General features: G+C 34.9%; 6 protein-coding genes across 7 annotated transcripts in view; 4 read left to right on the forward strand and 2 right to left on the reverse strand.

Annotated features, from left to right (window-relative positions):
* The first annotated feature begins 6821 nt into the window (after positions 1–6821).
* Ccdc85 (coiled-coil domain-containing protein 85) lies at positions 6822–11518 on the forward strand. Its single transcript, XM_018544492.1, has 5 exons — positions 6822–6850; positions 6937–8304; positions 10061–10433; positions 10811–11079; positions 11304–11518. Exons 2-5 carry the CDS (start codon positions 7420–7422, stop codon positions 11346–11348), a joined length of 1572 nt encoding a protein of 523 aa, XP_018399994.1. The 5' UTR covers positions 6822–6850; positions 6937–7419; the 3' UTR covers positions 11349–11518.
* A 1406-nt stretch (positions 11519–12924) lies between these two features.
* LOC108777595 (potassium channel subfamily K member 13-like) lies at positions 12925–18251 on the forward strand. Its single transcript, XM_018544526.1, is given in 5 exon segments — positions 12925–13053; positions 13806–13998; positions 15255–15329; positions 15631–16037; positions 17775–18251. Coding segments are annotated over 5 exon segments (1281 nt in total).
* A 367-nt stretch (positions 18252–18618) lies between these two features.
* Positions 18619–25108, reverse strand: LOC108777559 (PR domain zinc finger protein 10). 2 transcript variants are annotated; one of them, XM_018544488.1, is made up of 11 exons: positions 24820–25108; positions 24247–24637; positions 23814–24152; positions 23272–23604; positions 22996–23199; positions 22398–22910; positions 21948–22212; positions 20909–21050; positions 20660–20848; positions 20391–20582; positions 18619–20316 (listed from the first exon to the last, which is right to left on the reverse strand). In XM_018544488.1, exons 1-11 carry the CDS (start codon positions 24982–24984, stop codon positions 20044–20046), a joined length of 3006 nt encoding a protein of 1001 aa, XP_018399990.1. In that variant the 5' UTR covers positions 24985–25108; the 3' UTR covers positions 18619–20043. The 2 variants fall into 2 exon arrangements, with proteins under 2 accessions (XP_018399990.1, XP_018399988.1); XM_018544486.1 differs by having other exon boundaries at positions 22398–22907; positions 24820–25035.
* A 1276-nt stretch (positions 25109–26384) lies between these two features.
* LOC108777586 (coiled-coil domain-containing protein 191) lies at positions 26385–30949 on the forward strand. The gene is given in 5 exon segments (XM_018544514.1): positions 26385–26590; positions 26895–27075; positions 28079–28890; positions 29708–29906; positions 30181–30949. Coding segments are annotated over 5 exon segments (2031 nt in total). The 3' UTR covers positions 30814–30949.
* A 520-nt stretch (positions 30950–31469) lies between these two features.
* Positions 31470–33508, reverse strand: GABPI (zinc finger DHHC-type palmitoyltransferase GABPI). The gene is made up of 3 exons (XM_018544503.1): positions 32513–33508; positions 32242–32418; positions 31470–31869 (listed from the first exon to the last, which is right to left on the reverse strand). The coding sequence occupies exons 1-3, from the start codon at positions 33052–33054 to the stop codon at positions 31683–31685; spliced, it is 906 nt and encodes a 301-aa protein (XP_018400005.1). The 5' UTR covers positions 33055–33508; the 3' UTR covers positions 31470–31682.
* A 9800-nt stretch (positions 33509–43308) lies between these two features.
* mv (lysosomal-trafficking regulator mauve) overlaps positions 43309–57941 on the forward strand; it is a 21456-nt gene continuing 6823 nt past the window's right edge. Inside the window, exons 1-20 of the mRNA XM_018544549.1 lie at positions 43309–43609; positions 46203–46288; positions 47363–50151; positions 50230–50289; positions 51425–51579; positions 51697–51941; positions 52023–52192; positions 52267–52782; positions 52973–53077; positions 53145–53454; positions 53535–53689; positions 53802–54023; positions 54117–54313; positions 54398–54847; positions 54942–55262; positions 55335–55454; positions 55539–55739; positions 55836–56096; positions 56165–56552; positions 56614–57047. Of these exons, the coding sequence (XP_018400051.1) occupies positions 43310–43609; positions 46203–46288; positions 47363–50151; positions 50230–50289; positions 51425–51579; positions 51697–51941; positions 52023–52192; positions 52267–52782; positions 52973–53077; positions 53145–53454; positions 53535–53689; positions 53802–54023; positions 54117–54313; positions 54398–54847; positions 54942–55262; positions 55335–55454; positions 55539–55739; positions 55836–56096; positions 56165–56552; positions 56614–57047 (7485 nt within the window). The 5' untranslated portion in view covers position 43309. The remainder of the gene's footprint in view (positions 43610–46202; positions 46289–47362; positions 50152–50229; positions 50290–51424; positions 51580–51696; positions 51942–52022; positions 52193–52266; positions 52783–52972; positions 53078–53144; positions 53455–53534; positions 53690–53801; positions 54024–54116; positions 54314–54397; positions 54848–54941; positions 55263–55334; positions 55455–55538; positions 55740–55835; positions 56097–56164; positions 56553–56613; positions 57048–57941) is intronic.

Here is a 57941-nt window from a genome sequence, read left to right on the forward strand (position 1 = left end):
CTAACCCATGCGCACAATTACCCGACGCGTGACAAACTTTTTCACTTTTCCGTTTTTTCCTTTTTGCGAAATACAACCTTATTGAATGAAAATCTGTTCAATATAAGAATACGTAATAATAGGAGAATGTTTATAGTTTCTATTTCCCTATTTATATCGCTTTGAACTTAGAAAACTATCCCAGAAAAACAAATATCCCTTAGGTGCGCACAATTAATTCGCCCACTTTCCCCTACTCCTTGCTTTCAGCGCTCTGGCTGGCTGAATATTTTTCAACGTTTCATAGTTCATCTATGTTGCTTGATCTACAATGTTCTTCGCTCAAACATACCTAGATATCTTCGTGATTTGATCCATTTTAACGTTGACTCTCATTCAGATTCTCTGCCTAGTACTCGTCAGCAATACCAACTTTCGTGTCCTGCTCATCACAAGTCTAAATTTCAGAGTGCCTTCTCCTATACTGCAGTAAAATTCTATAATGATATACCACAGCTGCTCTACGCTCTATACCGCGACTTCTTATATTTTGTTCTGAGATCACTCAATATATTCGATCAAAATTTAATGTCAGATGAATTGTTATGTACATTTCTTTTTGCTGTTTTTCTATGCGTTTAATGTAATTGTAATATTAATTGTATTTCTTTTTATTAATTGTTACAAAGTTTCTTACCTCTTACTTGTTTTTAATTTGCGTATTTGTGTAATTATCATACAAATTATTTTTAAATTCAATATGTATAACTCACTTATGTTTTGCATACAGGTACGGCTTCAAATCAGCTGCTCAGCTGTCGTCCAGCCTATTGTAGTGTAACTGATGCGTTTATCTCAAATAATATTGTAATATATCGAATGTATTTTGTTAACAGTACACTCAATAAAGTTAATAATAATAATAATAATAATAATAATACTGAGTGAAACGCTTTATCTCATTTGATTAGCCATCTGGACCGTAATTATCCTTAAACTCTTTTAATTTCTCCTACAGATAAAAATAATACATCGATGAAAACGAAGGATAAAAAGTTTACGTCGGTTTTGATTGCGCATAACTATATCATTAATAATATCTTAATTGTTAAGAATAAGACGGCAGTCTCACGCGCGCTTATTAATGTATTGTTAACAGTTCATGGTCACTATCGTTACAAAAATTAATTATGCTGGTCAATTTTGATTTCTCTCAATTACAACGTCGAAAGCCTTACGCGATAATACCCTTGTCGCATTTGCATACGTAATATTTACACAGGCGAGAACTTTTCTACGATAGTACAATAGACGTCGCGTCAGCCGGGCTTCTTTAGATTCGTTTTTTTCCGGCATTCTGTCGCACTGACGGAACCGGATTTAAAGGGCCGCTTTTGAAATTTTATCTATTCCCTTCGCCGTACGTTCGCCAGACACCCGACGCGAAACACGAACAACGCTGGAATGCAGGTGCACATATTCCAAAGTGTATCCTGTATACATGTATATGCCGGAGCAGGTAGAATATTTTCGAAGATTACCTCTCTGTGTGCCGAGGAACGAGCGTAAAGAAGTAACACCTGCCATGCGGTACAGTCTGGAAGATCGACGAACATCGATGATTTATAAGGTAAAAAAAGAAGGATTGAAAAAAAGAAGAGAGTTAAAGAGAGTTAAGTTTCGTCATAAATACATACATAAATAAAGGAATTTTTAGTTTGATTCCCGAAATCATGCGATTCTTATTTCGAAATGTAATCGAGAGAATGCGTCCTCAATTTTGCTCCTGCATTGCTATATCCCAGTCAACACAAACTAAAAGTATAAATAATAACGTAACACCAATGTTACAATTCTATATATTTAACAATATAAATATAATATAACACATGGTGTTACATAACTATATTGCGGAGAACGAAATCATTAATGTATAATATATATAACTTCATAAAATCATCATAAAATTATTATGACATATATATATATATATATCTAAAAGATACCTAAAAAAAACATCCAAGGAGGCAAGGAGCACACTAATTGTAAATCAAGAGAAGATCAAAATGATGATATTTTGTTACAAAATTTCATTGTTTGTTGATTTACGTTAACCTCTTAACCTGATTTTATTGGAACCATATAAACAACATTTTCTTTAATTGAATCCATACTCTCTTTAATTAAGTAATTTATATTAAACAATTAATTTTTTCAAAATTTTAACTGCTCTTTCAACATATATACATCATTATATCTACATCAGATCTCTGATATTGTCGATAGAATTATAAATAATTTTCAATGGATAATATCTTTAAATTTGATGTATAGTACATTTTTTTATAAAATACACGCAGGGTTTAAAGGGATTAAAAAAATAAAGTCATTTTGATTTTTTATTGTGTTCTTTGGGGCGTGAGATTTTCTAGACAATGTGTGTTGTCTACGAAGCTACCTATTTCTGTAGAATTATTGCAGATAACTGCAAGGGAAGCGCGTGTTATTTCGCCGTCGACACGCGTTGATGCGTTGATGGAAATTATGCAAAAATTATACCGTTGCTTTTCATTCGATGATCGTGAAGGTATTAACACTTCTTTAGATTACAGTATTCAGTTAACGCTACATACATTGAGACATAATAGCGTTTTCCGCTGAAAAATCGCAGACGGTTGGAAAGTCTCACGGGAAACTCCACAAAGAATCAAGATTGTTAGGAATTTCTCTGTGAGTGTCGAAATGTGTGCGCTAAAAATATCAGAAAAATCCAGATTTTTATATGTTGACAATCTCGGAAAATAAACAGTAAGTGCATTTTCATGTCGCAATCATAAAATCTAATTAGATCTCTGAAATCATAAATTATGAATGATAGTTTATGAATAATAGTTTCACTATTATATATATAGTATAAGAAATATTTTATATTTTTTTAAACTATAACATATTTTCTTCGAGATGTGCATTTTAAAAGTATAAATATAAGCAAATTTATTTAAAAATAGATTTGTCTTTTTTCATATATACAGAGTAAGACATTTAAAACAGGTCACCTGAATAACTCGTTTGTTTTTAGAAGGAAAAGTGTCAAACAAAAATTGCTTGGTTTCGAGGGAATGTGATGTCAATAATTGTTTTGTAGATGGAGGCATAAACAAAAATAAAGGATAAGCAAAGATCAAATCTGTTTTTTTTATTCAATGGAACGACATGTTTCTTTATTTACATTCTGATAGAGCATTTTAAAACGAATACAGAAACTTATAATTGAAGGTCATTTAAGGTTACGCAAAGTCAATAATGAAATATAATTGAATGGAAGATAAATTGTTTCAAGGCACTCTTCAAATAATTTCGTGTCTTCTCTGCTTGTTAGTATACCGCTAATCGTTCAAGTGTATAACGATATGAAAATAAATACTGATTAGTTAATCGAAATGCGTAATACGAAAGCGGAAAAAAAGTCGATATCATTTTCATCTATGGTGATCTATATATATTTCGCAAGACACGCACTTCGATTGATAGATAAATTTGAATTGATCAGTAAATATGGATAATGCTATGTGCGATTCAATATTTATTTACATATCGTGATACACTTGAACGATTAGCGGTATACCAACAAGCAGAGAAGACATGAAATTATTCGAACAGTGCCTTGAAACAATTTATTTTCCATTATTGACCTTGCGTAACCTTGAATGACCTTCAATTATTCGTCTTAAAATGCTTCAGAATGTAAATAAAGAAACATATCATCTTTCATTTAAAAAAAATAGACTGACCTTTGCCTATATCCTTTACGCCTCCACCTACAAAACAATTATTGACATTACATTATGTGCCCCTCGAAACCAAGCAATTTTTGTTTGATACTTTTCCTTCTATTGTTAAAAATAAGCGAGTTATTCAGGTAACCTGTTTTAAATGCACATCTTGTATATTGCTTGCACTTTTTGCATTCAAAAAATTTTCGCTTTTTTTCAATGTCCGAATATATTAATTTGGTTTTAAATGCAAATATTTTTGAAAATTTCAAATAACATAAACAGATCCTAATATAACATTTAGTAAAGCTGTGCTCAGAAATTTCAGGATACATACTCTAAGTAAGTATCTGAAATTTCATTTGATCCTTAAGTAACATTCGGTGAACAACAAGAATAAAATGATATCTGGATGCAGATGCACTCAGGTGTAGTTTTTGAAATAAGTCTAAATGTGTAAATTAAATATTAAAATATATAAAATGTAAATTAAATTAAAAATTAAATTAAAAAATAAAAAACAAGAACGAACTCGTCATCTTAATTTGCATTTCCGAATTAAAAATACAAATCACATCAGTTAGAATCTGCATCTGTCACTATTTCTTCAATTTCGTTATTAGGCGCATATAGGGCCCAAGTAGTAAGCCGCGGGGGGCTGTACGTGCCAGTCTCGAGGTCCTCCCAGGTCCTCCCAGGTCCTCCCACGTCTTCATATAGCTCACGCTTCAACCCTCTCTCTTCGTAAGCCAATCGGGAGATCGCGCCATCACGACGCAGTTCCCGCGCTGGAGCCTCACGGTGGCCCGGCGTCATCCACAATCACTTCAAGAATCAAGTCCCACGATGTTGGCCGCCATGTTTTGTTAGTACGTGACTCCGAACTGCTCCGAAGACGGCTCGTACAAGTCGGGGCCCATGTGAGTATCAATGAAACATCGACCTGATGAATCACGCAATGATGTTTATAGACTCGTAAAACGAGTGAGATTTAATAACGAGTTCCAAAAGTCGCGATCATTGGATACTTCAGCAAAATCATTGCGTTGCGATCGACATAACTAAAAGCCATTGAAAATCGATCGTTATAAAAGAGCTATTAAGGGAGAATAATTTGAATTATACAGAGGTAAAACAAAATTATATGACCACCGAATTGTAAAATAACGATAAGAATTAAGAGATTCATTTATTAATTATTTATTTATTGATACTCATAATACGCGTTGGAAACAGAAGAATGAACGTTAGTAGTCAACAATTTATTGACATAGTATTTGCAGAATATTATAATCTATAATATCGGCTCAATATATTCTAACGTTTAATTAATGTATCGCCAATAAATTGTTAAGTAAGAGCAGAAAGAGGACTCCGCAATTTTAAACCAAAATACCTTTAAACGTAATAAATTAACGGTATCATATAAAAGGAACTCTCAGCTACAATAATAACAACGATTGCATGAGGGAAAACGTTGCACAAGAAGATTAATAAAGACGCGTCAACGTGTGGGCCCGGACAAGTGAAGACGGCACTGGGCATCCTATGAAATGCGGCCTACCGGCGAGAAAAACGGGGATCTGGCGCGCGGTGACCGTAGACGAGCGAATGGGCCAGGGCATTGCCAGCGCAGAGTGCAGCCACGGCGGTCGTACCGCGGCAACCGCTAAGTCGTACTCGCGAGTACACGGAGGCCTCCTGACGTGCCTTCGACGAGCTCAAAACGCGCGGATCAGGTGACAGCGCGGAATGCGCGTCTCCTATGAGGCCGCCGGCCAAGGTGTGCAGGGGAACAAAGGGGGACAGGGAGCGAAAGCCAGGTGGAACGACGTGTCTCGCAGACACGTAGCAGGAATCCCTTCATCGACTCCATATCTATTGCGCCGTCTACGACAGGACGATCCTTACATACTATATACGCAGATCGGAACTGCTCCGATTTCTGAGTTGCGAACGATTTGTGTTTCTGGAAACTAAGGTGACAAAACGCAGTACTTGGACAAGACGACGTGTTTGTTCTTTCGGTGAAGCAAGAGAGGTAAGACACTTGTGTGTGACACACACCCTGCGAATCCAAGTGTATAATAAGAAATAACTTTAATATATATAGTTAGTTTTCTGTGTAAAAATGACACTATACTTATACAATATTACACAATTTCTTTTAAGACCATGTAAACAATGACGAATAGAAAATAAAGGTCTAAAACTGCAGTCAAGCTGGTGCTTTAGTGTTCAAATAATTTGGATTTGTATACTCACATCCTGCAAACTGCGCGTCTAATTTAATTTTCAGACTTGAAATTATTCAGTCTAGCAGGACTATAATGTATATAATAATATCAATCATTAAATTGATAAGCAATTTAATAATATTGATGCTCATGGGCATCTTAGAAAAATCTTAATAATCTAATGCTAATAGTATTTTGAAACCTGTTAATAATTAATGTGTTATTTTTACACGGAAAACTAATCATATACATATATTAAAGGCACTTTTTACACACTTGAATTTGCAATGACAATGCTGATAAAAAGAAACTGCAGATATCGAATTTGGTTCCATTTACATTCGATGGTATCCGAGATGAAAAACGGATGGAGAACACGCTGCTAATAGATGAGAATTAGTATATCCTTGCTGCGAATGGAGAGTGTTCCTTTTAACGAGAACCGCGCAAATTGGTATGATATTCGCTTCACTAGAATCTGTGGAAAAGAACGAAAAAAAAAGGGAAGGGAAACATATGAACGTTACGAGAGAAGAATTGTTCACGACAATCCGTGTTCCGCTTACCCACGGTACACTTGAAGCGAAGGGCACCCAAGCCGCAGAGAGACGGGAAACGCGTAGACTGCTGATAGAGGGGAATCGATGTTACTGCGGGGATTAGTAGTATGAGAGACTATGGTATGTCGATTGTGAGCAGCACGCTGCTTAAGTTGTACGCGAAGGCCACGATTGTACGACTGTTACGACTCTGACGCGCGTGTACGAGAGTCGAGCATTGAGGTGATAGTAGTCTCGAAAGTAAGCAGTAGTTACAAGAAAACGTACTCACTGAATATATCCGAACATTCGACAAACATTGGTGAATGCTCCAATAATTGCTTTTACGTACGATTATCTACTTAACTTCAGAACACGTTAATCCGATTTAACATGATGTTCTTTCAGAGTGCATTGTGAATCAAAGACTTATAATTGGTACAATTTCGTGGAGAATACGGATGTGGACGGACGTAATCGTGAAGGCGACTTCGCAGAAATGACTGACGTCTGATTTCTTCATCTCCGGTTGATCGTCGGATAAAGTTACTTGGATCATAATTACTGCTCTGTCTTTAAGCCACGGTTTGCAATGCGGATAGAAAGTTGAGATTAATTAACGTCGAAAAAAAAAAACGGACTATAAGTATAAGTGAATCATACAACAAGTGATGTGATTCTTGCTAGACAAGACTCTTTCGTAAAGCGCCGCTGGTAACAGGTGCATTCGGAACAAGAAGCGCGCGAAAGAAGACGAATACGAGGAGAAGGCAAAAAAGTCGAAGAAGAGGAAGAGAAGGAGAACATAGAAATCGGTCGTCGAAAGAGTAGCGCGCAAGCAGGGTCTCCTACGGCGATAAGGCGAGGCCCAGGTGTCGGTGGAGGGAACGTATGTATCGCGCGGGGCCGGTCACGCGGACCGGGCCCACCGCTGCCACTCGTGAGAGATCGCGCGCTGACCCAGATTTCGGCGGGTCAAACCGACGCGAGGAGGCCGCGGTGGACTTTCTGAAATGGGACACGGCGCAGCCTGGAGCTAAATTAGCCGCGATGTCCAATAAGAGTAAGTCCCAGTCGCAGCAGCAGCAGCCGCAGCCGCAGCATTATCAGCAGCAACAACAGCAGCAGCAGCAGCATCCTCCGCACGTAATCAAACCAGTGGACCAACTGCCGCCGCGCTATCAGCCCCCTCCGCAGCCTACCAGCGGCATTCTGAAGAACCATCTACACTTTGCCAACGGAGGTACATCGATATCAAGCTTGGCTCAGGCCGGCAGTAATCAAGGTTCAGGCGTGGCCTTGAACCATCATCAGAACACGCAGCCGCGCACGTTGCCACCGCCCCCGCCGTCTTCGCAGCATCATCATCAGCAGCATCAATCGCAGCAGCCAACTCAATCACAGCAGCAATCGCAGCAGCAGCCACCATCGAAGGATGCGCAGAGCAAATACTCGCCAAGAATAGAGCATCATCATCATCATCCCCAGCCGGGTAACCCTCTGATCGCTGCCGCATCGGCAGCGGCGTCTAAGAGTCAACAACAGCCGCAGCCGTCAACCTACCTCCAACAGCCTAAGCTTAGCCAGGGTCAGTACTTGCCACCCAGCAGTCAGTATCCGGCGGTGAACAACGGCCAGAGCGCGCCGGTCAGACAGAGGATCAGCGACGACGAATTTCTGCGACTCGGCCCCGTGGAGATGCTTAAGTTCGTGCGGAAGACCGAGAGTGACATCGCTAGGCTCGCCGCCGAGCAGAATCGCCAGATACAGAACTTGGTGAGTTCTCCTTGGTGGATTGTCTAATTTCGTGTGACATAAGCAACGAAAAATTAACGAGATTTAATCATACAAAGGTTAATATAATATGGAAAATTCAGAAGTATAATCTCAAAAGTTTTCTGTTATAATCATCTCTATACAATGTATTAATTTTAACTTTATAAATAATAAGAATAAAAAGGACTAATGAGAGTAAAATCGCTGTTAGTGTTGCGACATATAAAAAATATGTTATAGTACATAAAATGACTGTGATGGTTACCACTGTCCTACTTGTCCATGGCCTTATCAATGTTTTAATTATTTGCGACTTTTACTATTGAAGATGGCTCGGATGCAAGCCAAAACGTATAGTATTGTATTAATTTTATCGTTATTTTATGTACTATAATATATTTTTTATATGTTCGCAACACTAACAGCGATTTTTATATTCTTATTAGCCCTTTTTATTCTTGTCATTTGAAATTTTCGAGAGTCTACTTTTATATTTAATTGCGTTAACTTTTTATATAAATTATTTAAATACAAATTTAAACTAGGAGTTTCTGAACTTTTGAAATTATTAATGTTATTCGTATATTTTTAGATCTAAATTAACGGCCTGTTAAAATGACTCTACTTCGAATGCCATAACATTAAAACACAATCTAAATAATTATTCATACGTTTAATTCATTTTATTTTGATTTAGAATTTCGTTTTTGTATAACGGTTTTTGCTTTGCAATAAATCCACTACAATTTCTAATCATTAGCTAGATGTTAAATTGCAAATAGAACCTATCTTGCGAAAAACCAGAAAATCATGTTTTTTTGGGGAGATCGTAATATACATGATTCATATGATATCAATATATATATATATATATATATATAACGTTACATTAATAATATTTCGTTGAATCTTCAAGAATGCTGTTTGCTGCCCTTGAAATCTTTAGCACGCTACACGGAAGTTTTCGAGGATTTCTTGTAGGTCATACACAGATTGAATCGACCGTCGTAATTTCAAACAGTCACGCATACGTGAGATAAACCGCAAACGATCGCGCGAACAATCGGTTTCCTCTGACCAGCAAAAGCTTACCAAAAGTACGCGATCGGAATTGGTCACGCATCGCTCGCACACGCATGATGAATAGGTGAAAGGATTTTTTTCAGTAATCGGCTTGTATACCTCGGTGTGCGAATACGTCATTTGTAGCAATCAATGACTGTTATTTCTCTCACTACAGGCACATTAATTATAATAATACAAAACATATTCGACCATAAAAGATACGTCGGTATCACCTGTAAAAAAAAACCTAGATATAAAAACTTATAATATATTTGAATAGCTATTTACAATTATAAATATTTAAAATAAATTTTTAAACATTTATTTACGATAACAAAGTTCGATTCAATTTACAATTGATTAAAAAAGAATACTTAGCTGAATGGGAAATCTGTCATTATCATATCTATAAAAATCTTATAGATACAAGGAACTATAATGTATTTGAATAGCTATTCACGATTATAAATTTTTTAAATAGTTATTTATTATGATTAAACTTTGTTACGATTTGCAATAAATTAACAAAATAATCGAAATATTCTCGACAATTCCCGTGTGTTTGAATCTATTTGTTTACATGATTACAAACATATAACAATGTATATAACAATATAAAATTTTTTTAAAAAGAACGTAACTTTAAGAAATATAAAACGAGCACGACTTAACAAAGCTATCTACTTTCCAGGTGAATGAGCTGCGGTTGCTGAAAGAAGCTAACCAAAGATTGAACGACGATAACCAAGAATTGCGCGATCTTTGCTGCTTTTTGGACGACGATCGTCAAAAGGGTCGCAAATTAGCGAGAGAGTGGCAGAGATTTGGCCGATACACAGTGAGCGTTATGCGACAGGAAGTTTCAGCTTACCAGAATAAGTTACGTCAACTGGATAATAAGCAACAGGAATTAATTAAAGACAATCTAGAGCTCAAAGAACTGTGCCTATATCTCGATGAGGAACGCAGCGGTGGTCAAAGAGACGACGGCGACGGGTCGAGTTCGAGTACGAACGCCGAAGAGACTGCGCCGCCAAGGCCGAGACACACTTCCACATTTAACGGTATAATCTAGTAAAAAATGCAGACCTCTTTCTCTACCTCTTGTATTAAATCAATAAGCGCAAACATTTCTTTTATGCAGAAGGAAATATGCTGAAATATAATTTTAATTTAATTTAATATTAGAAGATATAATAATCATAATTCGAAGAAAATGAAAGCTTTATAAAAAATAAAGAGCTTCTCTAAAAAAAAATCACTACTTTTGTGTTTATGTAATAATAGTATGGTACGTGATGAATGAATATTATTTAAAGTGCTTATTGTCTTTAAATGAAGAGTACGCATATAACCATACCTGTGAAAGTATATACATTACAGTTATTATTTTAATGATCTTCTGGAATTCCGGAATGATTCAGTTGCAAATCTCTTGCAGATCAAACAATGCAATACGTAAGAAGCTTGGAACAACGGGTGAAACAGTTGGAAGAAGACAAAAATGTTCTCCAGACCCGAGCGCAAGGTTGGGAAGTGCTACCATCGGGTGAAGTTTGGGATAGTCCTGCGAGCCCGAATGACAACACTCACTTAGGAAGCCGACCGGAGGCCGTAGTGCGCGCTCTCCAAGTTCTCGAAGTCAGAGAACAACTGGAAAGAGAAGAAGGTCATGATGGTGAAAAGGCGTTAGTCAGAGAAATGTGCAATGTAAGTAAACGTTACTACCATTCCTCGATTAATAATAAGTAATCATTACAACATGGTTTCACTTTTGAAAAAGTATCTTTCAAACAGAAAAGGAATTTTTTTTTTAATATGATTATTTTACGGTGTGATTCGTACCCAGAAAGATCCCACGAAAAATTCTTTCGCGTGAAATAAGTAATATAACATATTCATTACTTATAATTAATTAAAATCTTTTTTTCCAGGTCGTCTGGCGGAAATTGGAGGAAGGTCCGCAAGCAAGGCATTAACGATCATGCCAAGAAAACAACTATCTGTCAATATTAGAGCGTTGTTAATATATAACAATAAGCTCTAACATACGTGACGTAAAGATAGTATAATAGTGAATAATAGGTCTACTCTTTAATTGTTACTGCACTGAACTGTACTAATTATAAGACTTTCTATCTCGCGTTCGCCAAACATTAAATATATATCTATTTCATTTTAAGTACAAGTGTATACTAGTTCAGCAACAAAGAACAGACTTACCTTGGTGAAAATTTTTAGAATTCTTTATGTAATTATTCGGAATTTTTATATAAATTTCGAAATTTTTGTATTATTTTATAATTTTTTTAAAAATTTCTCATTTTTTTGTACGAATTGAAATACCTTTCAGAAGTTTTAAGAAAGTTCTTATGTAATATTTTCTAAAATTATATATGAGTTCTAACATATGTACTTTAAAATTTTTAAGATTTTCATTCTATAATTTTTGAAAAAAAATTATAAATTAGAAAAATAAAATGAGAAATTTTTTCACCAGGAAAACACGATATTTTATGTAGATTGTTATACGATTGTACAAAAAATCATTTCGTTATGAGAATACTGATAGTATCTATTTATGTAAATGTAGTTTTCGCAGATTATCTATTAACAAAATATTTTTATTATATAACGTCTATATGATTTATTCGCGGTTGATCTCGCTCTTTTCCTTCTCCTTTTTCTTATCAAAAATCTGTCGTAAATATCTTTCCAAATTTAAATTTGGGAAGCAATATAAATTATTTTACAAATAGCCTATATCTTTTCTGGTATTTTAATTGTAACGAAATTTCCAAAATTAGACTTAAAACATTTTCGAAATATTTGATTCACTTTTTAATTGACAAAATTGAAGATATTATCTTCAATTGAAAATATCTGTAACTGGTAAAGTCATAATTTAACATTGCCCTTTTTCGCACACATTGTGGGCCAGTTAATTATTCGCGGCGTTCACTTCTCTCTCTCTCTCTCTCTCTCTCTCTCTCTCTCTCTCTCACCCCCACGAAAAAACATCCCTTCGATGAAATTCATACTGTGAATACGCAAGCGAGTGTTTGTATTTCTATTTTTATCTCATCAAAGGATTTGCTTTCAATGGTGCGGGCGTTGGATTGCCCCATATACATCTCGGCTGCCTGTAACGTCGTCTAGTACCATCGTGTCAATGCGAGGCAATTAGGATATTTTCCAATCTAGCTACAATCAATTTCATCTCCTTCGCTGCTTAGTATATGTCTCGCGTAAATTTAAAAGCATTCGAAAATTAAAGTCTTAAATAATTATTTACACCGAAGCTACCTACATGACAAAATTAATGAGCGCTTTCTTAGCAAAGAAAAATAAATTAGCTATAGCAATATTTTCTAAATTAATTATTTATAGGTCTTATCTGTCTGTTGAAAAGGACATATTCTTTAAACAATTCATTTCGCATCTGTGTATCTCTTCATGAATTCTCGGTCGCCGAGCTTGCGCCGCTCCAGATGAAAAGCACAGTGGGAGTCGCACGCAGCAGCCACCGGCTATCGGAAAGATGAGTCGCCGGTGATGTGCTTGTGCGGAGGCCTCGCGGAGGACAACGCCAGGATTATCCTCCTTGCCGTTGTCCTGGCAGCATATATGCTCGCAGGCGCGGCTCTCTTTCAAAGGCTAGAAAGTGATTTCGAGATACGGCAGGTACAAAAGTGTATCCAAATATAACATATATACGTATAAAATATATATACGTATAAAATATATATAAAAGATTACTCTTCTCTCTTCCGCTATAATTCTTACGAGAAACAATCGCAGATGGAGAAAATGTCTTTTAAAATTAAAATTAAGATATTAAATACAGTGATCTCTCTCTCTTTATACAAAGAAAATTAAGAAAAAGACCTTTTCCCTCTTTTTAAATCTTCATAATTCACACCAAATGAATGAATAAATTTTATTGTGTTTATCGATACGTGTAACGCGATCGATAAATGTATCGTGTTATCGTGAAATCCATACAAATAAGAATTGTTAAGAATTATTTAATCCGAGAATAAAGTCACCTGATTTTTTTTTATAAAAATAAGAAAAAGGAGCAAGATTGATTTTTTTTTTATATAAACGATCTAACTATCACCTCGGGTGTTTTTACATTTTAATTAAAATAATATTATTATATTGTATATTATATTATAGTTTTGATTTATTAATATTTAAGAACATAATAATATTCAATTTTTTAAATTCAATGTATGGATATATATTTATTTTCTGAAAAAAGTTCTTCAGTGTTTTAAATTTTACGCCTCTATTTCACGGTTATTATTTAATACATACTTTACAACAATTCATATTTTTTCGCTGTTAAAGTATAAGAATATCCTATAGATAATTATTCCCGGATTAAAATTCTAGATTATTTATTAATATTTTTCTTAAAATGCGCATAGGCGACAGAATTCTGGCAGGTTTATCACGCGTTTCGGAAACACCACCTGCGAGATAGCCCCTTGGCTTTACAGAGGCTGCATGAATTGCTATATGCCTATGGCAACGCTTCCGCTACCGGCATCATTAACAAGAGACGCCGCTGGGACTTTCCCGGTAGCTTTCACTTTGTTGGCACCATAGTTTCTACGATCGGTAAGAAACATAACGCAATATACTATAATGGGAATGCCAATTACTTGTCATCCGTATCTACGATGTGGTTGAGAGTATCAGTGGAATTCACCGGATTCACGTCAACTACTTTTTTAATTCCTTGTTTTTGCGATGTCGCGAAAACAAATCAACTTTCATGCCTCAATCAAAACAACGTTCCTGCCTGATTCCTTACCAGAGATCTTAATATTCGTAAAAGTCTTTTTTATTACAATTATTCTTATTAATCTTAATCAGTATTCGCGAGTCAAGCGCGAATTACATTTAAGTTATATAATCTAATATTTCTCAGATTTTTTTCTTTAACATGAAAAAAAGATTTTAAAGTATATTCGGGTATATTCAGAAATCAAAAAATCATTTAAGGGTGATTTACACGGTGCTGCTTCTATTAGTTTTGAGCAAACTTCTTAATTCGTCAGTGAATTCGCTGATAAAAAAAAACTTCTTCTAGATGTTCATTTTTTATTCAAAATTTTTAAGTCACAGCGTTTAATATAATCGCTGCGGCGCGTCGAAGTTGAGCATGTCCAACTTTAACACTTTCGTCAAGCGATTTTAGCAGCAACGTCTAAAAAAAATACGCTCCGTATAAAAACGGTAGCGAATGAATCAGCGGACAACTGGCGAATAGTTCGCAAATTGCGCTTACATGATTGGCTGTTTTCACTAAACTATCTCCAAAACGTTAGCGACTTATACTGGTTACTAGCACCGTGTAAATGGTTCAAAATGGTTTAAGGACTTTGTCAGCCAGAAATTCGCTTTGGGAGAAGCGAAAATCTGGCGATCAAAGCCAGCGTTAAATCAAAAATAGCATTTATATATATATAATATAAATAAAAAAAATAGGGAGGCGCTATTGTACTTCAAATAATTTAATTTCCTCCTGCTCTTTCTTCTTTACTTTTTATACTCTTTGAGTACTAACAACTTCGCGATGTACCACGTATTTATACACATTACTAAATTATACAGAGAAAAGTTTTGTCGAGGTGATCGCATTCCTCAGCAAAACTTGGTCATAATGATGTTAAGTAAGGGGATAAGGGGGTAAGGGTCGTCGGCCGGTGTATGCATGAGAATGTGAATTCTGGAATGCTAATATCTCGCGACCTAGTCTTATCCACACGCGACTCTGGCTGTCCTTTGGTCGTCGATCTCTATATATGCATTCGTCGCCGTGTAATATATTTCTGAAATGAAAGAAGCGTAACATTGAAATTATTTTGTAGGATACGGAAGCACTGCACCCCAGACATCGGCGGGTAAAGCGGCAGTCGTTCTTTACGGTTTCTTCGGTTGTTCCGGTAATAATAAAATCTACATCTAATAATGTGAAAAAATGTCTTACGTGATTAAAAAATCATAAATAATAATATTAAAAATAATCTGGTTCTAGAAATACAGAATAAAAATTCAGGAATGTTGAATGAAAACTTAAATATATTACATAGATCAGTTTTCATCTATATAAGATTAATTTGGATCAGTTTAATTTCATCTTTAAAAATTAGATCAAGATAAACAATAAATTAAACCGAGATTAAAGTTAATAATGCATTAGTGGAATCTTAATGAAGCTACTTCTAATATTAAGTAATAATTTAGGTGGTATCTTGTTCTTCAATCTCTTTTTGGAGAGAATCATTACTCTCCTAGCGTGGATCTTGCGCAGCTGGCATGTACATCGATTGAGAAGACGTCTCCGCAAGACTACATTGACATCCCGCCGGATTACTAAATCATCGAATACCCAGAGACCATCTTTGCCAGACATCCTTGACGATGACGACGACCATGTGAACCTGGATCAATGGAAACCGAGCGTATACTGGGTCATGTTTTATTTATCCGTCACCTCCTGCATCGTCGCCTGTTGTGCCGCTGCACTTTATGCACCGCTGGAGGGCTGGGATTACTTCGACGCACTGTACTTTACCTTCGTGAGCTTTACTACTATTGGCTTCGGCGACTTTGTTAGCACGCAACAACTGAGCTATCCTTACGTACACTGGTAAGATTGCAAAGATTGTTTCAAGGCGTAAATTGAAATTCTGTTAACTAAATTTTGAATAATAGACTGACAAATTTGATTTTTCTTTAACTAAGATGCGCTAATATATGTGTATATATATATATATGTATATATATGGTATATATGTATATATATGTGTATATATATATGTATATATATGGTATATATATATATATATATATATATATATATACACAGGGTGTTCATTTGAAAACTTTCCAGCTAATTATCTCGAAAAATATAAAGATACAAAAAAAAAGTTAAAACACGTATTCCATGATTTTGAGGGGGAAAAAGAGTGGCACTCTCAATTTTTTATTTGGAGGGCGTTTTCAACGTAATTTGAAGGTCAAATTAATTTTTTTAAATGGCAATGTATATTTTTTATTACAGGATCTTATTCTACGTAAAAAAAAAAAAAACAAGTAACTTCTGTAGGAAACACTTTTTTGTTCGATCATTATTTTAGGAGATATTTAAGAAAATAGCAAGGCATAGTTACAGCATAAAATTTCATTATTTATTATAACAAATGTTCAAAATGTTCTCCGTTGTTTATAAACAATAATAAAGGCGATTATGGAATTCTGAATGAACATTTTGGAAAGTATTTGCTGGAATAGCTCTACATTCCTGTATAATTCTTTGACGTAAATCGTTGATATTTTCCAGTGGAGTTTTATAAACAACGGATTTTAAGTCCCCATAAGAAAAAATCGAGTGGAGTTAGATCAGGAGATCTTGGTGGCCATTCAATGGCTGCATTCGGGCAGCGCGCTATTAGCGCCATTTGTGTGGTACGTCCTTGTCTCACGTCTAATGGACATCGAAGATAAAATGAAACAAATAGCGCTAATAGCGTCTCCCCGAATCAAGCCAATGGCTCCTCTTCTACCAATCCATCTCTATGGAAATCGATTGTTTAGCCACTGTCGAATTGGTAACACATAATGTAGGGGAGCACCATCTTGTTGGAAGCACAAAAGTTCCTCATTTAACAACAATTCGCCATTTTCATCTTTTTTATTTTCAAGACTTTCATTTATAAGTGCATCAATATCGTTGTCTAGTAAATTTAAATAAAGGTTGCCATTCAGTTCGACTCAAAAACTCCACCGGAAAATATCAACGATTTACGTCAAAAAATTGTACAAGAATGTAGAGCTATTCCAGCAAATACTTTCCAAATGTTCATTCAGAGTTCCAGAATCGTCTTTATTATTGTTTAGCAAACAACGGAGAATATTTTGAACATTTGTTATAAATTGTATAATAAATGATGATATTTTATACAGTAGCTATGCCTTGTTATTTTCTTAAATATCTCCTAAAATAGTGATCGAACAAAAAAATGTTTCCTACAAAAGTTACTTGTTTTTTTACGTAGAATAAAATGCTGTAATAAAAAATATACATTTCCATTTAAAAAAATTAATTTGATCTTCAAATTACGTTGAAAATGCCCTCCAAATAAAAAATTGAGAGTGCCATTCTCTTTCCCCCTCGAAATCATGGAATACGTGTTTTAACGTTATTTTGTATCTTTTATATTTTTTGAGATAATCAGCTGGAAAGTTTTCAAATGAACACCCTGTACATAAATTCACACTGAAATACTTAAGGGGGTATGGTTAATTCGATGAAAAAAAAGCATATATTCATGAATTTTTTTATAAGCTATGGTTAGTTCCAGTGTATTTGGGTAATTTTATTTTAATAAAGATTCATGAATTTTGTTTTCCTCGTGATGGGATGTTGCTGTATATACTCCTTGTTAAACGTCACGTCAATCGTAATAAAACAGGGCCTGAATTACGTGATACATAAATTACAATACGGTAATCGGAATGTAGCGGCGCCGTATTTACCAAGAAGACAGTCCTCCGTATCGACCGTATACTATTCGAAGAGGAGGCCGAACAGGCTTGTCGGTAGGGACTCGATCAGGGCGCAGGATAACTCGGAGACGCCTCGCAGGATGTCGGGCGAATTGGTCTCTATGAAGGAATTCTTGTCAGTGAATAAAGTTTCTTTGGCTGTGATGCAGAAGCAGTTGTATGATGCCGCACAGAAACAAAAAGGTGGAGGATCGCTCGCCGCCACGCCGAATCACCAGGTGTTGAAGCCCGGAGCGGTGGGTCCACTTGCAATTGCAAGCGAAAAATTTGAAAGCAAAAATACGATAAACAGATAAAAAAATTATGGCATAGTACAGGCTACAAAAAATATATACAAGCATAGTACATCTGTATCAATCATATTTTTCATGATGTTTTATCTCGCAAACATTTGCCAATTTTTAAAGCATTTGCAAATTTGTCGACATTATGTATGCTATATTGCCTAAAAATTATTAATATAAAAATTAGTCGTGACATTCTTGTAAACTTGTTCCCGCAATTCTTTTATATATCCAGTTTGCTTTATCATATTGTGATTCCTAATATTGAATATAATAAATAAATGATATCATTGTCATCGCTCATCGAATAACTTTATTTAAGTCATGTTTACAGTACAATCTTCCATGTCAATGACATCGACAAACATGCAATCTCTTGTTTTCGTAATTGCGACAATGTACGTCGTGTATATACCGCGTCGTGTAAAATAAATTTAACATCGTCATCGTGTTTCAACGGTGAATTTCTCTGAATGTGAAAATCGTTCGTGCAGATTTTATTTACGACACACACCAATCGGATAGGGTTTACGAGAGGACACAATTATCCGAATTTAGACACGTTGCGGAATATACAATCTTTGGACAATCTTTGCGGAAACTCTTGATGTACGTGTGCTTATGTGTGAGTGAATGCGCGGCGGAAATACACAGCTTAAAATACACGTACGTTGCTCCTGCTGTTCGTAAAATCGCGAGGACAAACGTCCCTTTGGCTACGTAACTACAGTACCGTGCGTCAATTTAAACCGGACGTCTCGAGTCGACGATTCAAACGAACTTTCGGCTGTGACGACTAGATTCATACGTGGATGAGACCAGCGATTACGAAACGATTACGTGAAAACAGTATGTTCCGAAGATCTAAGAATGCATGTTACTTGTATATTATTCTAAAATGAGAACGTGGACGCAAGCGTTTACGAGAATTACGATCTTGGAATTACGATAGAGAAAGAGAGAAAGAGCAAAAAGTGAAATGGACGATTTCTTACAAAGATCGTAAGCTTTCACGTAATCTACAGACAATCGCTCGCCATTAAGTGAAGCCAAATACACACACGTTGCGCGAATAATAAATCTTTAACATTATTCGTCCAATCACCGTCGTACAAAGGAAGTCACGCTGATCTAAGATGCAGCGCACCACCCGTCCACCGCCAGATGTAAACCGATCCTTTTAACATCTCTTTAAACTTGTCTTTTAAATTTTGTCCATCTATTTCATACTCGAATGACATCGGATTTTAAAAGTAAAACTACCAGGCCTAGCGCAAATGGCGTGCCGATAGTATCAGGATTTGTTCTACCTTTTTTTTTTCTTTTTCTCTTTACGGTATTTTTAATACTTTGAGAAAAGCTCTCAACAATTGTATGAGACTACAATGTTCTCCGTCGCAAGTAGATTCGAGCCTCGTTGGTTCAGTCAACGGTTTTATTCGTTTTTTTTTTTTTTCTTTTTCGAGGCTCGGGCAAAGTTTATTAAAACTGCGTGCTTCATTTCCAACAAATCCGCCAAAGCCACTAGTTATCATCATCAGTAACCGTCGTCATTGTCGAACAACCAACGTGTACAATCAACAAAACAGCGCCCAGTGTTTCGCACTGACGCTGACAAAGCCGTGTAAATTCCCAAATATTCTCGGGCGACACGCTTCATCGCTTCGTTCAGGCGACGTCGCCTCGATTTTGGTAACGGCAGCAAAAAAACGCAGCCTATCTCGGCAGCGTACAAAGATCGCGAGATTCATATCTCGATAAATTGGCGACGTTCATCCTCTATATGAGGATGCCGCGTTTTTCCTCAACGTATATCGCGCATACGTACGAACTGTTGACCGATCATCTCCAAGCCACCATTGCCTATCAGATCAACGTCGTTCGTTAGTTTGATTATTTTCTGTTTCAGGAAATCTCCGTCGCATGCTTGTATATAATCGGATATCACAAAGTTGTTATCGTTCAGCGTGGGTGGTTGATTTTGATTTTGTGGTGGCCGAGTTCGCGATCGCGGTACTTGATCCGCCGGCTCCATCAGATGCGCGTGCTTCTTACGTTGATGTTGCAAGAGCTTTGCCTTGAATAAGATATATACTTATTAATTTCTGTCAATCTCTCGTCAATTAATAAATTCAATTATATAAAATTTACCTTGCTAGCGTATTGTTTATGACACCACTGGCAATTTTGAGGACTAGTCGTAATACTGCCCACTGTCTGGCTAAAGCTTGGATTTGGCAGTCCTGAGAATTGGGATTCCTCCTGTCGGTTACTAGGCGGCAAGGCCGCGCCAGGATGGTTCTTCATGATATGTGCTTTACGCTTGCTGCTACTTTTATAAACCTTAAAAAATACGATATATTAAAAAAAAACACGATAATTTTATTTCCACTCTAAATAATTTTATTTCATGACGATACTTTGTCGCAATATTGGCAATAGTAGTCTCTGGTTTGTCGAAAGATAGGTAAGTTTAATTCTGGCACAGATTCGGGAGCGACATCAGGATGCCGCTTCGCTAAGTGATTCACCAGCATTCCCCTTCGTTTAAAACCCACCAGGCATTCATGACATTTGTAAATGAAGCGATTATAATCACTCGGATTTATCTATTAATAAAATAATTGAGTAATGTATAATCAATCATATGTTTTCTTACTTTGACATACCTTTGGCACAAATTTCTTCGCCTGGTTGTTCTGTGTCATTTGTTCTCTATTAACCGTTTGAGACTGGTGTATTTTCGTCATATGTTCCTTCAATTTATCCTTTCTTTTGAATCGTTTACCGCAGTTTGCACAATGAAATTCTCTGAACAAACAAAAGTTATTACATTAAATTGTAAAATGACAAGGACTCTTTATATAAATAATAATCAATAACAATAAAAGGACGAAGTAAGAGTCAAATTAAGATTAAAATTATGGAAATGTTGACATATTTAATTTTAGACTAAGAGTACAAAATTATTAAAAAATATGATTACAAAAAGAAATCTACTTAAAATCTACTTAAATAATGATGTAATGACGATATAATCAGTTTCGACTCTGAATTGAGTCCTCTTCAGACTTTAAAATATGTTTGATGGATAAAATTCGCTCAGTTCGTAACGATCTGTCGTGTAAGTCACCATGCAATAATTCATCATTACATTTACAATGTTGTGTATCATCACATACTTAAACCGGATCGTAGTTTTTAATTTTAAAATTTATTATTAACAAATATTAAATAATTTTGTAACGACCGTATATTGTCAAACAAACGAGGAAAGAATTACCGCCTAAATTTATTATTAACTATTGTAAGTAAATCTTCTTGTGTCATTTTTACTTTTAACTATGTATATTTATATCATTATGAAACTTTTTTATATATATATTAATGTTTACAGAAATATTTATATTAACAATGGTATATAGTTCTATTATAATTTTATCTGAAGAAGACTCAATTCAGAGTCAAAACTGATTACATCGTCATTACATCATTATTTAAGTAGATTTTAAGTAGATTTCTTTTTGTAATCATATTTTTTAATAATTTTGTACTCTTAGTCTAAAATTAAATATGTCAACATTTCCATAATTTTAATCTTAATTTGACCCTTACTTCGCCCTTTTATTGTTATTAAGCAAAAGTTAATTAAATTTTCATGTATTTTTATTAATATGATCAACAAAGAATTCAGAATTAAAATTGTACCTGTGATCGGAGTGCTTTAACAGATGCATTTGCAATTTGTCGACCGTTGGAAAACGTTTCGCACAATGCTGACACTTGTGCTTCCTTTCACAATGATGTGCCCGAATGTGTTTGCGAATGACGGAATACTTAATGAATGTTCGCTGGCAGTAAGGGCAACTGAATATACCATCTTGATTTCTATGTGTTTCAACGTGATCTTTCAGCATCGTACCTTGGCGAAACAGCTGCCTGCATATCGGGCACTCAAAGACTTGTTTGTTTTCTGTAAATACGGAATCGTTATAGCACAGCAATTGATATCAGAAGCTTGTTCTTTTTAGCTGAATTTGTACAGTTCAACTTTCTTTTTTTTCCACATTGAAGAGACAAAAATAAAAGACAAATTATGCACCTTAGATTATTTATATATATATATATATAACTTTTATTGATTCATTATAGATTCACCTTTATGCGTTTTCAGATGACCAGACAACGCAGAGTTGTTCATAAATCGTTTCAAGCAGATACTGCATGGCAGTGGTTTTTGGTCCTCAGCACCATGCGCCAAGCAGTGCTGTTGTAATCGTATCTTTGTAGCAAAACGTTTGTAACACATTGAACACTTGTATGAACCTAGAGGAGTTAGTCGCTTTGCCTTAGATAACGCCGTTCGTCCGTGCTGAGACACATGATTCACCAATTCGCTTTGTTTCTGGAATTCTTGTCCACATTGTGGGCATGTGGACATTTGATTCTCAATTTTGATATCGTTAGAAAAATGAACGGCCACATGCAAGTTAAGTAGACATGCAGTCCTGAAAATCAAGTTACACACGGAACATTTCCAATCCTTGTTACACTTATTCTGCCGCGAGTTCTCCTTTTCTTTCATATTCCTGTCACGAAACATTTTTATGTATCGATTATAAGAATGATTATCCAAACGTGGCCATGTGGATGTTTGGTTTACCACTTCTGCTAAAAATAAGGATTTAATTTACATATAGGTCAATATTTATTATGGTATATCAGAATATAATATATATCTATATTTACTTTATACCTTTTTCATCTTTTATATCTGGTTTGAGTATTGGTAAATTTCTGCGATTTGCATAGTCTGGACTAGGACCTGCCTTCAGTTCTTCTTTTGGCAAAATATTTCTATTAGTCAAAAACACTATTCCATCTTTCTGTTGACAAATGATTAGATTTTGTTCTTTATATGTCAGTGCAGGTCGTACAAAACGCATCCAGTTTGAAGTATCTGAAAATATAATGGGATTTAAGTTCAAATATCTTAATTAGAAACAAATAGACAGTATACGACTTCACTTACTTTCGTTGGAAACATCTACTTTCAAGAATTCTCCATCCTGAGTTTCAAAGAGCAGCGGCAAAGTATTCTCAAAAGGCGAGCCATCATAAGTGCACAATACACCTTCTATAGGTCCAAATTGCGTGCGTCTTCGTATATTACGTTTCGCAAAAACCCCATAGGTTACATTATTTGCTGAACCATGTGATGTAGATAGCTTGTTTAACAAAAGATAGGATCCTGGCAGTGTTGCTACAGCACGCGATGGTACAGGTTGATCTGCGATAGTGCATACATCAGTCAAATTAGAGCTATCGTCTTTGGCACAATTACCGTCATATTCGTCATCTCCCCCTGAAAAAATGCCCCATCCAATATATAAAAAACTATATAAACAGAATAAAGTTCCCAAGAAATAAATTGTAAATTCAAATAAATCTTATATTTATATAAATCATAAAGTAAATGAAAAGCAGTGCCTTTTTTATTTTATGATTTATACAAATAAATAAAGTAATAATATTTATCATTACATGCTTATAAAATATTGTAAATATACTTACAAAATTTTTTCTTATCTGTTATATGTCGTTTGGATCTCCTTACATCTTTCTTCTCAATTATTTTTATCTCCTCAGTGGACAATGGATCTTCAGTAATTTGTTGAATTTCTTTATCACACTCTGACAAAGCAAGATTGTTGTTTTCTTTATTTGCATCTTCAGTTATAGGTAAAGTGATAGAGTTGTCCTCTATCTCCATGTTCTGATTTTTAAACGTGTTGATAACATTTATTTGATCATCCTGCATTACCAAAAAATCTCTAGTTAGAGCAAAATCTGTGCCTGGTATTCCTGTTAGCATCAAGGGAGTTGTCGAAGATTCCAACTCAGGTGCAGTTTCTGGAAATGTTACATAATAGTCAAAAAGTAATAAAAATATCATCTAATATGTATGATGATATATTTTGTTTAATAAAAACAATCATTTTTTTACCCTGCATTAAAATCAATTCGCTACTGACACTGGACACTAGTCCATCTTCATTCCCATTGCCAACAAAGTCTGTGGTACCATCCGTTTGAGGTACTGTCTGAGTGTCGATCGGATGAGCCAGCTGAGTCACATAATTGATGCTGGTTCGTATATTCGGTTCAGGCTGGGACATCAAGGGTGAGGTTGGACCTTGCAGCACGACAACAGAATTATGGAAAGGAGAGGAAGGCAGTTGGACTGGTGTAGGAGAATATCTAGCAGTAGAGCTCATATTTGGATCCAGTGGGCTGACTCGATGCTCAAAGTCTGATAGAGGAGAGGCTGCCCTCGGAGAAAAAGAGATCTGCTCATACGTAGGAAACAACCGGGATTGATCTTCCACATATTCCACCTAGCAACAAAGCAGTTATATTATAAAGATGGCTACTGACATGTTTATCATCAAGATCTATACAATACAGGACATCCAAGAGAGGTCCTGAAGATGTTTCCAGACGTCTCTATGTCCTAAGAACGTTCCTAGATAATGACCCTCTGATAAAATGTACTGTGTATTATAGAAGAGTTACTCACAGTCAAGAATAGGAGCCTGTTGTTCAACTTTTTCGGCTGTTCGCATAGCGACGAGGCAAAAGGATGATCCGTAGGCCAATTCACCGAGATGTCAGCTCCTCTGTCGATACTGGATATCTCGAAGGACTCGGCAGGGGCCCCCTCAGGAGGGCCCCTTGGATCCATCTTACGTTGACGTATCGTACCAGCGGAATTCGTGGTTTGGTCGTCTGTGTCTATTACAGTCACATTCAATCGTAGGGATCTACACACGAGAATACACGGGAGAAAATGACCAAGATTGGTGGACCGTGAGGATGACACCAGGTCGCTCTAACCGCGATGCGCGACCTTCAGGGTCCCAGGAACGACGCAAACGGTAAACGACATCGCGCGCAAGGCAGGAAACAGGTGTTCGTTATACGGACCTCCGTTATTTTGAACTCATACGAGAAGACTCGCCAGCCTCAACATATAGGCTTCGAAGTCGATGTACCTCTCGCAGTCAGTGATGCACATACTGCTGCCAGCTGCAGCCTAGCCCCCTGACAGTCGACGATGACGATCTCGCATCGCGATTGATTAACGTCGAGTCGGCGGGAAATTTTAAACCTCGTCCCACGAGCAGTCTTTCAGATTGCGCGCTATTATTTTACAATTATATAGGTAGATTTATTTATAAAACCGTAAGTCTATTCGTAAAATCTGGAATTATATTACTATCACATCTAAATAAATTCTTTTACTTCGCGGATGAGTGCGAAGTAAAAGAAGAAAAAAATGTTTTCTTTTGTTGATATAAAATTAATAAGAAGTATATAAAAAGAAGGCAATAGAATATAAAATCATAATAATTATAATAAAAATCAAAATAACATTAAAAGCAATCATTTAAAAAAAAATAATGATGCCATATATGTATTATATGTTACTAGGTGACTTTTTAATTAAAAATCACATATGACACATTATATGATATTATTATTAATTAAAAAGTTATAAATACTTAAAATCATGTGTCAAAAATGTAAATTACATAACTTCTACTTTATATATGTCATTTATATGATTTTATGTTCTATCTGAATATAACGTATTTTAATTAAAATATACATTATAGAATTTCATTCGTACAACGAATCTATCATCTTCTATTATCTCTCTTAATGATAGAATATTTAAAGATATAACATTTTCGTATTTAAAATTTCCAAATTGAATTATGTATATTATTATCTATATATAATACAAAAAATCAAAAACGTTATATTATTATTTTTTCTTGACACTGTATATTATTAATTTAAAAAATTTAAGGTATTTATTTATCATGCGAGAATTAATCAGAGCGTATATACATCGTTTAATATTTATATTTCTCCAGCGATTGTCGCTCCCACTCTCTTCTACCGTCCAACTCATGAATGGAAGTTGTTGGAAACCCTATTCACCTGACACCAGGGGATTGAAGTTTTCCCTAACAACAGAGAAACAAACACGGACAAACAAAGGGTTGGCACAGTTCACGATATACGAACTAAACAATTAAATTTATCATTATTTCAAGTTTCTGATTGATGATCAGTATGGTGCTGTTTGACGAAGTGAGGAAGCTGATGGACGAGATGATGAAGGTGACGATTTTCCAGCCGTCTGAGAAACGACGAATGCTGAAAGATGAAAAAAAAACTTTCCTGGATCCAAATATAGTAATGGATGCGAGACATAAAATATTTCGCGAAGATTTGGCAAGTTCTTCAGCAAAGTCTTCTGTATTAACGCAGGCTAAAAGGTATATACCTTCGAACTTTATATATACTTATAAAAATATAGATTTTATTTATAATATGTCTATTTATATTTTATTTTTATAATATGTCTACTTATATAATCCTATACGAATAAAATCGATAAATTATATCGTTCATAAAATTTGAGATTTTATAGTGCTTACTTTATAATTACTAACACTTTTGTTATTATTGTATAATTAATATAATTATGAATCATATCTTGGTAACACACACTTTGGCAAAAATGACAAAAAGATCAAAAAGAAAGTGATACAAAAATAGATTTTATTATTGCATTTACAGATTATTAACGCAGGAAAAAATGAAGGAACTGCAGGTGAAAAGAGAACAAGCTTTCATACAGAGAGAATTACGCAAATTTGAGCAAGATTTGCAAAAGTCCCGTCCTAAATTTTGTGGATTGTGCAGTAGAAAGAATATAGCTAGTTCGGATGATGAAAACTTTTGGAGGACATCCAGCAGAGTCAAGGTGAAGAGCTTAGCGATAAAACTAGTATCCGAGAATGGATTGAAATGGATTCAAATGGATTCAAATTTTCAGAAATACGGATTCATGAATGTTAAAATAAATCCTTTTCAATCCGAATACGTTTTTATTCATTTATAGGAATTGCATGGAGCATATCTGTATACTTTTCAATCATAAAATAATATTAGCTTTTTCAGTGCGTTTGTGACCATAGTGAATACTGTTAAATTCATAGTTTTGAATAGGAAACGCAGTTTTTCAATCCAATTGTATCCAATTGAATCTAACTGAATCCAATTGAATTCAATTGAATCCACAAAAAAGTATTCGCTATTTAAAATACGAATTTGAATAGACAAAATTTAATCCATTCTCGGATACTCGGTAACAATAAGGCTGAATCACCATTTTCAACGTACCTGCAAATACATAAAAATCTGCAGGAGACGCGGTAGTGTCTCCGGTCATATTCAAAAACTGAAATAAGACACTACAAGCCTCTTATCCCGAGCCACCAAAGTCCATTTTTGGGAGGTGTATAACTACTATAAAATATAAAAATTTAAAATCGGTCAAGCCGTTCTAGAGATATAAGCTGTCGAAAAGTGGTGATTTTAATGAAAAATTAAGAAACGTCTCCTTCTTCTCCTTCTTCTTCTTATTCAAGGCCGTATTAAAACTTTCTAATATCCCCTCTCCCCTTTCACTCACACCTTCGACCGACCGCAACACCCCTCACCCCTCCCCTCCCCCTCCCCCTCCACCCTTCTCTCTCGCCGTATTTCACTCTCTTTCGTTATATAACATTTTTAATCATTTTTTTTTATATTTGTAATATATTTGTACTCTAAAAAGTAAATCATATCCGAAAAAATCATATAAAAATGAAAAGTTCAAGCTATATTCAAAAAAGGATACTCAAAAATTTAAATCTTTTTATCTAATAATAATATATCAGTTACTTTTCATGGTAAATATACATATATATTATTATTAGATAAAAAGATTTAAATTTTTGGGTATCCTTTTTTGAACATGGCTTGAAAATAAAAGAAGGAACAAAACGATTGAGCAAAAGCCAACAGTCGTTCAGAAGAAAAACAAACTAATCGCGGAAGTCTCTTTTGCCGAATTGAAGGATAGTAAGCGATGTTCGACAAACGAGATCAAAATAGCGTCTTTTGGTAACATTAAGGTGACCATTAAAGATAAACCAAGATACGAATCGGAAGAGCAACGATTAAATATTTTAAGATCATACTTCGAAGCACTTCGAGAAAATGCGCGGGATAAACGCCATCTTTGCGAAATCGTGACTCGTATTCAGAATATCTTGTTGCAGAGAAAACTGAAATCGTACATTCATCTATGGAAGATGCATGTGAAGAAAGTGAAAACTCAGCGAGAACAAGCAGCGAAAAATCCTGACGTGCCGAAGATCGAGATGTTCATCGACACTATCAAAGAGACACAAAAGGAGTTAAAGTCAAGCCAAAGAACGAAGTCAAAGGATTCTCCCTCAAACTCTAAAGACTCTGAATCTCAGAAGAAGAAGCCTCCTTCCAAGCCGTTCATTATCGAGTCGCCGGCACAGTGTCGATTAAACGCTCAGAAAGAGATCATTTGCAAGCAGAGGATGAAATTGGCAGAACAAAGCAAGATCATCGAGGAACTGAAGCTGAAGCAAGTACAGGAGGAAATAATGAGATCCGGCGAGGATATGGTGAACGCAGCTAGGGAGACTCTGACTCATTGCGGTCAGCAAACTAGAAGGTCTTTGATCCAACTGATGAGACAAGCAGGCTATAGGTAGTCCTGTAATTATATAAGCGTCCTATTTCATTGCATCAAAATGTAATTACGAATTTTTCATCTCGAAAAAATCCAGGTCAATAAATTTTTGACTCTTGATTACAATTTTCAGTCGAATTTATACAGAAAATAGAATTTTGCTGAAATACTTAAAAGTTTAGCTAGATACAGATCTGAAAATAATTTTATTGAAAATCAAAGTAATTATGTAAGACTTTCAAGCTGGTTGCTGGTATAACTTTTATGTATCATTGCTTATCATGCTCTTGAGTTTTCTACATAATTATTTGAAGCTAATAAAATTATTTTCTAAAGATTCTAACTAAATTTTTAGATACTTCAGCAAATCGTTCTTTATATCAATAGAAAATTACATTACATTAATAAAATTACAGTACATCAATAGAAAATTTAAAATTCAGCTAGCAATCAGAATATTAATCACATCACTTCAAATCATCTTTATATTCCACGTAAAATGTATCAACTCTTTTATGACGTCATTTGTATCAGACATGTGTATTTATTCGCACGATGTGTAGTGTATTCTGAATAACTAAGCTCTTTTATAACAAACGACGATGACACAAAGCGTAAAGGCATTGGAAGCTGATCTTGTGAATCAAATTAAAGTGAACCGTTGATTATATTGCTTGCTTTACAAGCTGCTCTTTCTACAGCTTGTGAAGTAGAAAGTACCTTAAAGAGGAGATATTCAGAGTCTAGTCCTTTGTGTTATAGATTAAATTGAATTTTGTGCAAACTTAATTCAGCTTGGCGAGTTCTTAATTATATCCTCTTCTTTAATTAACAGGGACAAATCCCTGATAGCGCCAGTTCGGGTACCGAGTCCTCCTAAATTTTTAGCAAGGATGGAAGCTCGGGCGGAAGCGAGGAGAGACAGAATAAAGCTGCGCGAAGAAGCACGTCGGAAGAAACTAGAGGATGAGAAGAGGAAAGAAGAGGCTGCCAGGAGAGTGGAGGAACAAGAGAGGAAAAGATTGCAACAAGAGGTCAGATAATATGAGAGGTCAAAGTATATTAATATCATATTGAGTGTATATACACTTGGCTCCCATAGCTTTCACCTTGCTAACAAAATTATCTCTTGCGAGGGACGTTTCCAGTAAATATTACACTGTAATATTCTAGTTTACATCAATGATATAATATCTCATTTATTTTGTACTTTATTTTATAACATAATAAAGTATACTTTGTTCTCTAATGTTTCTCGCTACATTTAGAAACATATCCGCGTTTAATCTAAGATTTTTTCGTCTTCAGGCATTGCGCGAAGCGAGAAGAATGCGTGAGGAACGGGAACGACAACGAGCGCACGAAGTAGAAAGATATAATAAATTAAATCTCATGGCGGAAGCATTTTATCGCAAATACTTGTTGCGACGTTATATAACCGCGCTCATCGAAAAGAAGAATAATGATATGAAGAAAGCCGATGACTATTACAATCGGTGCTTGCTGCAAAAAGTGTTCATGATGTGGAGTATGGAAACGGAACGTCAGAATAAAGTTAAATTCGAACTAGCTACATCGTTGTATAACAGAAATTTATTGCGGTATGGATTGCAAAAGTGGAAAGAAGTTATGATGGAGGAGAGAAGAAAAGACCAAGTGGCGACAGACTTTTGCGACATGAGATTACAAAATAAATACTTCAAAATGTGGAAAATAAAAACTATGGAATATAAATTAGAAGAATTGAAGCGTGAACGTTTAGCCTTACAACACTACGAAGAAAAGTTAAAAATTAAGTATTTCAATATGTGGAAAAGATATCCAGAAATGATACCGGTTATCTTGGAGAGAAAGCGGATAAGAAACATGTGGCGGGAAATAGTCCAAGAAATAATCCCAGACTTTGACCCCAGGCAAAGAGGTGTAATATTAGAAGACTAGTGTAACTAATTTAGAAATAACTTAGTTTTAATACTGTATGACAATCGTTGGCCTCGAATCTGAATGAGGAAGTGTTAGTCCTAAATACACGCAAAAATAACATTCTTTTGTGTAAAATAAAACGCAAATCATTACTGTACATACATATTTAAATATCTTTTTGAACTTATTTTTGAATGTATTTATGTGTGTGTATGTGCGTGTGTGTATATGTGTACGTATTCGATTAATACAATTTACTATATTACTCGTACAATGGCCATTTTATCACAGTTACAATAAATATACAAATAGTATGCACACATTGCGATACATTAAGGATGACAAATGTAATAAATCTCGCGATGTCTCATGATATGTTGTACATGATTTTATAAGTATAATATTATGGAAGTAAAACATACCTATTATACTTTTTATGAATTATGAATCGTAGACATCAGGATACATTAAATGGATGAAGATAGTGCATTCGAGCTGACGTTACTCTTGCATTCTGATCCACTTATTTTAAATCTATTAGGGGCTGAGCAAAATAAAAGGAACAGAATAAGAATTTCAACCTATCAGAAATCATGTACTATGGAATACACACTGTTTATTCCACAGTATATGATTTCTGATAGATTGAAATTCTTATTCTCTATTCCCTGTTCCTTTTATTCTGCGTAGCCCCTTATACTTAGCGCTATGACAAATATTTTAGTCTTACCTATTTCTCTGGTTTGTCGAATTTGATTTTATTATATTTTTTGTACAAAGTATCGATTTTGAATCGCTTAGATTCGAAAACAAATCAAATCAAGAGAGAGAATCCACTATGATTCGTTTTGATTCAAATTATTCGCACATCTTTACAAATAACAATCCTAAGTTTTATAGCAGAACAGCTGAGATACATTTAACATCCTATAATCGTACTGATTTTTCATATCCAATCGTCGCTCGTTTGATGTCGTGCCGATGTAGAGCAATCGTAAGTGATATATAAGATAACAAAAGAGCACTAGTCCCACGAAGAAGCTGTACAAAGCAGAGACGAAGCAAAGTGCGATGCTGAAACAATATACACATTATTACATATCAATCAAGCTCGGACGTTCGCAACAAACAGTTGCGCGACACGTTATCAGTCGGAACTTTTATATATATCAGAAAACAAATAAAAGATATTATTTATGACAATACATCTTGCAGGCCTGACAATTATCATTATCTTGCGATTATTAAACTTTATAGATTCCCTGTATATTTCCAGTTTACTTCATTAAGTACTGGTATCAGTGGCATTCTTCACACTTCCCATTTGTGCTCATGATATACTTTTCATCTTGTCATGGAATAATTTCAAGAATTATATATGTAACGTATTTTGATATTCTCAGTGTATCAAAGTGTAAAGTGTTAGAAAACATGGTAAATACATACTCCAATTGATGATACACGTCACTGCAGTCATCAGGTAAGAGTACAGTTCCGATGAGTATGAATGGATGGCAGACACTAGTCATAGTCAAGTTGGAACCATATATAAAAGCAACTGCGGAGAAGAATAAACAACTGACGTACCATCTTAAATTACTAGAACCTACACAGCAATCCAGCCTAGAAACAAAAGCCAAAGTAATTAATACAAAACGTTACATAACCAAAAGTTACATAACTCTGTATCAAAAGAAAAGATATTCAATGGAGATACCATTTGCAATGATATTCCCTGTTAAGTACACAAGTTTGGCACAAACGGCAGTGATGAGCCTTGGGTGGTGTCCTCCTCCTGCACGTGACACAGAGCTCGCCGCTGCCGTCACCCAGTTCCAGGCTCTGCGTTTCGACGGCACCAGCAGCGTTCTCCTGTATCGAGGCATCCGCGTTCAGCTTGGTCTTGTAGCCACACCACATGCCACCGACCACGAACACCATGAATACAAAGTTCTCCTCGGGCAGGATCTCCAGCAGCGGCACGACGCTAATCTCGAACACCAGCATCATCATCAGCACGCTGGTGATGGTCCACATGAGGAAGAACTTGGTGCGCAGGAGAAATCTGAGGAAGTTGTGGTGCAGGTAGTAGACGAGGACCGGCGTAACCAGGAACACGACGACCGTGCAGAGGAAGGCCTGGGCGGCGATCACCGCTAGGATCGGCACCATCAGCAACGGTAGCATCGCGTCCACGGAGATCTGCTTGGTGCCCGCGCGCCAGCCGCATGGATTACGCAGCCTCTCCCAGACGGTCATGCTGCGTCGTCGACAGTCTGAAAGCGGTGCTTATCTCCTTTTACAATGGCATTTACGCGAGAGGCGTAGTAGGCCTGGCAGAACCTTTCGAGGTTAGATTAACTCCCGCGGATCGCGCCATTGACGTTTCTACAGACCGGCGACGGTGACACCGGCGCACACCGGCGGTGACAACACGGGGCTACGCACTCTGGTGCCCGCCGCGGCGACTCTCGAATTCTCGATATTTATTATTTCGATACGGTCGCGCGGGAAGCGCTGGTGATCAGATGATTTGAAAATGATGCCTCGTGCGAGGATATTCCATTCACGAACGAAACGAAAACTCTTGCCAGTATCCTCGACTTCACCTACAACTGCTGGAAGGATGACCGTATGAAGCTGCACGTGACATTCGTTGTACCATTTTGGATAGAAATAAAACTCCGCGTCGTCGCAGATCGCGACGACGACGTGAATGACATCCTTCTCGTCCTCCTACCGAATCTCGAGTATCTCGAGCGAGACTCGTGGCGGCGCTGCACTCTGGAGCCGCCGCAGCGATGGAGTCGGTGTGTGTTGTCATCCTGGTGACCCTGGTGCGTGATTGACAGCTGATCCTAAATAAACGAGATCGAAGAGCTCAATGCGGTTCGTAACGTCGTATTGAGGTACGTAGATGTTGATCGGCGGTGATCGGCGGCAACGAATACACAGTGACTGATTCTTGATGCTACCTGACCGTCCAGTGAACTTTCCTTGCCAAGTTTTTTAGCTGCCAATCATACACTTTTTCGGAACGGAATAAGAATATAGAGCTTCTCGAAAAAAAGGAACAAATCTCAAGAAACTACAATTTAAAAACAAGTACACTGATTGAATTTTTTACGTGCAGGTTTGTCCTTAACTGTGTTCTTCTTATGTGTGTATTCATATCCATCAATCCATGCCCTCTGGAGTGTGAAACAAAACAGAAATAAAAGACAAGCTCAATCGACAGCTGGACCAAATTCACCGAATAACTTACATATCTAATTATCTACAATGCACGAAGAATAGAACGGGAATAGCAAGACTGGCTTGCAGCTCGTTTTCTTCAACTTTCTCTTTTCTATCATTTGCTGTCCTTAGAGTAAGATTTACTTCCTTATAGCTTCTTACAAAACAATTCCAGTGGTGCTGTAGAAATTAATAGATACAAAGATGTAAATATAAGAATATAGCACTAAAAAGTAGATATTATCGGTGTTCAGCAGAAGAAACAGCTTTGTATAACTGTTGTAAGATTCTTTAATAGTATTATTTAATAGATTTAGATTCAATTAGATGCAATTAATAACACTTAGAAGAACTAATAAGAGCAAGAACCAATCATATTAAAGAATTTTATAAATAGAGATCTAAAAAAAATCTTTAAAATTTTTAACAGAAAAAAAACATTAAAACAAATGTTTTTTTATTTAAAATTTTTAAAAACTTCAACTGTGATTATTTATAATATTTTTTGTAGCAGTAGATCTAATAAAGAATCTGAAATTTTTGAAATTATCAGAATTCAGAGTAAGGAGAAATTAATCTAAATAAAGATATAAGTCAAGGATAAAATTTCAGATTTTTTTTTATAATATGTATATTTTTTAAGAATTTTTTTTTAGAAGATAAAAATTATGTGATTAGAGTATTATTAAAATTAATAACTAAAATTTATTTTTTAAATTATAAATTATGCTTCTATCTAAGTAAGTAAAAAATAAATAATACTCATGTATTACAAATTTAATTTTAATTTTAGATATACATATATCTGAAAAAATAGAATTAAAAAAAAGGTTTATCTGTTTTTTTCTTCAAAAATGTTTTATGAAACACAAAACTTCTTTGATTTTTATTCTGTTAACATCTCTATTTATATAGAACGAATATACAGGACTCTTAGTATTAAAAAATTGTCAATGAAATAAAAAGGCAATTAAGAGTCAATATTATATGTGTGATCTAATAAACCATTTAATATATTATAAATTAAAATAAAATAAACTATAAAATTCACACTATAAATGCGCACGCAATCAAAAGTCAAAACCATAACGTTTCGGCTGCATATTCGAGCCATCCTCAGATGTACATATAAATATTAATTAACGCAGTAAAACATCTTTAGTTAACGCAGGAAAAACAAGAATAAAACTATAATGGAGTGTTATGTTCTAAAACGTTGAGTATTTCCACAGAGAGAACAATTTAGCTCATCAAGCGATTGGAAGATCGTTTGTGATGTATCCCTGTGGTACTAATGAGGACACAAAATTAACGTTATATTAATAAAATAATGTGACAAGCAATTGTGTCCCTCTGACAAAACACTCACCCTCGAGTAATCCATGTCGTTAAAAGAGTCATTTATTAAAATTCGGTAACGATCAAAATCATTATTTTGTTAATGTACATTGCAAATGCAAGTCGTCCAAAATATAAAACTTTTATAACCGTCCAACCAACTCGACGTACGAAACTATAATGTTTAAGATTTTGGTAATGCACAAATCTTGTCATATCTTGTTTATAATAGGTCTTCATGTAGATCTAATGTGTCTGTTTGTAGATTAAGACTGTACTCTATTTATATAATAGTTGCAAATTGCTTTTTCTGCTGAACACAGCCATTTTCATAAGAAATGCTTACATCAGCTGTACATTTTTGTACTTTTCACATTTAAAATGAGATTGATATACGAGTATGTCTATGTTTCGAAAGATAGATAAAGGAATTAAACAAAATAAACGGAATATAATTAAAATGAGTGGATCTTTAAAAGGAATCTAGAAATGCCAGAATTCGGGCCGATGTCGCGTAAATAGGTGGCGGGAACGTAAGAAAGATAAGAAAATGTAAGAAATAGATGCTCTGATGAATGCTCTTAATTGTCAGTTTTATAAGACAGGAATAACGAAGGTCAACTGTTATCGTTATCGTCGTCGACGGCGATTCACTGTTTATCGACGTCACACGCTGATCACGAAAACTCCGCGAGGCGATATAGTAATTATAGAACACGAGAAAAAGAAAATAAGGCTCGTCGCTTACTTGTAAAACCATGTGCTGAGGATTGGTGCGATCCAGATTCAATGCTGCGAACGCGCGAAAGTGATCTTTATTCGTAACGATAAAGAAACAAGATTTATTTGGCATAAGATTTATATTTTTACTCTAAACAAATATGGGGGTGAATTTAACAAAGGTGTTTCTAAATTATGTCGATCTATAACAAATACCGATACATCCTTGGTAGAAATTTGATTTCTAAAAGAATCTTCAAAACAATTTTTACGAAAAAGTACAAAAAACTACATAGGTTATGATCTATATAGTTTTCTTTTTTTTTTAAGATTATAAGATGTTAGGAACTAATACAAAAATATTTTTCGCAATAAGAATTTTCCAGATTTAGTATTCAGATTTTAATATAGTTTAATATCGATATAAGATGCCAAAAGAGCATCAATTAATTATTAATTTGTTTTAATTCGTGATAGTACCGCGGTAGTTTATTAGAGTTGCGTTTCAAGACCGACGATTGTTCGCGTAATTTGGAGGGACTACATATATTAGTATATAAATTCACGCGAAATTATATATATAAGCAATTGAAGATCCAAGCTAGACTGTTATAGGCTTCGTATTCGTATTAGTTATGTTAATACAAATTCGTTCGTAAAGTTAGTACGCAACAAAATGGTCTTGTGACCATTTTGTTGCGTACTCACCAAGCATTAATGGTTGACTTAAAAATAACAATTACTTTATTTCTATGTATACATGCTACAATTTATCCATTGTTTAAGTAAATACGCTATATTCGATACAAAAGATAATTTTATAAATTCTAAATTAAATCTATGATATTTAAATCGAAATCCTTGTATTTTCTATTCTACTATGAATTATTTTGGCTTGTACACTTTTTTGACCTTCATATATTAATATTAATTTACGCAGCCAAAGGCTATAGAATAGAAAGTATTTACAAGGATTTCTCGGTTTAAATATCATAGAGACTTAATTTAGAATTTATTAAATTACTGATCAGGTGGAATCAAGAGACGCGGTATAGTATCTCCGGCTATGTTCAAAAACTGAAAAACACTACAAGTCTCTTATCCTGAGCCACCAAAGTCCATTTTTCGGGGGTGCATAACTAGGGGAGACTGGGGCCAGTTGTACCAATTTTTAGAAAAATACATATATTTCTTTATTTATCATGTATACGTTTATTTCTTTTAATGCACATGATGCAACAACTCTTTAGCTTTATACTACTATTGACAAAAAGGTGTAATTTTAAGATGTTCATGTAAATAAATGTAAAAAAATAAAAAAGTCCAAACTGGAACATCTTGCCCCGATTTGGGGTAAAATGAAACAGGGCTAGGAAAAGTTGTAACTTGTACAGGAAAGTTGTAAGTTGTAACATCTTAATAAATATTAATTTTAAGGTTTATAAAATAAAACGCAAATTTAAATATTGCTGCATAATAATATAATTAATTTAACAAATATTCAAATGGTGTAAAGAAAACACATAGTTGCTTTAAAAAAAAATGTATGCAAAATGAATAATTGTTTAAATATGCAACTATGAGCATCGCCACGAGTAATTTAAGTCAAAAAAATTTAAAAATATATATAAGGGTCAAGCCATTTTGGAGATACAAGCGGTCGAAAAGTGATGATTTTAATGAAAAATTAAGAAACGTCTCCTTCTTCTTCTCTGTCCGCATTCAAGTCGTATTAAAACTTTCTAATATCCCCTCTCACCTTTCACTTACACCTTCACCATCTTCGACCGACCGCAACCCCTCTCTCTCCCCCACCACCCCTCTCTTTCGCTGTATTTCACTCTTTTTTGTTATAATATTTTTAAATCATATTTTTTATATATATGTTATATATTTGTACTCAAAAAGTAAATGATATCCGAAAAGAATCATATCATAAAAATGAAAAGTTCCAGCCATGTTCAAAAAAGGAGATACTCAAAAATTTAAATCTTTTTATCTAATAATAATATATTACCATGAAAAATAACTGATACATTATTAATAAAGGTGCCAGTACAAAGTGAACATTCGATCATAAAGTGTATGTATGCAACTTTCGGCCGATTTTCGAATCGCCTCCGCTTTCCGCTGTCCCCCTCACCGCCCCGCGCACAGATCATATGTCGCTCGCGTGCGGACAGAGAAGAAGAAGGAGACCTTTCTTAATTTTTCATTAAAATCATCACTTTTCGACCGCTTATATCTCCAGAACGGCTTGACCGATTTAAAATTTTTTTGGCTCAAATTACTCGTGACGATGCCGTCTTTCAGAATATATCATATAACGTTCGATTCAAAATTTTATATATTTTAGTATAATAGTTATGTATCCCCGAAAAATGAGCTTTGGTGGCTCGGGATAAGAGACTTGTAGTGTCTTTCAGTTTTACAACGTATTTATTTAAACAATACAATAGATTACGACAATGTATATATAGAAATAAAGTAATTGTTATGGTAACCTTGACAATAACGGAAGCAGCTCCGATAACCTTGACCTTAACATATGTTGTCAAGGTCATGATCCTGAGTAACCTCCAACAGGTTTTAACTATCCTTCGTTAAAAAGTTTTTATTAAACAATCAAAGTTGCTAATTATTTTCCTACTTTGTTGGATGACTGTAGACAGATGGGAGATTCAAAATGGATCGACTAGGATAGTAGGACTTTCTATGCGAGGCAACATCTATTCCACCACTCCCCCAGCAACAATTCACTGCTTTAAAAACAATTCACTATTTTACAAATAACAATTCAATGCTTTTAAAGCAGTTAAAAAAAGTTTCAAAAATAATGTTGTGGGAGTACAAATTAGTTCGATCCGTTTTTTGTGTTCAAAAATGCATTTATTTCAAAACAAAATGAATTGAGATTAATTAAAGTATTGTCCATCACTGGCTACTACTTTTTTCCATCTCTCAGGCAATTTTCGAATTCCATCTCGAAAAAATGACTCGTCTTTGGATGCGATCCAATTTTGGAGCCAATTTTCGATTTCTGCGAAAGAAGTGAACCGGTGACTTGCCAAATCGTGCTGCATCCTTCGCGGAACAATCAGTAATCAGAAGGAGCAATATCCGGAGAATACGGCGGGTGCGGTAAAACATATCCCATTTGAGCGTTTCTAAAATTTTTTTACGACTTTTGCGGCATGAGGCCGAGCGTTGTCATGAAGAAAAAAAAATTTTATCATATCTTCGCTCGTATTCCGGCCGTTTTTCTCGCAATGCACGGCTCAAACGAATCAATTGTAGCCGATATTCGCCCGTAATGGAATCGCCAGATTTCAGCAGCTCATAGTAAACAACAACCTTTTGGTCCCACCAGATATAGAGCATAATCTTCGAACCATGAATGTTCGGCTTTGGTGTTGATGTTGAGGTGTAAAGAAAACGCATAGTTGCTTTAAAAAAAATATGTATGCAAAGTGGATAATTTATTAAATACGCAACTATGTGTTTTCTTTACACCATTTGATTTATCTCATTATTCTGTTCACAAAAGTATTAAGGTACGATAATCAAATAGTCAACAGTTTACGAGTTATTTAACATTTTATGTCAATATGTACCAAAATAAAGTGTAAAATATATCTCGAAAACTATTAATTGGTTTTTTAGTATCTCTACACCTTAATACTTTTATATGCAAAATAATTAGAGGAATCACGTTATCTAAAAAAAATTACATAATTCCATTTAAAAAAGTGGAGGTGACTTTCATATCTTTTTAGCGCCTCCACTTAGAAAAAAAAAACAACGTGACTAAAACGTGTCCCCCTCGACACGGTTCCATTTTTATTTGAAACATTTTTTCGTATTGTCAAAAATAAACGAAATATTCAAGATGTTCGATTTAAGTGGACCACCCTGTATATTAATATATGCTTCGTTAATTCTTTATAAACGATTGAGAAACGACATTTTTCGAGAAGAACGTTTTATTACTGATTCGTTATTTTATTTCACTTAATAAAGACGGACACTGAAAAATTACTCATGTCTAACACGCTATTATCGTAAAGCGTACTGTGAGGGTGAGAGGCTAATTAAAGCACAATGGAGTGTAGAACTTCATTGAGATAAATCGGCCACCATAATACAACTAGTTGAGTGTGCGAAAGATTGATTGACAATCGTGCCATGCGACTGTTGTGCACTGAACTATTCTCAATTGTTTATACATGATCATGGTTATCGTGTTGCTTGCCGTGTTTACTGATTAAATTGTTAAGGATTGTTTAACATTGCGGGTTGGAGAGCGCGCATCCAACTATAATATTTTACATTGTGTCTAACGTTATCTGTGGCTATGGAAAAACGTCACCGTCAATAATACCAGGAGCGTATCCATAAACTTATTACTTTCCAGATAACTGAAAGATGTCAAATTACATAATTAATCTTCAATTAACAAATTTGTCCCTTTTTTAATAATGTCGTGAAGCTGAAAAAAAGAATCAATTTAACAAGATTAACGCTGCTATGATTGCACCATTAATGAAACTAAATAATTTAGATAATGGAAAAATTAAGGATTATAATATCTCCGATATTTATAATGAATGGATTCGTGGCAAGTAGTAATTACATTTTTTGCTTCTTTTGTTTAACATTCTTTTTTTTAGCGATTATTGATTACAGTGAAAATAAAAATTGCATTTATAAATTGAATGTAAGAGAATGATGGAAGCGTAAACATGAAATATATGTAAATGTCTTTCATGTTCCGTTGTCTCAGTTTTCGTCTCGTAAGCTCTGCTTACGCTTCTATCGTTTTTCCCTTACGTTTGACTTACGCTCCAATTTTTATTTTTACCAGAGACACGTATTATGCCTCTGTTAATATAATACATTATAATTTTAATTTTGGTTTAATTTACTCTTTATCTTTTTCTGATCCTTAGAATTAGAAAAGAATAAAAATTAAATTAAATGGAAATTCAAATTAATTTACATTGATAGAAATGGACATAAATCTATCGCTTCTATGTTTTTTCAAAATCAATTGCATGTTATTGTATACATACATCACATGTGTCGCATATTTGCATCACACGTTTACATAATTTATTAATTCTTTTCTCAATAGGTTGGCGAGGGGCCAACGCTGCATGAATCACAATTTTTCATCGTAGAAGGAAACCGATTGGAGGAATTGGAGGCTCGGCCGTGGATTTCCCCTCCTCATTGCGGAGAGTTAATACTCGACGTTCACCCCGAGCTGAAGACTCGAGCTGGAGACACAAATTAACGAGCAAGAGGAGTGTATTCTCGTTCGTCGACGTGCGCGGATAGACACAGTGTTCGACTTCTTACTTGCACCAATGTATTTTAAAGCTAAGATTTGATTGAGTAAGTTGATTTTCCTATTTTAATGCAGTAATAAAATTTTGCAAAATGGCCTCGAATAAACGGTTCATATTTAGCAGAAGTAAACTTCAAATAAAATTATTTTTTTTATATAAACGGTATACAGAACGAATTTATTGAAGTACATAAAAATCTGACTAGATCTAAAAATAATTTTATTAGATTATCAAAATAATTATCTAGGTCGCCCAAACATAAGCAATGCTATAAAAAGTTTTGATATTTTAGCAATTAGCATGAATTACATATAATTAGTCCAATAAAATTATTTTCAAATCTGTATTTTACTAAATTTTTAGATACTTCTATAACCATTTTTTCCGTACAATAGTTGAAATTAGACATTTAGAAATAAAATTTTTTAAATTAATAAATAATAAAATTTTTAATTTATTTATTTTGAGACATTTTGCATATGATAGAATTATAAGTTAAATGCGACTTAAAATCTTATTCTGGTTTATTTTAATAATATTTCTTACTAATTAATTTTATAATGTAAAATTTTATTTAGATAAAAAAGCAAGTCAAAATTTTGTAATTGAGAGTAAACTTATTTTTTTTTAATATATTTATAAAATGTCTATCAAAGATAACATTTATCTAACAATAAAATATACATATGTTATATAATATATATCTATTTTAAATTATATGAATTGTTATTAAACTTGTAAATTAAATTAGTATTCGTTCTCCGAATTATGATATACGAATTTACTGAAAAAGGTCGTGAACTTTTATATCGCACGTTATGATACACCAAGAATATACTAACAATAAGAATTGTAATTAATTTCTTTAGTATTATAATATTTAGGCATCATAGTAATCATATTTTATACGAAGTATTTAAAAGATATCTGTTTCTCAATTCTTAGACTTGAATGGAAAACGAACAGTAATCAGAGGAAAGCTTGCTATCGCCTTAAAGTAGGGTAAAGGCTCAAATTTTAATTTTCTAACTTTTGACAAGTCGAATCCTGTCTACAATTGAAACAACAGCAGCCTGATCGTCGCGTCGTGTTTTTCAACATGGATCTATAAGAATCGAGGAGAAAAATTTACCAGAGAGGAACTTCAGGCTCGTCGCTAGATTTATGAGCTGATTGTTACAGGTTTTGAGAAGCGATAACGAGACACTATCGTAAGCAGCACGAGACTAAATCGGCAGATAAGAATTGTCAGTGGCGGTAGATTAAATCCTGCCACCGCAATGACTTTTTAATTCTCGCGTGGTTCGTGCTTGTATGAAATTAGCGGTAATAATTTATTGATAGTGCTGGCAAAGGCGACAGCGGCAGTAGCGACGGCAGTGATTGTTATTGAAGAGTTTATAAATCTGGGGTTACCGCTCTCCATCGATTTGTACTTCGTGAAAGTTTCGTGAAGCTTCCGAGCTTCCTCGTGGAAGGCTGCAAACTGGTGATCAATCGCGTGGGAATGTTATGTAAGCTTATATTCGCGTTCAGTAAACATATTCAACACTCCCGCGTCAGGATCAGATTTATAATGCGCCGCAATGTTGCAGTTGTAATGCTCTGATTACAGAATACGATTAAATAAAGTCGAGTAAAATATCAGTTGGTTTTTTTTAAAGCAAGTTGTAGTCTTTTGATTTATCTTTGCAAAGTGTTTGAATTAAAATGTTATTGAAAAGCACCTTTTTTTATATATATCATACATATAATGTATTCTTTGATCATGTATTGAAAAATGTGAATTCTAATTGTCAGTATTAAGGAATGTACTTGAATTAAAGTTTCCGACTCTCGAGTGATGTACGAGACGGGACATATCAATTATGCGTCTCAATATGTGTTGGTTTACCCAGCGCGACATAAGGAATCCTGGTCTTTCAGATGATCAAGTTACTTGGTCGAAGGATGCACGTCAAAAGCAGCACGAGGACAATCTGTGCGCATGGTTGAGTTTGGATGAGGTAGCGAGTTACGAAGAAGATGCGCGATTGAAAACCGAGGAGCCCGAAGAAGAGGACGAGAAGGAACACGAAGAACGAGGTTCAGGGATGTCTACGGTGTCAATCAATAAACTACAAGTTCTATGGGATTACTTCATCCATGCCGAACCCCAGAGTTACGAGGTATTAGCATGTTTTAATGGAATTAATATTCTGTTTTGATTCTCAGAATTCTTCCTTCTTGCTTTTTTCCCTTTTTAATTTTTTTATAAATTCTACCAGCTTTTATTTTAACAAAACTCTACCGTTTCCTTATAATAAGTCTGTTGTGGCAAGGAATCTTTTGTTCATACGTTGTTTGTTGACAAAACACGTAATGTGGAAATAACTTATTATATTCTGTCAACGCTGATTATATCTTAAAACCTATTACATTTATAATTGGATTGTTTTTGTGATTGGGGATGCCGCATTGTAGTAGTCTACGAAAGAAACGGATGCCCTACAAGTCATGTGCGCCTTGCTTGTCAATACTTCGTGGAGGACGTTGATGTACACACATCTTTTAGCTATACACACACACGCACGCGCGCGCGCGCGCGCGCGCACACACACACACACACACACACACACTTGCCTGTATTAACTGATTGAAAAATATAAGTATGTGTCATTGAAATGTCATTGATCATATAATAATAGAATAAAGAAAATAGGTATATATGTTAAAATATAAATAGATATATGTATATTAGGTATATAATCTATTAAGTATATAAGCAGCAAAAAGTGATTGGAAATTTACACTTCCCGTATAAAAATGAAGGTATACCGGGTGATCCACTTAAATCCTACATCTTGAATATTTCGTTTATTTTTGACAATACGAAAAAATGTTTCAAATAAAAATGGAACGGTGTCGAGGGGGACACGTTTTAGTCACATTGTTTTTTTTCTAAGTGGAGGCGCTAAAAAGATATGAAGGTCACCTCCACTTTTTTGAATGGAATTATGTAATTTTTTTTAGATAACGTGATTCCTCTAATTATTTTGCATATAAAAGTATTAAGGTAGAGATATCAAAAAACAAATAGTTTTCGAGATATTTTACACTTTATTTTGGTACATTTTGACACAAAATGTTAAATAACTCGTAAACTGTTGACTTTTTTATTATCGTACCTTAATACTTTTGTGAATAGAATAATAAGATAAATCAAATGGTATAAAGAAAACACATAGTTGCTTTAAAAAAATATGTATGCAAAATGGATAATTTTTTAAAATACGCAACTATGTGTTTTCTTTACGCCATTTGATTTATCTTATTACTCTGTTCACAAAAGTATTAAGGTACGATAATCAAAAAGTCAACAGTTTACGAGTTATTTAACATTTTGTGTCAAAATGTACCAAAATAAAGTGTAAAATATCTCGAAAACTATTGGTTTTTTGGTATCTCTACCTTAATACTTTTATATGCAAAATAGAGGAATCACGTTATCTAAAAAAAATTGCATAATTCCAATCAAAAAAGTGGAGGTGATCTTCATATCTTTTTAGAGCCTCTACTTAGAAAAAAAACAATGTGACTAAAACGTGTCCCCCTCGACACCGTTCCATTTTTAACGAAATTTTTCTCATTTTATTGTAATTATTTCTTTTAAAGTCTACCTTTTATTGAAATAATTGTTGATGCAGATTCTAACTCTCCGTCAAACTTCTTGTATTACTTTCAAGTACAATATAGAAAAATCTGTGAAAACATTTTTTTATTATTTGTTAAAAAAATATGTGTAATAAATTCTTAAATATATTAATAAAATGTGATACACACATATATCTATATTTTATAATCTAATTATTTCTACTTTTAAATTAATTTGAATTATTAATCATTGGGAATGGTTATTTCCATCATGAATCACGCGTGTACGTGCCCGATTACACGTCTACATAAACAGTCTATTCGTCATACGCATACATTAAAAGATCGTTAAACTACAATTCCTATTTCCGTCGAAGAGTATAGCGAAAATTCGGAGTGCTCCAGTTTCATATCTAAAACTTTTGATTAAATTGCGAATATCACAAATAGCGTGCTGCAAGTATGTCACTTTGTAATGCTTAATCGTTGTTTTCCATTTTATATTTGTTAAAATGTTGATTATTACTGTATCGCGCAGAGACATGAGCAAATTATTATCGTTGTTAACTTCAGCAAATAATAAACAAAATCTCTCTGGTCCCGCTAATCCTTCTTATCTCTGAGTCTAGTTGCTTATCTATTAGTTGAAATGATATTTTAACATGACTTGTGTTTTTTCTTGTTAACCATATCTTTCAAATTATCAAACTCGCATTTACGAATTAAGAATCATTAGTCCATTAATTGCGTTTTATGAAATATAACTGCTTCTGCATACGTACATTTTATTTTTTTTAACGAAAGATAAGGTAAATGCACCAGTTAGTGAATAGTTAATATAGACATGACTCACAATTCGTTGGACAAAATTTTAAATAATAAGCTTTTACGATTCTAAATAAATATGTTATTAAATTTTTATAAACAATAAATTTATTTTGAGTCGTACATATCATTAAAAGCTTAATATTTGAAATGTTTTATCACTTTGTCCAGCAATCATGTCCACTAATTATGATATATTTACATTATTTATTTGTTTTATAAAAATTCTATTGATATAAATTCTGGTGATAAGTTGTCTCTGACGAGTATTGATATCACATATACATATAATGATTGTTTCAGAAATCAACCTGGCTTGATATATTTCTGGCAGAATTGCTTGCGCAAATTAAGGAAGGCAAAGACGTAAAAGATGTTCTATCTTGTTGGTGAGGCTCTCATATTATTACTTTGATTAATTTATTATCTGCACATTTCTTCTAAAGTTTACGCAATATTTTCCGAGAAGCGTATTTGATTACGTGTTTATTTTTTCGTCTCACTGTTTCGCCTCAACCACAGTAGAGAATTTGATCGCAATTCTGCGGTTGCGATGGAGAACTTTTACGATCGACTTTCGATCTGGTAGTTTATTTCATTCCTTTTCTGCTAATCACATCTGTTCATTATTTTTTCTGTTCATTAATTTTTAAATGTTATAAATATCTGATTAAATTTAAGAGCTTGGTTACAATATTCACACATACATAATCTGACAATAAAGTTTTCTTGCATTACAACAATAAAAAATGTAAACATTTTAGATAATAATATATATTTTATCTTTTAAAGTAATTCTTCATAAATCAATACCTCTTTTACAAAGCTTTAAAAAACATTTAGTTGAAGTCTGTTGTTGGAATGTTGTTTAGAACATTCATCACTTTTCCTTGAATGTCTCATCTTTTTCGATTTAAAAATGTTTATTTCATATTTTTAAACTTAGGAACAGCATGACTTTGAAAAAGCTTTGAATAATATGAAAGATAAAGTGTATAAAGAGACTACCTTAAAAGATAATAATTTGTTATTTGAGTTGTCTGTGTCTTTTTTTATTGCTGACTGCAAGAACTTTATTGTCAGACTATGTATATAAAAAGCCATTAACATTTATTGTGTATTTCGCATTCTATTTCGCATTGTAAATCACTTTCTGATAAGAGCTAATTCCATTTTTACGATCATAGATTAACTTTAATCTCGGTTCATCTTTCTACTCTTCACTTTTTTCTAATTTTTAGAATTAGAGAGAATCGAGATTAAAATTAAACTACATGATTAGAAAAGAACATAAAACAAATTTTCTTTTCTTTATTTACCTATTATGAAAAGCGATATTAACTACTATAGAAATAACAAATATATGCAAGTCGTATATCATAGATAACTCACATCTGATAACGCGACCGTTGACTGAGACAATAAAAATGTATTTATACATCAAACGTATACTTTTATTTTAGTTCGGTTGGCGTTGGCGGTGTGTCGACTCTCGTAGCCTGCGAATTGCTTTCGGATGTGCACGAACTGTGCGGAAATAGAAATGGCAGTGAGCTGATTGGTCTACGAAAGTACCTGGTTCAGGATCGAGGATGGCGTTATTTGGCAGTGCTGCATCTGTTAGATGTACGTGGTCTGTCCTGCGGTCGCGAACTGGTCGCATTGTTGGTCGCTCTCTATCAAGTTGCGTTCCAAGAAGAAACAGACTCTGGAACCGACTTGGCCGCGTCACAAAAATCCAACAGCGAATCCGCTGTTGTACAATCACCGATACGTAATCAGTATATAAGATTTCATTGTAACGACGATACCGTCGATACAGTGAATATTGTGCTACATGCAAAACGCAAGAGTACTAAGGGTTCTAACCGCAGGCGGTTTTCTAATGAGGGCGATACACCTTCGCGCAGGAAATTTGCTCGCCGACACGTCGTCGGTGCTGCAAAAATCCACCAATCCACCAATCACAAACAGAAAAAATCATCGTCGATTTTGGAAGCACGACGTAACACACCGGAGGATGAAACGAGTAGCGAGTTCGAACCATCGACGGATGGTATCGATCCATCACGTTCTCTGACGCTTAAGATTCGCCTAAATCCGATGGATTTCGAATATTTTACATCGATCGTAAGGAGTGACGAAGAACAGAAATGGCAGGCTGAATTATACGAGTTGCCACCTCGTCCTGTAAAAAAAACACCGCGTGATTATATTGACGAAAGAATCCGCGATGTATTAAACGCAAAAATTAGTAACTTCGAGATTAGTTTGCTGATCATACAACTGCTGCAAGGCTTGCGTGACTATGATACACCCGCTGAGCAAACGCCAGCCGTACAGGTTCTAAAATTCGCTCTGGATACGCTATGGTCGTTGCAATTCGGTATAGACGGTAATCGTTTGAATGGTACAGAAAGTGCGACCCTGAAGGCTGCCGCTGCCAGGCTGATGTTGACGGCTCTGGAACGTGTTTTACGGGCCGACGAACCTACCACAGCGGTGATTCACAATGGTCTGCTACCAATGACTCTGAGATTGCTAGAGAATGCCTGCAGTAAGCCAGTGAACGTGTTGGAACAGGAGGAAGGTTCACTACTGCAGGAATTTATCTTCGCCACCATCTATGGGATCGTCACGTTTCTTTATTGTCTATTGCATCAGCGTAGTGGCAACGTCGACAAGCTATCGGACTTTCTTGAATTGTTTCGACTCTTCGTCGAGAGTCAGGATGGCAGGCTCGTCGAAAGAACAGTGTTCGCGATCGTCGATCTACCAAGTATTGATCCAGCGAAGTCGATAGTACGAGCCAAAAAGATAATCGACATAATAGGCGCACTGACCAGCGGATTGAAGAGTGTCCGTCGTGATCTCTCACACGTCACGCAGTGCCACAGGACTAAGCACAAATCCTGCATCGATCACGTTCAGAGTCATCATCACTCCGATGTGCTCGGAGCACCGTACTCCCAACCGATCGTTGGCATAGCTGATAAACAAGTTTGCTGCATTTCCTCATTATTCGCGACACTCACGAGTTTACTGAAGGAATCTCATTTGTTCGCAAGTGAGTTGCAGGTGAGACTGATTAGAATAATCACCGCTGCGGGTACATGCTGTTGCTTTCCGCCGAAAATACTCGTCTCGAGCGTCATCGCCTGTCTCAAAAAACGCGACTCCTCGACATATGCTCCGGCTATGGCGTTCTTGGAGCGTACTCTGTTTAGAGAACTGGGCGCGTATTCGATGACAGACCTATGCGACACTTGTAATAAACCGGCCAATTACTCGTGGGATTTTCTGGAGTTATATGTCGATTTGCTATGCCCTGACGATCCGAAACTCTGTTACGTTATCATGGCGCATCTGCTAAAAGTCACACCCTGTTCCCGGTTTTACGTCAGGGAGCAACTTCTTTTCAGAGTTTTTTATCCGACTTTCCTGCGCGCCAAAGCGCATTACATGACTGACAAAGATAACGCAACTGCGAGATTTCTTTTGCAATCCTGTATGTCCGTTATATCATGTTTAATCGTGAACCTGAAGATGTGCGAGAAATTCATGGAGATGAAAGGACTACATGAGATACTATCTCTGGTAACAGACACGGTATTTACTAGGAGCGTCTATGCTCTTCTGGAAGTCACCGTGACTATAGAGATCTGGAAGATTTGCAAGGAACCTGACGATACAGAAGGCATCGGAGCACCAGCGACAAAGTTTCTTTTTAAAACTCTTGATAAAGAAACAAATGGATTGTTCGTCAATTTACAGTCTCTTAAGGAATTAAAAATGATAGAAAAAGCGGACCAGCAAGGCGAAAAGGATGCGCCAAATGTGCACTCTAACAATCAAGAAGTTGAGTTACCTACTTTCAAAGATTTGAGAACGGAGATTGCTGAAACGATAGTTGAAGCTCTCGATGATACATCTTTATCCCAACTGCCTGAAAGTGATACTCACTGCGAACAGTTAGAGAATAAGACTGATATGATAGATGCCATAGCAATTTCGAATTCACCCGAGAAGTTTCACTTTCCTATAGAAGAAACTAACGAAGTGCGTACCGACGGAGACACGTCGAACAACAAATTTAGCCTGCATCAGGTTAGCGCAGCATGGAGGGCTGCTGCAGGAATAGCACTGTGCAGTCCGAAATTCCGGACTGAATTATCAGCACATCCAGTATCCAAGAAATCGTTACATTTATTTAAATTATTAACTGTGGGCATCGCCACGGATAGTATTAAAGGTAGGTGCAATATGTAGAATAATAAAAATTTTTATTAAAAATTATTAATGAATCGTATCGTATTTGTTATTTTTTTAGATAAATTGGCGTATAAGCTTTTCGAAGCCTTGATTACGTGCTGTCTGATATCTCCGTTGTGTAAGTGTATATGTTATATTACGAATGCGATTAATAAAGCGCATATCAAACACACCTTGATTACGTATGTATATACGTATACAAGGTGAAAAATTTCAAACGTAATGGATTAATGTTTCGAAAAATATAGAAGATAAAAAAAATATTTCAGACAAAAGTATGACGTGAGGGGACGTAAATAATGATCAAATAATTTTCGAAAAAAATTAATTTTTTAAGATCATACTCTTTTTTACATAATACGATTATTTTATTTATTCTATATATAAAAGTAGTAAAGTAGAAATACTGAAAAATTAATAGTTTATGAGATATTTTATATTTTATTTTGGCATATTTTGATACAAAATATAAAATATCTAGTAAACCATTAATTTTTTGATAGTCATATCTTGATACTTTTATGCACAGAATAACAAGATGAATCAATTAGTGTAAACAAAAGATACAATTGCTTAAAAAAATATGTAATTGTATATTACAAAATGTATAATTTTTAAAATTAACACAACTATGTATTTATTTTACACTAATTGATTCATCTTATTATTTTGTGCGTAAAAAGTATAATAATTATTAAGAAATCAGTAATTTAAAAGATATTTTATATTGTATATCCATATATGTCAGAATAAAGTATAAAATAACTTGAAAACTATTAATTTTTTGATATCTTTATCTTAATTATTTTATATGCAGAATAATTAGAGGAATCATATTATGTAAAATATCATATAATTCCATTTAGAAAATGGAAATATTTTTTTATAACCGTGAAAAATTGATTTGAAAAAAAATTTTATCATTGTTTGGTCCCTGTCAAGTCATGTAATTTTTATCTAAAATAATTTTCTATATCTTTTTTTTGAGATATTTAGGTCATTACGTTTGAAATTGTTCACCCTATATATCAGTCGCTCATGCAGCTGCGACGTTATAATCCGAAGATGTTTCGCGTGTTTATTCGTTAGGAAAACAGTTTAAGGATTGTGAGCAGATGATAAACGTCATTCTTAAAATCTCAGTTGATCATGACGTTATCTAATTACACGTGGAATTATATTAGTCATTCGCTTCATTGAAATTTATTCCATTGCTCTTGCCGATTTTGTGTAACGAATATTTTACGATGTAGATGATTGTGACATAGTCATGGAATTAAGAAAGATACTGATGAATACCGGAATAACACTTGGCCGTGGAATAGCTGTTATAGTGGACACAGTGTTGAAGATCTCTATGCTGAAACCAGCACAGGAAAATAGCATACAGCAGCAACCACGTCCCAGAGTATGTCACAATTAAATTAATAAGTAATAACATTAACATTAAAAACTTGACATTAATTGTTAAAAATGAAGAATTCTTGATATTTATTAATCTATTAATGCAAACATTTTATTACAGCTTCCAACCATGTCGTTGGAGACTCTACCAGATTATGGCGCAGAAGACAGTAGTACTGGTGAGTACGTAACTGCTGACGATGGATATGAAGCAGATGTTGAAGTGCCTGGAAAAAATATCAACAATAGCATTCCGAAGAAAAATAGCAATCTTCTTAGATCTGTAATAGAGCCGAGAGGTTACGCCAATGCTCATCCTGCCTTATGTTCTTTGGCAATAGACCTTTTAATTCATTTCAGTGAACAGTAAGTCCTGAACACTTACGAATATACAAACATTAATGCGCATTATAATATTTTACTTTATAAGATACTTTTTTTTTACAGAGGTTTAGATTTAGAGAGAGGATCGATAATAACTGGTGGATTGCGAAGAATCACTATTACTTGTCGAGAAAGTGCCTCAAGTTGTGCTGCCCTTGCGGCCTCGGGAACTATTATGAAGATATTGAATGGTTTTAAGAACGTATTTACTAATAACGATCCGCGATATCGAGGTAGTTTAATATATGTAGGAAATATATTAACGTAGTTATAAAATATTAGCACGCTGTATAGATAATTTTTGTAGACTTGCAGCACGCGGCATTGGAAGTTTTTACATTATTAGCGATACAATCAATTTCGCCGACGGAGCTAGTCGCGTATTTGTCGTTTTTCAAAGTGAAAAAACCGCCTCTGTTGCCGTTGCTGGAACCATTATATCATTTGGTGTTAGCCGCACGACCTCAGCCGAATTTTATCCTGTCGTTTCCCGTGTCACACAACACAAAACCGCTGAAGATCCAGACGGAGGAATATAAGAATTTAGAGAAGGTCGAGAATCTCGTAAATAATTTCAAAAAGAAGCATCTTGCTATGGGAATTTGCAGTCCATGGTCCGTACATGCAACTTGTCTGCCCATTGGGCCGGAACTTGCTTGGTCAGTGTGGTTACACGGTTGTTCCGCTTCTATGTGGTTAAGGATAGAAAGAGGGTTACTAGTTGGCGGACGTGCGACTACTCACAATATTTCTCCATTACTTGATTCGGATAGTGAAAGTCTATCGGACTGGGGTATTCTTTCTGACGACTGGAGTCGTGATGGTTAGTAGAGAAAAGAAACAGTCACTAATTATGTAAAGCGATTATGTTTCTTTCTAATTTTTTACATATTTGTATTAGTAAGATACATGGGAGTCGTTTTATTTACTTATAACAATAAGTTTTATTATATATAATTATATTGCATTTATAAAATTGTAAAAGAAATATCGATACATAATTTTTCTTCTAGTCATAGCAGGTTCTGTGTCAACACCCACGATAACATCAGTAGTACATTTGATATCCATTGGATTCGAATCGCTGGTTTTGGAAACTTGGCTCGATCTCAGATCAGGTGATTCACTTGTAAAATTTGTTAATTACAAGTGAAAGCTCATGCTGATATTAATTTTATCATTTAGATAAATTAATCTTACGACTTACTCGACCGGATGACAAGATAAATCGAACGATCTCCGAAACTTCAATAAACGGCATGTTTCCTTCGGGATGCTGGCATCACTTGAGTTTAAACGTTAAAGATACTGTTTTGAATAAGCGTAGTGCTGTGGTTGAAGTTACGCTCTGGATAAACGGTTGGAAAGAAGTCAGTGCTCAATTACCGTTTGACGGTTTATTAGTGAGAAAGCCTGGTACTACATGTATTTTGTTAGGTCAAGTCGGATCGAGCAATATTGGCGCATGGTACCTCGGAAATTTAATGGTTTTTAGGTATATTAGTTTATTATTCAGCATATCTAATTCATATACAATGAAATCATCTATACATTTCTATTGGTTGTTATTTGTAGATGTCCAGTATTTACGAAAGAGCGTGCATTGCATTTGGCAAGTTTCGGACCAAATTACACCAACTTGGCAGATTGTATTTTAAACACAACAAAACCTGATTTTGCACCTCTTATTGCGTCCGGCGCATTGAATGGTATTCGCGAAGTAAAATACGGTTAGTGATGTATTATTTTTAGTTTAGTATTTATAAACGTGTAACTGTGTGAACACTAAACAATTTAACATTTATTTATTTATATGAAATCTTAATACCTACTTTTATGCAGAAGGAGGTAAATTTGATTTAAGCCGACGAAAGTCTTATGGCGGTACTTATTTGAGGCACGCTGTCGAAACAGTAGTATCAGAATCGAAAATCGATTGGGATGCTGTTATGGACGCGACAAACTCGCATCTTGGCGAGTTGCAAGATAATTTACTTCTCAGTTACGAGGCTCAAAACCCCAATATCGTACATTTGTATCCTCAAGCTGTTGCTAATCCTGCTGGTAAGTTATTTGTGATATGCTATTAACATTCTATTGTATTATGAATGATGTACTTTATTTTATTGCATTTTATTGATGTCATTATTTTTATAGTTGTTGTGAGAAGTATTTTCCTGGGTCAACCAGGTTTTAAAGTCGTTTCGGTCCCGGAGCATAGAGTATCACAACAACCGCCTCTATCGATATCTCCAATTATGTCTTCTCATTTAGAAAGTCAGCAATATCGAGGTCTTGTGCCTGCGACGATCTTAATGGGCGGTGTACCAGTATTTTTATATCTTTTTGCGAGAGTAAATACTTTTTTACATTAATTAAAAAAGAAATAATCGAAGCATCTGCATATGTCTTTTCTAAACAATCATGAATCTTTGTAGGTGGTCGAATTAAACTCCACCGAGGAAGAACAAGCTTTGGCTTTGTCCATAATCCTGCATCTTGTTCGTAGTGATTCAGAACTCTTGAATCAATATCGATCGGACGGCGGGACGTCACTTATTCTACGTATTCTAGAATCGTCTAGGTGTCACACAGGTAGACACATTCTGAAAGCGATGCTGGATGCGGCTTGCGATAGTTCGATCATCATCAAAGATATCGGCAGTGGTAATCATTCAATCTCACAAAACTGTGAAGCTGTTATCACAGATCCAGGACTGATCAAAGGTGCACTTACCGCATGGAGAGCATGGATGAAATACGATACATTAAATTTACTATTACAAGCGTTACTACTTTTATTGCGAGATCAACATTCGCATCGTGAATTCAATGCATCACAATTAAACAGGGTCGGTATCGTGGATACAATTCTTACCTTGTGTAAGGTAAATAAAACAATCTATACGTTAGAACGTCTACATACAATAAAATATATATCAATTTACATACCTTTTAGTAACATTTTTTTTTCTTTCATAGGAACATTTCATGTACGAAATGCATGAAGAAGAAAGTACCATATTGAGCTCAAATACCGGAATCGCTATTGTGGAACTGATGCGCGCCTTAATGGGTGCACCGCCCGAATTTGCTCACTTAGTTGCCATCACTGATTACCTGGTTCTCATTCATCAAGCCTCAGAGACTTATGTCACTCATTCGCGACACAATATCTATTTTATGTTGCCGCAACTCAAGGAGAAGGATATGAATTCGAAAAGAAATGATAAAGTCATTTCTGATGATGTGATAGGCATAGTGGAGAACAGTAAATTAAATAAGGCATTGACAAATGAACAGGTATAATTTTTGCAATATGAAATTCTTCGATTACAAAAATTACATAAATATTTCAATTGTTCGCTTTGTTAGATTCAGAAATCGCGAAGTCCTAAGAAAAAAGATCGTAAAAATGTGCTGTCATCAGATAATATTAGTGCCGGAGAAGATTCCGGAATTGCAGGTAGTGATGGATCCAATCCTCTAAGCAACGTATGTATAATGAAAAATATAAAATCTTTGTATGATATATTTTTACATATTATTTATTCGAATCATGCATTATTATATATTTAGGACAGGCAGTCAACATACGTAGATGAAAGAAGAGCATGTCAAGGCTTAGTCTGTGAAGGGCTGTTATTACTATTGAGAGATGCAGTAAGAGTGTTACCAGACTGTCAAGTTGGATTAGTGCTGAAGCATGTTTTAAGAGCTGAACTGCTATTAGTTTTAGCTAATGACCCCGATAATCGTGTGCGCACAGCATTGATCAAGGTAAATAATTGCTTAATGCAATATATACTTTATACTACTTCTATCAAGGCACGGAGCGAATAAAATGCTTCATCAGTATCTCATGGTATTTTACAGGTGGTACAAACCTATCTACAACGCGCTAGCGATGAAGAAGTTAATAAATTTATAAAACACAAGTATTTCATGCATTTAGGAAATCAGATAGCTTTATATCCCGGAAGCGAATCGTTGATTGTCGCTTTAGAAAATTTAGCTCTACGAGGTCCAACATTGGCGGCGATGCCACCGTTAATGGCAATGATTGCAAAAGCCGCAGGTTCCGATTCGAACGTAGCCAGACCAATAATATCATTTATCACTGACATAATAGCAAAGGTATAGAAATGGAAAACACGATAACGAATCTGATATATGACCATACAAATTAATTGTCATTATTTCAGAATACGAATGCATTAAAGGTACTTTTGGAGCAAGGTTTAATTGAGTCATTGGCACAAGCTTTGGTTGCAGCCGTGCATAAAGGTACCTCGACGTCTCTTCATCGAGACATCCACGTACTGTTCGTGGCAATCGCGACCAAACTTCTAGAATTACCAGGAATTCATCAGATGCAAGCGGTACTAGATCTACACTTGATTCTCGATTACATGGAATTATCAGAGAAGATACGATACCACGCTAGTTTAACTGGCACGATCGTAAGAGACGCTCAAGTAGCATTATTCGACGGAGAGTTGGATGTACTCACGACTAAAATGTCGAATCCTTCGGGATTTCGTTTACGTAGCACAGCTTCCTACTTGGCTTCAGCGTCTTACTTTACCTCAGGTAATTACAAAGCGCGAAAGTTTTCGGCGCTTGCATATTTACACAAAAAAATTTCTTTCAGTTCTCACGACGTCTAGTGAGCAGAGCGATCATGGATCCCGTTCGTCTAGTTATGCAAACCTTCACACAAATTCGGCTCCTGTACTGCGTGAACCCAGCAAAGGAGAACTGAACGATCGTTTTCGTATTATTGTGACACGTGCTGTTGAATTTATAATGGCCGCTGACGAATCACCATCCATCAATGAGTTGCAATTAACGAGAAGGCTGTTTTCTATTCTTCTACATGGACTGTGTAATCCATTGGAGAAAAAAAATCACTGGAGCAACACGTGGTCCGTCAGATCAGCTTTGAGAAAGTATACGGCTAGAATTATGGTGTGGCTGCTAGAACCGCACCAGAGTATCAATACGAGAGTATATGCCATCAGATCTCTAATGGAAGAACCAAGAGCTCGTGAAATATTGTCGTGTATTCTGGAAGTTCACCCACAGGTATTTACATTAATTTATATATAACATATCTCTCCATAAATTCTTAATAAAATTATATAAACTAGTTATGGACTCTTTATTGTTAAAAACAAATAAATAAAACATAAATTAAAGGCTATTAAGAGTCAAACGCAGTTAACAATGCGAAAAAAATTTTTTAATAATCTTACAAATTAACATTAAGATGCCCCGTCGAACGTTTCGGTCTGCAATTTAGACCATCTTCAGCGACGAAATAATAATAAATCACTACTCCATTTACTCCGAGTTAGAATGCAAGTATTCTTGTTGAACGAACAAAATGTTCCTGTGCACCAACTAGAGGTAAAAATATCGAAGATAATGGATGTGGAGTTGTGTAATGAAATTCCGAAAAATCAGAAATATGTCTGTGAAAAAGACCGTTAACAACACAAATTCTATTAGAGTCAAATTATTACAAAACAAAAAATTACTAAAATCCTTAAAACCTTACCTCTGTTGGTAGACAAAAACATTATTTCATAATTAAATTCACAATTTAATCATACTAGAAAGACTGACTGTAATAAATATGCGTCCGTATTCGACAGTAAAAGACGATACAATGAGGAACCGTTAAATTAAAAAATAACAAAACGAAAAGGCTTAGGTCAAATTGATGTTGACAATTTATCTAAAATATTCGCGTATGCCTGATCAAGACCTTCTGTGTCAGTTATTAAATTCAGACCATTATTTTGAGATTTAATATAAAGCATTTCCGATATTAAACGCTTATGGTAAAAATTTTCACTATCCAAAATTTTCACATTATTCCATTCAAAATCATGATTATGCTGCAACCTATGGTCAGTAATAACAGATCTGGAGGATGTATTTCTCCGTATATGACTACGATGTTCGTTTACTCTC

The sequence above is a fragment of the Cyphomyrmex costatus genome, unplaced genomic scaffold (assembly GCF_001594065.2).
Source record: "Cyphomyrmex costatus isolate MS0001 unplaced genomic scaffold, Ccosl1.0 scaffold1150, whole genome shotgun sequence".
Classification (NCBI taxonomy): Eukaryota; Metazoa; Arthropoda; class Insecta; order Hymenoptera; family Formicidae; genus Cyphomyrmex; species Cyphomyrmex costatus.

Bases quoted from the DNA above. Each gene is read 5' to 3' on its own strand.
- Ccdc85 (XM_018544492.1), top strand. From the start codon at position 7,420: ATGTATCGCGCGGGGCCGGTCACGCGGACCGGGCCCACCGCTGCCACT. The intron at 10,434-10,810 runs GTATAATCTAGT...AATCTCTTGCAG, and splicing joins ACACACTTCCACATTTAACG to ATCAAACAATGCAATACGTA. The intron at 11,080-11,303 runs GTAAGTAAACGT...CTTTTTTTCCAG, and splicing joins TAGTCAGAGAAATGTGCAAT to GTCGTCTGGCGGAAATTGGA.
- LOC108777559 (XM_018544488.1), bottom strand. From the start codon at position 24,984: ATGGATCCAAGGGGCCCTCCTGAGGGGGCCCCTGCCGAGTCCTTCGAG. The intron at 24,638-24,819 runs GTGAGTAACTCT...CTTTGTTGCTAG, and splicing joins ACAGGCTCCTATTCTTGACT to GTGGAATATGTGGAAGATCA. The intron at 20,317-20,390 runs GTAAATTTTATA...ATCTTATTCAAG, and splicing joins ATAAACAATACGCTAGCAAG to GCAAAGCTCTTGCAACATCA.
- GABPI (XM_018544503.1), bottom strand. From the start codon at position 33,054: ATGACCGTCTGGGAGAGGCTGCGTAATCCATGCGGCTGGCGCGCGGGC. The intron at 32,419-32,512 runs GTATCTCCATTG...TTTTGTTTCTAG, and splicing joins AGGGAATATCATTGCAAATG to GCTGGATTGCTGTGTAGGTT. The intron at 31,870-32,241 runs GTATGTATTTAC...ATATTGTTTCAG, and splicing joins GACGTGTATCATCAATTGGA to CATCGCACTTTGCTTCGTCT.